The sequence below is a fragment of the Momordica charantia genome (assembly GCF_013281855.1).
Source record: "Momordica charantia cultivar OHB3-1 chromosome 5 unlocalized genomic scaffold, Mcharantia_2.0 BLBB01000005.1, whole genome shotgun sequence".
NCBI lineage: Eukaryota > Viridiplantae > Streptophyta > Magnoliopsida > Cucurbitales > Cucurbitaceae > Momordica > Momordica charantia.
In genome coordinates this window covers 18,172,118-18,244,206 of record NW_028275163.1, presented here as the reverse complement: position 1 = coordinate 18,244,206, position 72,089 = coordinate 18,172,118, and the positions used below count along the sequence as shown (strand labels likewise).

Sequence of the window (72,089 nt, the reverse complement as noted above, 5' to 3'; positions counted from 1 at the left end):
TTGTGAACTGCCATAATCATTTCATTAATAGAGAATTGTTCCTTAGCCTCAAAGAACCAATTCCAATGCCCCCCTGTTTATGAGGCAAAGCCGACCAAGACCACTTCACCAAATTCCCCACCGATCTAGAAATCCCACCGTTCCATATGAAGTCCCGCATAAGCTTCTCCATAGACTTTATGACTGTCTCTGGAGCTTTGAGAATCGAAAAGAAGTATATGGGGATACTATTGAGGACCGACTGAGCAAGAGTAAGCCTACCACCCTTGGAAAGAAGCAAAGAACTCCATTTTTGGAGTCTTTTGTGCATTTTGTCCACCACCGGAGCCCAAAAAGTAGTGGTCTTGTGGTTCTCTCCGAGGGGGAAACCTAGATAATTAAAAGGGAAAGAATTCATCTTGTAGCCAAAAGAGGAAGTCCAGAAGCTAACCTCTGACCTTGTGCAATTAACACCAATCACAGCAGTTTTTGAGACATTCAGGGAAAGACCCGATGCCAATAAAAACACATGAATGAGACCCCACCAATTCTCCATTAATTGAGCTGAAAAGGGCAGAAAATAAGCACATCGTCGGCATATTGGAGGTGAGTCACCTCTAAGGAACTATTTCCAATATTGAAACCTTTGAGAATATTCCTCTCATTACAAAAGTGAATTAATCTACTCAACGCATCACCCACAATCGTGAAGAGAAAAGGGGAGAGGGGATCCCCTTGTCTTAAGCCCCTCTTGGCCTCAGAAAAGTTGGTAGAAGAAAGGCACCCCCTAATCCACCTACGCCACCGAACCCCAAACCCTTTTGCCTCCAGAACAACATCTAGGAGATCCCAGTCTACCTTATCACAAGCCTTTTCGAAATCAAGTTTGAGGAGAAAGCCTTTTTTCTTCGAGTTCTTCTACTGACTCACTGTCTTAGAAGCCACCATAATAGCATCAAGGATTTTCCGACCTTCTACAAAAGCTGCTTGGGCATCATGAATAATGCTAGGGAGCACTTGTTTCAAACGGGCAGTAAGCACCTTAGCAATAATTTTGTATAAAGAAGTGACCAGACTAATGGGCCTATAATCTTTGACTTTAAGAGGGTTTGAGTTTTTGGAAATCAAACAAATGTAGGCTTCGTTAGTCTTCTGGTTGACAATTCCCTTCTCGAAAAAATCGTGGAACACAGTAACCAAATCCGGTTTAATAATGTTTCAAGCCTTTTTCAAAAATTCATTGCTCATACCATCCGGACCCGGAGATTTAAGAGTGCCCAAATCTGCCACTGTCTGTCCTATCTCATCCGCTGTGAAAGGGTTTTCTAGAAGAGCCATATGGGAGTCTTGGAGGGGAACCCAATCCAAATTCTCAAATAGAAAGCCTCTGTCCATGGTGGTGGAGTACAAGGAGGAGAAATATCTCAAGAATTCTGATTCTATATCTTCCCATTTAGTCAAAGAGGTGCCCTGTTCAGTTTGAATTTCAGCTATGTAGGCTCGGTTTTTCTTGTATGCAATCCATCGGTGAAAGAAGTTCGTGTTCTCGTCTCCTTGCAGCCATTTTATTTTCCCTTTCTGCATCTACAATCTTTGCTCACTGAAAGTAGTTTCAATCAAGCACTCTTTTAGCCCCTGTCTTCTATTGAAATCATCTTCAGAGAGAGAATGAACTTCTTCCTCTCTATCCAAAGCATCTATGGCTTTCATAAGATCCATCTTCTTGAGGCCAATGGGGCCAAAAACCTCTCTGTTCCAGTTGGTGAGCACCCCTTTCAGACCTTGAAATTTCTTCATGAAACCATAACCCGGCAAAAAACAATCTAGAAGAATGGCTGGTTGCGAATGAATAGCTGTTGACCATCCAAAAGCCAAGAGAACACTGTTCCTAAAACGAGTGGCAAAAGGACAGAAAATAAAGAGGTGACCTTGTGTCTCTGATGCTCCAAAACAGAGGTGACAGTAGTGAGGGGAGAGTGATATGTAAGGGTGCTTCCTCTGTATCCTGTCATGTGTATTCAAAGCCCAATGGCTGAGCTCCTAGCAAAAAAATTTGATTTTCTTGGGACATTTTCCTTGCCATAGGCAAAGGTAAAGGGTGGGAGCCAATTGGTCAGGTTGAGTGTTGAGGAGATTGAAGGCAGATTTAGTGAACACTCCCGATGGTTCTAGGAATTATGATATGACCCAAACCATTAGAATAATATTGAAATATAAAGATAAAATAACTACTAATTTGTGGTACTTGGACCCTCCCCACTCTTGAATATTCTTACTCAAGCCTAAACCACACTAGACTCCCACACCCTATTTATAACAAAATCCCCCCAATACTCTTAATACCCTAATAATATTGCTAGTTTTATCCTAATAACAGTTGGAATTGTCTTAGCGCCAGTATCATTATATTTTCATGACTTAATATGTAGATACAAATCTATATGTACATGAATTATGGTTGTTGTTTATTATTAAATATACTTCATCGAACTTTTTGGTACACTTCTTTATGTATTTTCTTTTCCTAGTTTTTGTAATGTAAAGTTTACACTGCACGTCTTTCCGGGGAAGCGGATGCATTACTCTGTCCACAAATAGGGAAAGAGTAGATTATTAAGCTATAGAAAATGGATTGCCAGGTCCAAATGGAAACCTCCAATGGGGAAAGGTGGAAAACGAGAAAGTAGGAAGCGATCCTACAGCGAGGATGATGAATTGGATCCGATGGACCCTAGCTCCTATTCAGATGCTCCTCGTGGTGGCTGGTAGGTGTTCGAAAATTAGCTTTCTGGGTTTAATACTGATTGATTATCTAGGATTTCTGCCAATAAGGGGAGTGATGATAGTTAATTGTTTTATTTACTTTCCAGGGTTGTGGGTCTAAAAGGAGTACAACCTCGAGCAGCAGATACTACTGCTACAGTAAGTAGTAACTAATCATTTTGTTGAATTTTGAACTTCAAAGAACGATTAAGTTCGTACTTTAGGTTGCAACTAGTCCACCTGTATCTGGTGGAGAGTAAACTCAATGAAAAGTAAGAATATCTCAATTGCCTTTATTAAGAGAGGATCTCTATTTATAGGGAGATCTTAACCAACCAACTAACAAACTAATAGTAACTTGTAGTTACTACACAGTAAAAATGATGTTTTAAAAGAAATCCAGCTACAAGCTAAGCTTTAAGACTTAAAGCTATCCGAAAGGCCATACACGGCTACATCAGTATCTCATTTGTTATTTCATGTATGGAAATGTCACGTACAGCATATAAATACCAAAACTTCCCGTATACATTTGAATGCTCAACGTTTATGTTTTAGAATGCCAATACATTTTCCAAAAGACAAATTGCACACTGAACAGGAAATAATTGAAAATATTAACCATGCTTTCATGTTCATTTCTGTGATATTTTTCTAGCACGACACTTTGTTTTTTCTGCCAATCTTAAAACAGTTCTTTCACGATGCCACGAGTCTTCTCTATGACTTGTACTGATTCTATAGTCTGCAATGAACACAAGATAGTGGCTAGAACATGGGTTGTCCTCTTGTTCCTCTATCAAATCTTCATTGTGTAGGATCTTAGTTTTTTCCCCCCTCTTTGTAATGGAAATACTTTGCTGTGGATAATTGGTTCCCCTCATACATGGTGAAATTGGCAGGGTCCTCTATTTCAACAGCGGCCATACCCATCACCTGGAGCTGTTCTGAGGAAGAATGCCGAAATTGCTTCACAAACCAAGAAGGGAAGCTCTCACTATGCACCTATTTCCAAGAAAGGAGATGGGAGTGATGGCCTTGGTGATGCTGACTGATCTTCTACGATACAACAGCATGCCACGTGTTTCTCTAGCGCTGGAATGCGTTTTCCACATGAGATGCTGTGGACTTTTTTACCCCTATAGCCTTAACTTGAAGGTATGGATCAAATGAACGTGATTGCTGCTGACTTTTTGAAGGATTGGCCGTATGTTCAAGTGGGAGTCATTGAGGCATTTTAATGTGTCCTGTTTACATGTTCTTGGTTCTGTGTCACTTTTTCTACCCCTTTGTCTTTTTGCCGCCCCCTCTTGTACATATATATACTTCTATAAGAAAAAGTAAAATTTTGTGTAACTAACTACGTTGAGCTTGTGGGCCTTGGGGCGGGCGCGAGTGCCAAGAGGTGAGTAAAGCTCCGACTCCAAATTATCCACAAAAAAAAAAAAAAAAAATTACACTGCATTGAGCTTGGACGTAGGTTTGTTTATCACAACTTAAGAGCTTTCTAATCCTAGTAGTTATGTAAACTCAAAGCCTACTTTCTATATTACATTTTTGCTTTTACAAATTATAGATTCACGAGTCAAATATAGAGTTATGTAAACTTGAGTTTGTCAATTCTAAATTTCATAAATTCAGAAAGATTAGATTCATGAGATGAACATTCATCAATTTGAACAGGGGTGTGTTATTTGATTGCTTTTGGATGATCCAAGTGGGATTGCATTATTGGTGGTGGAATGTTGATAGAGAGTTAATATTTCAAATAGGAACAAGGAATGAAGTATTTTGTAATATTATTCTCTATATGACTGCATAGCAAGCCACCGTTGGCAATGGTAAACTTATCCCTATCTCTCATATTGGTTACATTTATCTCTCTTTTTCTATTGCCAATTCTTGTCTCACCTACTGTATATACCTCATATTTCTAAAGAAAAAAAAATATATAAGTATCTCTCGTTAATCTAAAAATAATTATTGATTTTTATTTTTAGTAAGTATAATATTAATTGCCTTTTCTTTTATATTATTTATAATTAGTAGTTTATTGTAGGGATGAGCAAACAAATCTAAAATATCGATCTGATTGACTGATTACTTATATGCTTTGACTGATTACTCATATGCTTTGACTGATTACTCATGCATTTTATGCATAAGAATAATTACTTTAATTTTTTTTTTATTTTTTATTTTCATATCACTCTTTCATCTCCCCTCGTTCATTGCTTTCCTTCATTTCCTCTCTTATCCTTCTCATTTATCCTCTCTCTCGAGTCCTATTTTCTATCTTCATCTTCTTCCACTTCGCTCTTCATCTCCCTTCTCGCCTCTCTTTCTTTTGTCTCTTAATCGTCTTCTTCATTTTTGTTGTTAAATGTCTTAATTTTAAGAGGATAGAAATATTATGTTATATTTCAATATGTGCAACCTAAAGACATACTAATGGAAAAAGGAATAAGAGACCTATTACAGTAAAGAATAGGAAACCTATTGCACTAGACTAGAAAATTGCTAACTAATATTTACATAAATATTTATAAATATTGAAAATTCCAACACTCCCCTTCAAGCTGGTCTAAAGATGAGATTTCTTCTATATTCAGCTTGTCGAATTGCTTTATTCAACTTGTTGAATTGCTTCTTTGAAAGTCTGTTAGCTAGTACATCAGCAATTTGTTGTCGTTGGAAGATAAGAAATACATATTGCAACTATATTAATCTTTTCTTTAATAAAATGTTTCTTAACCTCAATCTATTTTGTCTTGTCACGTAGAAATGAGTTATGAGCTATAGATATGACAACTTTGTTGTCACAATAAATTAGGCGTTTGAGGAAGCTTCATTTCTTCAATTATCATTTTGATCTATAAACCTTCACAAATTCTTTGGGTTATGGTTCTAAATTCTGCTTCAGCGCTACTCTTGGCCACCATATTTTATTTTTTGCTTCGCCATTTAACCAGATTTCCTCCAACAAAAGAATAGTAACTAGAATTAGATCTTCTATCAATAGTACTTCCAGCCCAGTATCAGTATAAATTTCTACTTGTAAGTGATTATTCCTTTTCAATAAAATACCCTTTCAAGGATTTCCTTTCAAATATCTCGATATTTTGTAGGCAGTTTCAAAATGAGTCGGTCTAGGTGCATGCATAAATTGACTTACCATGATTACAACAAACGCAATATCAGGTGTTATGATTCCCACAACTCTTGTGCAAACAAGATGTAAGTATACCCCAAAAATTGAGTGTAGTAATAAACTAGGTCGTACCACCGGGAATGTACTTTTTACTTGAAATCTTAGCTTAAAAATACTAAAAACTAAGACAATAGAATTATGCAATGGGTAACCAAACACAATTAAAATAAAACAGAGAGAAGAAAAAATAGCAGAAAATAACAGCGAGAATAAAAAAACCAAATGCAACCGAGGCAACAAAACAACAAAGAGACAGATGTTAGGACAAGAGATGCGACTGCAAAATAATATTTAGACAAGGTGAAAACACGAGGAAGGCTAGTTGTGTTTTCAAATATCAACGAGGGAGACTAGTTGCGTTTTAAAATATCGAAACCAGCTTGTGCTTCAACATCGACACACTTGCTACTGCTCAACCAGACTTGGTTTCCTTTCGGAATACCCAGGTAACAACATCTCACAACTTCTGTTACTAAGAATTGAGCATACAAAATAGTTTAAGAGCAATATTACGTGAACCCTATTCCTAGAAATCCACAATCTAACTAAAAATGTAGACTAACATTAAGCAAAGCCAACCATGTTTTTTTGATACATTCTTCTGAATCATACAAAACAATTAGTTCCAAAGGTTTGTCAATCGTTCAGAGCCATAAACAATAAAAACATTTGTACTTAGTAGCGAAAATGTGTCTAGCTACAACAAGTTGTCCGTTCTAAAACATACCGCCTCCTCGCACACAAGTTTAGTTCATAACTGGAAAAAGAAGAAAAATAAGAAGAGAGTTACAACCTAACCTATTATGAGTAGTAAGGACATCAGCCCAAGCACTTCATAAATTCAGTCCTAAACCCACCGGAAAACGTCACGAGCAGCTGCTACCTCCACCACTCAAAAATAGGTATTTTCTCTCTATCTTTTTGGGTACCTGTCTGAACATTCCTCTTGGGATCCGAGTTGATGGATATTTATGAGAATGGGCCTTTTAAAATGTCCCTCGATTTTAGGGCAACAAATCTCAGGTGTACGAATGCGGGTAAATTCCACTAAAAACATATTTACTGCACTGCCGAGATATGTTTGCCGTGAGCAATGCTCCAGCATTAGGCGCTCTAACATTTGAAAGTTCTAGTAATTCCTTCTACTTCTACAACTCTGCTTCTAATACTTCCAGATTCTGAAAAATCAACCCAAAAACAATAGAGATAAGCTAGAACTTTTCCACAATTAATAAAGTAAGGAATTCATATATGATTTTTCTATTTCTCACTTAATTCCTGAGCTTTTATATCTAAGTCTTTCTCATTTGCACTCAATTTAGCCCAATATAATACCATAATAACTCTCTTTTGGAGACTTATCATCAGGTCGTATAAGACAGATACTTGTAATTTCAAGTTAGATTCTATAGAAGTTTATGCAATTTTGTAAACAAGTAGTCCCGTTTCTCTAAGTAAGTCAAGAACATATTTTCTTTGATTAACAAAAATACCTTTCATCAATCTTGCAAATTTCATCCCTATAAAACATTTCAATGTTCCTAGGTCCTTGATTTGAAATTCAATTGCAAATTTTTTTCTTGAGATTAGCTAAACCTGCTTCATCATCAAAACAATCAAAATATGGTCTGCTTGGCTCTGAAGAAATTTATAGGTTTTGCTTTTGCTTCCACCAAAAAGGCCTCATACCAATGAAGATAATTGTCCTTTCTAATATACCATAGATCACTTTCTTCTCTAACCAATGTGGGGCTTTGTTTCCACTCCTTACAAACCCACAACTCTAATACAGTTAATTGTGGCAACGGGAACAAATGTTTCCTGATAATCAATCCCATAGGTTTGAGTGAAGCTTTTAGCGACCAATCTGGCCTTGTATCTCTCAATATTAGCATCTCCGTTACATTTTATGGTAAACACCCATTTAAATCCCACTGGTTTCTTATCTTTTGACAACTCTACTATTTCCCAAGTATAATTTTGCTTTAGAGCATCTATCTCATCCATAACAACTAGTTTTCAATTTGGATCTTCTAAAGATTCATGTATATTCATTGGAACAAACGAATAAGTTATCTTAGATGTGAAAGCTTTATGATTATTTGACAACTTTTGATACAGTTTGCAATGGGATAGTTAGTATAGCTTCGTACATCTTTTCTAATGGTTATAGGAACATCAATGTCAGAGACAACCAGAGAAGAATTTAGAATATTAGGAATAGCGACAGTATTTTCAGTTTTATTTCTCAAAGACTCTGTATGGCTCTATGAGGGATTTAGAATAGTAGGAATAGACGGGGGATTACCAGTATTTTCAGTTTCATTTCTTGAAGTCTCAAATTGGCTTTGTGATGGATCAACTATATGGTCTTGGTTTCTTTGATCGATTTTTTTTTCAAGTATAAAACTCAAAATCATAAACTTGATTAGTAGAATCATTTTGTAGCATTTCTCCCGTTGAATGATAAGTTTCTACACTGGGCATCAAAGAACTAGAGGACAAATATGATTAAGAATAAAAACAGAAGTATCCCAAAAATTATCTTCCAAATTTGGTTTCTCCCCACGAGGGAGAGTTATGGGTAAAATATGGTTGATTTTGTAAAAATGACACATCCATATTTAAAATAGTTGTTTGGTTTGAGGATTAAAACACTTATAACTATTTTAACTTGAAAGATAATCCAAGAATGTACATTTAACCGCTCTAAAATCAAGTTTGGATCGAAATTGACTAGTTATATAAACATATATGGTACACGAAAAAATTTTTAGAGGTAAATCATAATATATATGAGATGTTGGAAAAACATATTTAAAGCACTCAATGGAAATTTTGAGATTTAATTAAAACCTTATTAGGCATCCTATTTATTAGTATGCAGTCGTGAGAAAACATTATAGCACGTGCTACTTGAAATAAATGCCTATTTGAAACAAATCATCGTTTTCCATTGTGAGTACTAATCTTAGAGATCCAAACATCATTATGCATTAGATAAAATAGTCTTAAAGCTTTATAAGGTTTTGAAAAATAAGTAGAAAGATGATTTTTGGCCCAAATGCAACTTTCATTATCAAAGGAACAGTCAATTCCCATAAATAAATTTGGAAATAAATGTTTGAGATAGAAAAAACTGGAATATCCTAGCAAAATAATACTACCAAGATTATGAGTTATTTTATTACTAAATTAAAAGAACGTTCATCAAAGTATTAGAGACCATCAAGCACTCTTGTAGATCCAATCATATTTTTCAAGGCTTGATTCTGAAAAATACAATGAAATTCAAAAAAGTAGTACGATAGTTAGAACCTAGAAAGTTTGCTATCAGATAAAAAGTTACCGTTGCAGTTTAAATGTATGTTTGGCTGTGGAGTTTGCTGCAAACAATTCTTGCTTAAGACTCATTTGCAATTAAAAGTTGATAGTTTTTAGCTTCATTTAAGATTAGACATTAGCAAAAGAAACCTAGGATTCAAGAAGGAAGAGGCAAGAAAAAGGAGCAATAGAAGGAAAGGCTCACTTTACCAGGTTCTCTTTTAGTTTTTCTTATGAAAGCTTTCTGTTTTCTTTGATAATTGGAGTCTGCATTAACACCTTGATGCAATCATGTGTTAAAGGGATTATGAAAAAGTTTTATTTAATTACAATTTCACATTATAGATTTGAAGATGATGTTTTTGGAGATGAGTGTTTAGTTTGATGGCTTCTAGAGTTACTTTTTGTTTCAAGTAATTTTGGAACTTCAATAATTTTTTAAAGGTAACTATTTATTTTTATCCAAAATTATACAAAATCAAAGAATTTGAAAACAAGAACCTATCTAGAAAGATATGAACTTTTTCAAGATGGAACACATTTGCTGAGAAACCTGAAGACAAAATCAAACTAGAATCCGAAGAACCGTTGAAATTCTGAATTAATAAAACTTATAAAAGAGAATCTTGTTATATATATTACTTAATTTAGATGAAATTTTGTGCAAATGAGACAAACTCATTCACCTTTCATATTTTGTACTCTTATGTCCCTTTAATATTTAAATTTTGGTGAATTTTGTATTTTGCTGACTCACTTGTCTTCTTGGAAATTACTTGAGACTTTTTTAAATGTTGGATACTTCCTTTCTTTCATTATTATTTTTAACTTTTATTTTAGTAGTAAAGAATGAATACTTAATTGTGATATGTAATGAATAGTCAAAAAGTTAATACGGAATCTTATACTTGAAGTTTATGAGTCAAGCTTCGGAAGTAAAATTTTACTGTAAGTATACACTCCACTTGTCTCCCTCTTCTAAGATATTTTTGTTATTATTAACATTTTCTGGATTGTAGCCAATTGGAAAGATTTTTTTTTATTATTATTGTTTGGGGAAAAGAATACTCTGGACACGTGGAAGACCCCTATTGGTGCTCCAAGATGACCCATGAGTCATGCCCCAGCTCGGACCGCCGAGATCACCACCACTAGCGTTGACAGATAAGTATGAGGGCCGAGGTGAACCTGGCCGAGGTCCGACCTATCGGGAAGCTCGGTGGGGGCCGATGTGAGCTACTGTCAGCGGCGTGATTATCGGGTGTAACCGTCGGTCCCGAGATTACCGGGTGTAACCGTCGCGAGATTAGCGGGACTACCACCCATAAGTAGAGGACTTCACTCCACGATCAGGTACGATGATTTCTGACCTCGAACTAAACTGGGAATCCGACCTATACTGACTTGATCGTCGGAGTGCTCACCTTTTTGTGCAGGTCCGCCTAAGTATTCAGATCGGTCCGGAGGCCGAGTTCGAGCTGCAATCTGAAATATACTGTTGTGCATATCCTTGCATAAACAATTATTATATTTTTTATTCTGTGGCTTCGGTCCCTCTTTTGATTCAATCAATGAAAATGGTTTGGTTTCCTATGAAATAAAAAGCAGAATTAGAATGCTACACTTTGAGCTAAGCTTTCTCGCATTACTTTAAAATCTCTACTTTTGTCTCATAGAGTTGGTAGCTAATATTTGATAACAATTTCGTTTTTAGTTTTCAATACTTATAAATTAGAGTTGTTTTCTCACAATTTCTTTGGTATCTTTTTCACATTTCTTTCTAATATATTTGAATTCTTAACCAAATTTTAAAAACAAACAAATTTTTGGAAATTATTATTATTTTTTTTTCAAAAATTGGCTCCAATTTTGAAAATGTTTTTTAAAAAATTGGTAACAATACAAAGGGATACCTAGGTTGAATCAATGGTTGTAAGCTTTACTGAATAAATTAGCACGGAAGGAAAGAGACAATCGCTTGAAGAAATAAACTTTTATTAGGAAAGTATGAATATGGACACTCTTGGAGAGAAAACTCTTTTACAATTTCTAAATTTTCTCACTTTCTTTACTCACTACTCTTGATTCGCTCTCTTCATTTGATTCACCTATGGGGACATCTCTCCTATTTATAGGAGAAGGATCATTGGAGCTCGAGTAAATAGATTTTTCTAAATTCCTCTGTAAAGTATCCTAGATACTTTTTAATGTATCCTTATCCAAAGGAATTCTCTAGAATCCCTTGGAGCATGTTGATGCTGGAAATTTGGCCTCTTTAGTTCTCGCCAAATGTGTACCAAGCTCGATACTCACAGGACCGGATACTTGCAAAACCGAACAACCCTAGACCGATGTGGCTTTGGCCACACGGGCTCCGATGCTTAAGCTAGTATCGAAGAAATCGAGTGAGGAGAGTAGGAAGAGAGTAGGGGGTTTCAGGCGTACCTTTTAGGTGTGACCCCTTTCCTTATTTATAGTTTTTCCTCCCTCCTAGGGTTTCATTATTTGAACCCTAGGTCATTCACATCATCGGGCTTCTTGGACTGTGAGATGCTTCGTTTCGGGCTCCAACCTCAGAACAGGGTCGAGGTTCTACAAACACAAGTCAACCGGGACAGGGACCGAGAGAGAAGTCGAGAGGTGTTCTCGACTTCGGCGCCAAGGTCGGGTCGGCCGTTGAGTGGGCCGACCCTTAGGTTATGAGTCGGTCGCAGTTGGTAGTAGTTTCGGGTTCTTCCTTCTTCCCGATCTGATTCTCATTCTTGTTGGGACCGTTTTGCTTCCTATAACAGAGTGTAAGTTAATATATTTATAGAGTATTTTTTTAGATACTAATTTACAATTTTCAAAAACAATCTAGAAAGACTAATACATTTAAGAGAGATATGTGGAGACTCAAAGAAGCTTCTAGATAATTGGTGTTGTATATTGTAATACTCCTCCTCAACACTAACTATTCGAGCTCTTTTGACCATCATGTGTTGTTGCTGGAACTCTCCATGCTTTGATGGTCCTAGCCCTCTAGCACCAAATCCTTTGTTTGGTTTCTTTTTAATGCATCCACTTCTTCTTCCATGGCCTTTCTCCATTGGATGTTCTGAGATGCTTCTTCATATGTTGCTAAAGTTGCAGTAACATATATGGGATTTGGTTTTCTTTGTCTCTTTGGCCTTAGCAATTATGGCTCTTTATTTTGTACTCCACTCTGCCAAGATCCATCTGTCCTTAAATGTTCTTTTTCGTCTTCGTTGTTTTCTTCTAGAAGATCTTCTTCAACTTATATTGAAGTTTATCGTACTTTACTCATCTCTTGTATTGATCGTTCTTTGAAGGTGTTTTCATCATCAAAGTGCATTAGCTCTAATGTTTGTCGTGCATTGAATTCAGACTCCTTTAATAGTGGTTGATGCGCCTTCTCATACTGGTATCCAACACATGTCATATCTTTGCCAACATCAACTTGAACCTTGAGCATGGACCTGCTCATCATCATTTTCAATTTGTTGTAGTTGATATGATCAAGTCGTGCATGCAACAAAATTTTCACCTCAAAGAATGATTCACGTAGGTAGTCTCTGTTGACGTGTCAAAAAATGGAGTCTATTTTTCTCCGTTCCATCAACAGCTAGCGTACCATTAACTTGGAGATCTTGATACACACACCGTCAGGACCAAACAAAACAAAGTAACCTGCTGACGTTAATTGAGGTATTGGCACCAAATTCTTCTCCCTCCCAGGAACATAAAATATGTTCTCCAACTTTACTTCATTTGAATTTGAGTGACACAATTCCACAGTCTTGTCGATACTAATTATTGGCACTTTCGAGTTGTTTGCAGTTACAACAACTTGACCCCCTTTGTATTCTGTCATATTCTGCGGCTTCCTTTTACCACCTATCATATGGTTAGAGCAGCTTGAATCGACAATCAGATTTTTCTCATAACTTACTTGTTTTGCATGGAGAGCCAAAGTCTTCTTTCTCCACCGCATTGGATGTTGATTGTGAGTTAGATTATACTAACACAAAAAAAGTCTCTAAATCCCATTTCTCTTTACTAATGCTCTCCATTTGGAAGGTCGCTACATTGCTTTCTACCAACCTCTTCTGTAGACGACAATCTCGAGTATAATGGCCTATTTTTTCATAATTATAGCATTCGTCTTTTCTTCTATGCTCATTTTTTTTATTATTTTTATTAGCTCCCCCTACTTGAGAGCATTCCTGCGTTTCTTCATCTCCTCTTGATCCTACTTCTTCTTTTGATATTTTAGATGACATTTTCTTTGACCACTAAAGAGTGCTTCTTCATTATTTCTCTTTAGTGTGACCCCTGAAATTTGTTTGACCAATGTTTCTTGATCGGTAAGCATATTTTCTAGGTCAATAAGAGAAGGTTGGACTGACCAACCTTGAACAACAGTAATAAAACTTCTATACTCGGGTTTGAGGCCATGGATAATAATCCTCCTCATTCTTGACTCTGAAGTAGTAGCATTAGGATCTATTTAGGGATTTCAAGAGTTTTTACCTTGTTGAATTACTGATTGATTATATCTCTCTATAAGCAACTGAAAGAAGCTCGTTCTCCAGAAGCTACAACCTTGCATCATTTTTCTTTGAAAAGAGTGAAGCAAACGTGTCTCATGCCACTTTAGGGGTCCCTTCATTCCTAATGTGCTCCAACATTTCTTAATGAATAGTAGTTTTGATAGCAAACATGCCTTACCTGCCTTGATTTTCCATTTCTTCAAGGTTGTAGCATCCTCTGGTGGCATGACTTCACTGCCTCCAACAACTTCCCATAAGTCTTGTCCTTGGAGATATGTACGACTCCATGCAAGTAGACCATGTTTTGTACTTTTGCGTGTTGAGCTTCTTGATTCTTCCAACAACTCGAAGGTTTCCTTCCATCATCTTGTAGTGATGAATGCACTCCACAAAAAAGTTATGTCCCAGACAACAAGCTTCATAGTCCCAGACTATCCGTTATCTTTAGAAGCTCCACCAAAGTAAGCTATGCAACTTGTCTCTTATACCACTTATTGAATAAATTAGTACAAAAGGAAAGAGACAATCGCTTGAATAAATAAAATTTTAGTGGAAAGTATGAATATGGACATGTACTCTTTTAGAGAAGACTCTCTCACAATTTCTAACTTTCCTCACTTTCTTCACTCACTACTCTTAATTCACTATCTTCACTTGATTCACTTATAGGGACATCTCTCCTATTTATAGGAGAAGAATCATTGGAGTCCAAGTGAATAGATTATTATAAATCCCTCTATAAAGTATTCTAGATACTTCTTAATGTATCCTTATCCAGAGGAATTCTTTATAATCTCTTGGAGCCTAAGCTAAGATACATATAGAGTCTTTTCTTTAGAATATTTAGGATCTTCAAGAACAATCTAGAAAGACTAATACATTTAAAAGTTAGTGTTGTATTTTAACAAGCTTAATTTTCAAAAATATAAAATGAAAAATAAAATGGTTATAATTAAACAGAGTCTAAATTACTGCGAAACCACTAGACCAAAACTCGCACTCAAAAAATTTGAATCTGAACAAGACTGAGGTTAGGTTTTTGTTTTGTTTTTTCATTTTTAAATGGCTGATGCTAGAGTTAGAGTCAAAGATATGTAGAACCATGTTTCTAAATGTCTGTGGAATGGATAACTTCATAATGTCTTTAAAGTCTAAATCATTATATAGAACAATTTCCCCTCATTATACATAGAGGTGGTGAAATGTCTCCCAATAGATTCTATTTATTTCTTTCTAGATACAGTCTTCATGTCTAAATTGCTTGAAGTTTACAGATGAAGAAATTATAGTCAAATTAAGTCCTAATAATGTGCACGAAAGTTGTTGTCGATGTTGTTTTCCGCCAAGCTCATAGGTTGGTTTACGAGCTCCAAGGTGTGGTCTAGATGAAATCTGCACAAGGAACAAACACTCCGAAGTCCAAATTAGTGTGAGCTTGAGCTGTATCAAGTCGTTCTCGAAGGAATTGCATACATGAATAGTGGGGTGAGTGTCCCTTTTATAGGCAGGCAGTGGAGACAAAGTCGTTGCGATCGACGATTACGACTGTCGGGCCCCAGGTCGGTTGGTCAAATCTGAGGTCGGATTCCTCAGGACAGTTGACATGGTTTGTTCATCTTAGCTCAACATGGATCAGGTCGGCAGGTACGAAGGGTCCGTTTTCTACCTACTGATGACTCTGAACTAAGTAGGTGTTTATATGTGTCGATTCTGATTTTGACCACCAAAATATGTTATCATTCAATTGGAGAATTCATAGTATTCCTATATTGATGGCTGCCAAGAACATGATGCTAATGTGGATTAGCTTTTGACACCACAATATTATGATGTAATATTTTTTCTTTACAACTTTTGGCAGCAAAGGGGACCCTTTTTACCGATTGTATTCATATATTTGATAGGAGCAATATTTTATTGATGATATGAAATATCTAAGATGGGTTGTCCAAAAACGTCCAAGCTCACAGAAAACTTTTCAAGGAGCCAAAAGATCATTCAAACTATATCTAGGACAAGATAAAGGAAGCTTTAGGCTAATGAGAGGGTATTGCCCAGATTCATCTTCAAAAACATGTCAAAGAGGATAATCTCTTCTTGTAGTTGAAAATGGTTTAAATACCATTTCGGTTAGTGTACTTTTAAAATGTCCATTTTGGTTTTGTATTTAAAAGTGACTATTTTTTGTTCTTTCATTTTTATTTTTTATTTCATTTCTTTCCATCACAATTTAGCATCGTGTATAAACTTTATGTTAGAATAAATGGTCACTTTTTAGAGGTATAGAAACCAAAATAGATATTTTATAAGTATAAAAACTCAAATGAACATGTCAAAGCAAGCATAGCTGTAATTGACATATATCTCCAACCAAGAGGTTGTGAGTTCGATCTCCCACCCTCACATGTTGCACTCAAATAAAAAAAAATTAAAAAAAAGAGACTAAAATGAACGTAACTGAACGAAAGTGTACACAATCGAACAAATATTTGTTTTAAGCCCTAAAGGAAAAAATGGCATGGAGAGCCAGAGAAGTAGTAGCTTTTTTAACACCCAACGGTCTTTTTGGCCATCTCATACAATCTCAGAGGACAACTCTGATTTCTGTCTTTGCCATGAGATTGACAAATATGTGATACCTCAACATCAAAGTGGTTTGGTCAATCTAATCAGCTCTGTGTACCAAATCTTACTACATTAAGGGTATATTTGGGAGTGACGATAGAAGTAGTAATTTTGAAAAAAAAATATATATTATAACATAATTGATTTTTTCAAAATCATCAATGGGAAGAGAAGTAATTTTGACAATGACAAAGAGCGAATATTAATGCTCATGACATGTTGGGAGAGACAACGAGAAAGAGGGATGATAATAACTGAACGAATTTGTGATATGTGATATATATATATTTTAGTAACCAATGGAGGTGGAGATAACACATGACCTTTTGGTAAGAGACAGGTGCCAACTACTGCTGAGTAAACTAGCTGTGATAAATATGAGATGGGAACCATCAATTAGCATGAGGAAACCCACCGCTCACTTAGAAAAATAGTTAAAGGTATAAATCCCACATTAGATCTTGATGCCTAAATATGTTCTTTTTTTTCTTTTTACTTTGATATTGAAAATATTTATTCCAGTTTTTTTGAACTTTTTGGTAAACTATGGATTTGAGTCCTTCAACTTTTAAAATGTTTATTTTAGTACCTTTTTTTTTTAAATCATTTTAATTATTGGTTTTATTTTGATACCCTATCTACTCACTCATGCTTATTTCCACGGACTTATGTGGCTCTAATATATGTTTATGTTAGTATAAAAATATCCATACTTGAAGCCTATCATATCTATTTTATTAAAAGTAAAATAAAAATAAGGATCAAAATTATTTTAAAAAAAGTTCATGGGCTAAAATAGATATAAATTTTTAAAAATTAAAATAAAGGAAACGAAAAGTTCAAAATCAAGATGGATGTTTTAAAAGTTTAGTGATCAAAATAAAAAGAAAGGTTGAGTTCAGATACCAAGATGCAGGTGAGAGAATATGCTATATGGTGGGCTCTAATTGTCGGTGCATTACACTTAAAAGGATCTAGAGTTTTTAATACGATGGACTATAATAGAGCACGAGTGCCACAATAACATGGAATCAAGGTCACAACTCGTGCTTGATGAGAAAAATTTAGTGCTACAATAGTATACTTTTTCTATTTACAACTTTACGTGAATTCCACGTCATTCTAAAATGCTACTGATACATGGAGAAATTTTTGGTACTATAGGAGGATGGATACTCCTTCCATTCATTGTCTATCTCCTTTCATTCATTGTCTATCATGTTAGTATTGCATTAAAAATGACGTGGGTCCACCAACATTAAAAAATTATTATAAACGTAAAAACATGGTGGGGTCAAAATAAGTATGGTACTTCATAAAACTTTTTTCATTCTCTGTGCTGTTCAACTGCCGCTCTGAATACCAACACTTGGAAATTTGTGTGCAAATTGAGATGCACACTTGGAGACTGCTGACAAAAGTTTCTCCCCCACATGGCTTGTCTTTCCCACTGCCATGCCAGCTGTCATTCTAGACGTGTATTGAAGCTATATAAGTTGGATGAATATTAAGTGACGGGATAGTAGCAATTATATAACTAATGTCTTATTTGATGATGATTTCGTTTTTAAATTTTATGGTGGCCTGCCTTGCAATTTCTTTAGCGTGTTCTTCATGTTTCTTAGCTTCAGGTAAAAAGGGAAGAAAAAAAACATGTTTGAATTTATTTACATTTTTTACTTTTGTACGCTTAGATTATAAAGAAACATATGGTAGGTGAAGTAGGTTTTATAAGTTTTATTTTCGAAAATATAAAACCAGCAAAAAATATTACCAAATGAGACCTAAAGTAATTAACTTGTTAAATTATAAGTTTAGTGCCAACATGATAATCAGTACTTGTCTCTAACCTATTTTGACAGGAAAAAAAAAAGAGATTTACGAATTTTTTATTATTTATGATATTTTTAAAAGTCACGAAAAGTAAATAAATATTAGAATAGAATCATAGTTAAAAAATGTCATAAAAGGTTGGAGGTGCAACTGTGGCGAGAAAAAGTGGAAATTTACCCTTTCTGTTTTGTTATTTATGACATTTTTAAATGTCACAAAAAGTTAATAAAAATTGGGATTCAATGACACTTAAAAAATGTCATGAAATGTTAGAGACATGTACACTATTTTTATTTACTTGCAACGTTTTTCAAATGTCATGAAAAGTAATAACTTTAGGAATTACGTGACACTTAAAAAAGTCACGATTGCTAACATAAGAGCTCAACTAGTTAAGATATATATCCAGATGAAAATGTTATAGGTTCGAAATTCTTTGTTTTTTCTTTGGTTAAGTACAAATTCTCTCATTTGTTTATTTAATTTGAATTTTGTGGACTTTCTGAGGTTTTTTTTTTCTCTTTTTTGTGTTCTATTGTTATTATGAGATTTTTGTTGTTTTACGCATTTAGAGTTCTTCGAACAATGTGATATCTTACGCCGGATAAATCCTTAACCAGGTCATTTAACCGTAAAAGTAGAAAGAAGGAAAGAAGATGGATGGAGTTCGCCCAATGGGCTGGGGCATCCTAATCTTTTTTCCATTTTGCTTCTATTGTTTGGGTTTTCTAATTTGAAGATAAAGAGTTTTTTTTAATCTCCTTAACTTCGTCATGTGGATTGTTATTCAAAATAAAGTAAGGAAGTCTTTCAAGTGCACGATTGACTTTGCACGCTTCATCCTTCTGTCCTAAGCCTGTCTAGTGGCATGATCAAAGTCGACGATCGTAAATTCTGTCATCCATTCATGATCTCAACTTCAAATGATTCCCTTATATATATCTATCCTGATCACTTGTAATGTCCGATATTTTTCAAGATAGACTATTTTAACTTTTAATTTATATATTCAAATTCTTCCTGAGTGAATTCAAAGTACCATGAATGTTGCATCTGCTCATCTTCAAAGTATGGCATCTTGATCAATACCTTATGTGGGGATGGAAGCACTGATAAAGCCTATCACATCTTGAAAAATTTTATTGATCAAGGCTACTTTTTAGAAGAAAAGATATTTTCTATATTTACAAATGCATTGTGTCAAGATGGAAGCACTGATTTGGGCTTTTGTGGCCCATCTAGTAGGGGTGCATAATGATCCGGTCGAATCGATAAAATCGATAAATCGAACTGAATCAAATCGATTTTTGTGGTTTAGTTGGAGTTGCAGTTCAGCTCGATTCGTTAAGTTTATAAAAGTGATATATTTGGTTCATTTTCGATTTAAAGTTAATCAACCCTAAAACCGACCCGAACCAAACTGATTATACCCCTACCATCTAGTTGGTCCAGTCTTAATAGTTGTTTATAGTCTTTAATGGATCTTGGACTTTACTCGGGTTTGTCTCAATTTACTTTAGTGGACTTGTGTTTATTTGTCTTTGTTTTTTTTATTATTATTTCTTGAAAATGATGCCGTGTGGGTTACACTAGTGGATCTCTACAATTGAGGCTGATTGTCAACACTATGACCAGTGCAGGACTCGTGCTTATTTGTCTTTAGACCCAATCATCATATGTCATAATTTGATTAGATCAATTTATGTTGCCTTTGTAAGAGACAAGTTGAGCTTATTTGGTTAGCAAATTTTCATGTCTTTTAATCTCAACTCCGTCAAACAATTAGCGTAGATATAGGTCAAAGGACCACCATCTGGGCAACATCTTATCAAAGATTATTAAAAATTTAAAGTCTTTGAAAAATGCACATCATCCAAAGTCATGTAAGGTCTTTGAATAATATATACATATAACAATAAATTTTAAATTGTCAAGCTGAACCTAGTTGAAAGAACTTATTTCTAACTAGAAGGTGTTTTGTCTCTTAAACATCTTATTAAAATAATAATAATAATAATAATAATAAATACTAAAAAAATATATAATTATTGACGAATATTAAAATGCTATGAAAAAGGTGTTATATTGAAGCTCACCCACACCACACCGCACACTGATGCAAATCCCTGATCCCTCTCCACTGTCCTCCTCCATCAGTCTCGTGCCACCGCCACCGCCGCCGCCGCCAATGGTTGCCGTCGTTGCTGCCGCTGATTGTTGCTGTATGCACTCCTCCATCGCCTGATATAATTGCCGCTGCTGCGCTCTAATCTCACGAATCACACAATGTCGACCCCTCTGCCCTAATATCAAGTAAGTCTTAAATTTGTTCGATTTCCCATCCGTCGCTGCTTTCGTCTTCGGATCTGCACTTAAATCGTGAGATTCACATCGATACTTGTATGCGTGTGTGCGTTTATCCATTTATTCAGTACTGATTCTTCACGAGTGGCTTAACAATTTTGATTCGTTTGAATATCATACTTTGAAATTGTAATTACGGCAAACCAGTATGTGGGCAGAGAATTGATTGCCCTTGCCCTGAGCGGTAAGGTCTGTACCATTAGATTTGATTGTCTTTGCCCCATTTCTCACGATCTCGAACGCAAATCCACTAGTAATGCCCTAATCTTCACTGTTTCTTCTTGTCTGCTATATATATTTGGTCTATTATCTGTAATTTACTATTTAATTTCTTTCCCCATCAATGAAGGAGTTAACTAATCCTCAATCATCTACCCCAAGACAAGTTGTAAATTTATTAGAAGGTAGACTTTAAAGCATACTTGCTGGGATGCAGCATTCTTGAGTAAAGGCCATGTAAATACCCAACTAATGTGAACTATGGAGGCTAAAATATCAGCAGGGTTAACTTAAATTCCTAAGCTATAACCGGATATTGAGACAAGTAGAACAGAAAAAGTACGGAAAGTGACAATTGAACTTCATTCTGTGTGAAAATGTGGCAGAGATGAAGAATTCTTTAGTGTATGTGTTTCTCGAGAATGAACAGATATAATGTAAACTAGATATAATGTTGATTCTTTTTAGCATCTCTTTCAACGAAGTCACTTTGGTGTATACGTGTCTTATGAGATTTCTATTTATAGCAAACTAATGGTTTTGATACCTCAGGACTGAGGAGTTTCGCAGTTGAGACTTGCAGGGATAGAGAGGAACAATGTCGAGTGGAAGAGACACCCATTGGTGTTACAGATGCGAGAGGCCAGTTCGACTTCGAGGGCAAGACAGCGTTTGCCCCAGCTGTAATGGAGGATTTGTTCAAGAACTGGATGAGATGATGGGAGGCAGTACCCTTGATTTCTTTGGAGCCAATGAGAACGAATATCATGACCGTAGGCTTGGACTCATGGAGCTTTTCTCAAACTTCATGAGGCAACGAGTGGTAGACAGAAACAATATCAGGGGAAGGTTGGAACCAATTCCAGATCATGGTCCAGGATTTGGTCCTTGGTTAATCTTTGGTGGCCAAATTCCTGTTAGATTGTCTGGACATGGTGGCTTTGAAGCCTTTTTTAATGGGGTTCCTGGAATTGGTGTGAGTAGGAGCAATGGTGGTGATTATTTTGTTGGCCCTGGACTCGAAGAACTGTTCGAACAGCTTTCAGCAAATGATCGACATGGGCCGCCCCCGGCATCTAGATCTTCAATTGATGCAATGCCTGTTGTTAAAATCACGCAAAGACATCTCCGTTCGAATTCACACTGTCCTGTTTGCCAAGACAAATTTGAATTAGGCTCAGAAGCAAGGCAAATGCCATGCGACCATATATATCATTCAGACTGTATAGTTCCCTGGCTAGTCCAGCACAACTCCTGCCCCGTTTGCCGCCAGGAACTGCCAGCACAAGGGTCGGGTAGTAGCCACAGCTCTTCTGGAAGCAACAATCCTAGTAGAAACAGACGAGAGAGAGAGAATAGTAGGATGAATCAAGGAAGAAGGAATCCATTTTCAAATTTATGGCCATTCCGAACATCAAGTTCGAGCTCTAACCATAGCGCTACCACTGGAAACAGCTCACCAGCCCTGCATGAGAGTAACCAACACCAAACGGGGTATTCCGGGTGGCCTTTCGACTAGCATTAAGGGTGTGTTCACAAACTTTTTTGTACCAGCTTGTGATTTTATTTAGCATGATGAGAATAGTTCAGCCCCCTGCAGTCCACTCCTTTGTATAAAGGTTAATAATGGACTTCCTGTGTGATGTAGATGACATTTTCTATGCCTTGTAGAAGCTTGCTCTGGTTCGGTTCGCATATGCATCATATGTATTAATATGGCGTCTCAACCGATCCGAAACCCGCTATTGTGTCTTCATTCTCAATAATTTGTGTAAGTGATCATCAACACATCTTTTGTGAATGATAGAAAGTTGAAATGTGTCGAACTGGCTAGTGGCTGTTCTAATCTTTACCAAATTGACCATGTTTTCTGCTCTCTGTCCTCGCAAGGACAGTCGGTGTTCGGCGTTTTATAAATGAATAAATATTTTTTTATTTCTAAAGATAAAAATGATTAATATTAATATTATATATATATATATGTGACATTTTTGTTGATACTTATTCTATTTTATCATTTTTTTTAATATGACGAAAATGGGTAATAACTTTCCAAAACACTTATGAGATAACAGGTGTATTGAAACTTTTACATTTAAAACAAATGGCAAAGGTTATTTTGTAATTTAGCCAAGCAAAAAATAAAAAACAACAGGTTTAGAATTTCATTGAGAGAGAGATGGAGAAACAACAGGTTAAATTCTATTGCGATTGAGGTCGAGAAAGAAAGTAATAAATAAATATATAAAATTGTTAATTAGCAGATTAATTTGAATCTGATAATGTAAATCAATTGCCGAAGAGAGAGAGAGAGAAGTAGCATTAAACTCAACCAACAAGATCCATCAACAATTGCATAAACTGGCAATGCCGTGTCTTCTTTTTCATTTCGCTTTCAAGACAGATTGCATTTTGGTGGCTTTGAAAAAGAAGGAACAGAGCTACAAATAACCTCAAATCAAAACAGATATCGAAAGGTAATTTTAAAAAAAAATTAATAATAAGAGAGAAAATTGGCTCAGAAGAGCACACTACTACCAGCTACTAGATATATCGCCACACAAACAGACATATCTTTTTTTTTCCTGGATATATGGAAGAAGGGAAACATAAGGAAAGAGATTCCATCTCTCATAAAACTCACCACCACACTCACTTGGCACTCGCAAGCTGAGTTCGGAGGAGCTTGGCTGCAGCAACCATGTTCTTCAGCGCCGGGTTCACCTCGCCGTACTTGCGGGTTTTGAGTCCACAGTCAGGATTGACCCATAAGATGTTGGTCTCAAGCACTGCAAGCATCTTGTTGATTCGGTCCGCGATCTCTTCGGTTGATGGTATTCTGGGGGAGTGAATGTCGTACACACCGGGGCCGATTCCAGCACCATACTTCACTCCCTCACGGAAGACTGACAAGAGCTTCTCGTCGGAGCGAGAGTTCTCGATTGTGATCACATCAGCATCCATGTTGATGATAGATTGGATGATGTCGTTGAAGTTGGAGTAGCACATGTGAGTATGGATCTGTCAGAGAATGAAATCTTAGGCCAGTTGAAAATTTTGTTGAAAATTTTGTCGAAAATGTTAGTAATGGTAATGAAAAACTCAGTAGTTAGTTTAGTAACCTGAGTCGTGTCTTGGACACCACAGTTTGTGATACGGAAAGAGTGAACAGCCCAATCCAAGTAGAAAGATTGCTCAGACTTCCTGAGAGGCAATCCTTCTCTCAAAGCAGCCTCATCAATTTGGATGACATTGATACCCGCCTTCTCGAGATCCTCGACCTCGTCCTTGATGGCCAATGCAATCTGGTAGCATGTTTCGGATCTGGAAGACGATAATATAAACAACGACTATTAAGCACCAAGCATGGTAGCTGGAAAAAAAACAACCTAGAGGAGGTTCTTTCAGATTATGAGAGGAGGCATCATCTTCTATTACCTTGGCTGGTCAACTCTAACAAAGGACCAGTTGAGAATGGTGACAGGGCCAGTGAGCATTCCCTTCATTGGGCGGGCTGTCATGCTCTGAGCTGCGGTGGACCAGAAGACGGTCATGGGCTTCGGACGGCTCACATCACCGTAGATGATTGGAGGCTTCACACAACGTGATCCATATGATTGCACCCAACCGTTAACAGTGAATGCAAAACCTGACAACTGCTCTCCAAAGTATTCAACCATATCGTTTCTCTGCGGTGATGATAAAGTTCAAGTTAGATAAAGGCAAAATAAGAAGAGAGCGGTACGATGTCCCTCCACCAAAACAGTGAACTTGATTTACTCCTCACCTCGGGCTCTCCATGAACCAGGACATCAATGTCAAGTTCTTCTTGGAGCTTGACAACCTTGTTAATTTCCTCCTTAATAGCCTTCACATATTCCTCCTCGGAAATCCTAAATGAAAGCCAAAAAATATGCAAACATTAGAAATAGGATTAAAATATATTTGGGCTTCAAGGACAGTTGATATTATTTTTTACTCACTTGTTGGCTTTGTACTCACGGCGGACCCTCCTGAGTTCAACAGTTTGAGGGAAGGAACCAATTGTGGTGGTTGGAAGGATTGGAAGATTGAGCTTCTTCTGTTGAGCATCAAGTCTTGCACTGACATTTGTGGCACGGCGGTGATCGGAACCCTTCAAAGCAGCAGCCTGCACAAACAGGAAGCAATTCATCATCAGTGAATGTAATGCCTGCAAACAGACAGTTAGATACATTAAAGATAAGAAATGGAGGTACATACCGCTTTCTGAACTCCCTCATTGGTCACCCTGGGGGACGACTTCCTTGAAGCATGAGCTTGACCATTAGCAGTAAAGAATGCCTGAATACAAAATCATAAGCTTAAAATTGTTAGCTCAAATTTCAAGAAAGCAATATAACAAGGGAAGAAAGTAGAAGAAATAATGCATTAGCTAGCAACCTTAAAGGCCAAAACATTTATTGATCTGCTTAGATATTAGGCAAGTCGGGTAGACTTGAAATCACTTTACTGGGAAAGAAGTATTTTCATCAAATATGGAAATTGAACAATTACCAATAATAACACTACTGAAAAGGTTAGAGATCAAGGCCTAAAAAACATAGCTTGCACCTTTCAGAGAAAAATTTCAACAAAATTAAGAACGCACCTCATCCTTGTTACCAGCCAAAGCCTTTGCCAATGCATTAACTTCAACAATCTTTTGAGCAGCGAAAGCTAGCCAGGATTTGATTTCATTATCCAACTTGGTTTCATTGACAAGGTCAACAGCAGTGTGGAGAAGTGAGCAGGAGGTGGAGACAACAAGGTTATCTGCATATTTTTTCCACGAGGGATAAAGAATCAGTAAGAGAGTGCTCTCAAATAATAATATCGACCACCATAATAATACAAATATAAGCAAAAGGTTATCACCTTTACCCACAATGCCAGCCAGTTCCTCCAATGTACTGACTGAAGCAGCAAGATCATTGGCCCAAATGTTCCTTCCATCAACCACTCCAGCAAAAAGGTGTTTTCCCTTGGGGAAATCGCCCTTAATTAAATCAAGTGTCTTAGTTCCGCGAACCAAATCAAATCCATAGGCAGTGACACCTTTCAAAGAAGTAAGGGTCTTGTATGCCTCAGCAGGGACATCAGCAAAATATGTCTCAACAAGAACATTCAAGCCAGAGAGAGCTGATTCAAGTTCAGCATATGCACTAGAGAAGGCTTGCAATTTGTGAGAATCAAGATCCATCACCAGTGTAGGCTCATCAAACTGAATCCAAGTGGCACCTGCTGCCTTAAGATCAGAAACAACCTCCCTGAAAAGTTACCCATCGTTAATAAATATGTGAAAAGAGAGACATTATGGGAACACTCTGGTATATCTAAATAGAGTGACAGATTATTTACTTGTAGATGGGAAGGATCTTGTCGAGAAGAGAAAGGAGGGAGAAGGTCTTGTCAACACCCTTTGCAGGCTTAGAGAGCAACAAGTATGACACGGGACCAACAAGAACTGGAACAGTGTCTACTCCAAGCTGCATGACCAAAAACATTTTTTAACCTCAATTATAAGGTTCTTTTATGCCTAAATTCAGATCTCTAAATTTATATATCTATATAGTCTATCAGGTTTATTTAAGCCATTGAAGCATGAAATAAATTCATAATACAGTACATTTTTTCACACGAGTTATTTATTAATAAAATTCACTCCATGTGACAGGGATTCAAGGCCTATACCTTGTGACTTTCATTGTACAAATTCTTTATTCTCAATCAAATCCTCAATTTCCATTTTCCAAATATATCTTATTATATTTTATGAATCTTTAGCACAGTCAACACAGATATTTAGAACAACACTTACTGCCTTGGCTTCTTTGTATTCATCCACTGCCTTGTGGGAAGCATAAGAGAACTTCACCTCTGGCCCCAGCTCAGGGACAATGAAGTGGCTGCATCAATGCATTGACAGGGTTTAGTTATACCAGTTTCATAATATAATCATTGCACGGTAAGAACGGATCTTCCTTCTGAAAGTAAAAGGCGTGGTGGTTACTTACTAGTTGGTGTCAAACCACTTAGTCATTTCCATTGCTGGCACAGATGCATTTCCTCTAGCCATGGAGAAGTAGGTGTCAAAACCAATCTCACCACCAGTCCAACCATATCTAGGAGGGACGGCCCCAAGCATTGCAGTGGTGTCAAGCACCTGATCATAGTATGCAAAAGTGTTGCTGGGGATGTATTTGATCCCGGCATCAGCCATCTGTTTCCAGATGGATGACCTCAGATCTGCAGCCACCTTTTTCAAATCATCTGCGGAGCTCTTCCCATCCCAAAACGACTCGAGAGCAAACTTGAGCTCTCTCTTGGGGCCCATACGAGGATATCCAACAATGTGAGATGCCATTGTTCTGCACAAGAGATCACAGACGTAACTAAATCTTATTAGGCCCTGCACTACATTTTTATTTCTGCATATTTTGTAATAGAAAAACAAATCCAACAACCAACTACAAATAGAAATTGTCAACAGCATGTAGAAAAGGAAAGTAATACTTAAGCTATCATTAAATTTACATGGAGAGTGCAATTTGGAGAAACCAAAAATGCCCTGATTCTGTCCATGTCACTTACTGCTATTAATCAGTAAAGATCATTAGCAGGACAAGGAATCAAAAAATGTAAGATAGTATTTGAAAGAACAAGACGTGATGAAAGCCATGAATGGAGAACAAACGGTTGCTAATATGGAAAAAGCCATTTTAGAGAAGTTGGCCGCTAGATATACACTGGAGATACAATGAGTAAAGTGCAAAACACAGAACAGAAAGCCAAACAATTCAGCATCAGACAGATCTATTACTTCAAACAGCATATACCCCAATAAAATACGTCAGATCTAAAAAAATCCGTCTCCAAAAAAACAAAAATCCCACCAGATCTACACTACAACACTTAAATACAAAGACAACCCAACACGAAAGCATATCCAACGAAGAGAAATCCGATGAATACCAACGCATTCGAAACCAACGAATCAAGAAGATCAAATCAAATTTCCTCCAGCCTAACTAACTACACAAGCCTAGGAACAGTCGATCCGAATTCAAATTACAGCAATGCCATATCATCACTAGTGTTGAATCACTAAAATTCACAGAGCAGAGACAGTAAAAAAAGACATCCGATCGGAAAAATGGAGCAACGGAAACGAGAGAAAATGGAGGCAAACCTTGGAGGTGGAACACCGACAGAGGCTCCCCTTGGAGAAGAGAGAAACGAGTGCGAAGAAAGGGAGAGAGAGAGAGTATAACAATGGGGGAGCCACGAAACAGCGAAGGCGCGAGTTCGGAGATATGGGAATGAAGTTTATTTATAGAGCAGAGAAATGGTGACGTGGCAGATCTGGAAATTGGAAGGGGGAGCAGAAGACGGTAGCCGGTAACAATGGGAATTTTGAATTTAATTTTTTATTTTTTTTGTTTTAGTGGTGGGGCGAGAAAATCTGAGATAATATTGTGAAGGAAGAGGGTCACGCGTGAGCAATTGAGGGGTTGGTGGATGGGGCTGAGGGGAGGGGAAGGCGTAATATGGAAGTGACGTGGGAGTGAAATGTACACGTGGCCACGACGATTTTGTTTTCCTTCCTCTGTCGGAGCCAACTGCGGTGCTGACCTGACGTGGCATCTCCTTTTTGTTTAATGGTAATTAACTCAGATTTATTTTTAATCCATTTAGTTCTCCGGCTTAGTTTCGGTAAGTATGGTTTTATGAGTTTCAATTTGGTTTGGTCCATATGGTTTAAGTTTCGTTTCAATTCAGTACTCATAATTTAATTGAATCTCTTAGATTTTATTTTGCTTACTTATTGTCTTTTATTTTTAACTAAGCCATAAATTCTAATACACTGACTAACATAGTTGTTCAAATAGAAAATTATTACCAGAAAAAAGAAATTTATTAATATGATAAATGACAAGGACAATTTGTGAAATTTGATAAATCATATGAACCAAATTGAAACTTTTGAAACTATAGGGACTAAATTGAAATTTAAATTTTTAGAACTATGGACCAAATTCAAAATTTGTGTAAACCATAAGGATCAAATTTGTAATTTAACCGATATATAATTTAGTCATTAATGTTTGTATCCTTTTTCAATTTCATCTCTCATGTTTTAAAAAGTTTCAATTTTCTTTAATTTTTCTTATTTATTTGGTCTCTAATAATTTAGTCAATTATTAACATATGGATATATTAAAAAGAATACTCCACACACTAATCATGAGTAGAAATTCAAATTTAGTCGTAAGTCAAATAATTAATTTACTATAATGATCTTAGGCTAATTTGTATTTTGGACAAAATTTTATCATGCAATGACTTTTGGACTTATTTGATCATGGACAATTCTCATATGACCAAATTCGACTAAGATAATATGATCAAACCACCCTATAAAAACCTCAGGTGACATTATTTAAATAAAATATTTTTTGTCTTGTTAATTCGTAATCGAGTCCAAACTTAGTAACATAAAATCTCGTTATCAATTTGAAAATAAGGATGCGACTAAAATTTGTGCTTCTACACTGTAATTCTACACAAATTCATAAATATTTAATTTGTAATTATATCATATTTTAATTTGGCGATACACTAATTAGAAATTAACAGTTAATAACTTTGCAGCTTAAGATTGCATAAAAACAAGTTATTAGCCAACTAGATGACAGCAATTCTCTAGTTATATCCCACCTTTCATGCATTTAAGTATTTAATAAATACTACGCATATTCATATTTCTATCAAGAATTTAAAATTTGATTTGAAGCTTTAGATTAATTCGACTTTACTAGTTGAACAATTATTTATCAAATCAAATTCGATGTTTGACTATCGCAAATTATATCATTATATATTTTCTTTTCCTTATAATTTATTTTTTAGGAAATAACATAAAAACTAAAAATGAAATAACTCAGTTCAACTACATCTTTCAGCCAAGTAGGAAAATCTTGGTTCCATCACTTTCATATATGTTTAATTTTTACCATTATTATTATTTTAGTACAAAAGACGGAGATCGAACTCACAACTTCTTTTTGAAATATATACCAATTACTACTAATTTATGCTTGTTTGAGTAAATATGTTTAATTATTAAAATTTATATAAGAAAAAAATTTAGAGGATACGTCAAACAGATTTTTTGCAAACTTAAGCATAATTCAGATAGTGAGACATTTTACATCATCTTCTTATAGATTCTAGATTCAAATCTCGTCTTTCTTATTTGTAATATTACATAAGGGCAAAAAAAAAAAAAGTCACAAAAAGTGTGTGACTAAATACAAGAAGATGATGGTTGAAACTCAATTGAAACTTTTAAAATTAGAGTATCAAACTGAAACTATGGACAAATTGAAACGAATTCATTGAAATATTAAAATATAAAATTTAATACACCCTACTAGGTACTTTTAAAAAATATATTTTATGTTTAATTTTTCAAAACATTAATACACTATTTGATAATTAGATGATGAAATGTGTTAGTCTAATTATATTGAATGTTATTCAATAAATGATATGATAATTGTATAATTGGATGATGAATTTTTTTAGTACTACATGTGGGATGGAGATCGAACTCAGACCCTCTTGATTGGAGATATATGCCAATTGTTGATTTTTAATCGAAACTATATGATTTTTCTGATATTTCTTTCTTGCAAATCATAAAAATATGTGTTATATGTATATCCTTATATTTGTTTTATCATTTTTTAAAATAGTAAAATTTTTATGTAAAAAAAAAAGTAATATTTTTATAATTACTACGAAGTTATAAAAAATATTAAAAAGAAAAATATTTTTTAAAAACACGAGGAAAAAAGTCAGCCGACAGGGGAGGGGGAGCTGGATGCAACTGGTCTAAACGCGCTGGTCTAGCGCGTGGCGTAACGATTAGGTAGTTGCTGCAACGTGCTAGGTTTAAATATAATTCGAATTTTCGGAAGACTTTTTATGAGAATTAATAGAGAAAAAAAAATGTCATTTTCCGAAAATTAGAAAAAGAAAAAAAAGGAAGAAAATGGAAAAGGAAGCAAACGAATTTGGTGGTTGGTGGTCGAAATTGATTTGGGGATTGGTGGTGGATGTGATCCAAAATGACTTTTACTTTTTCCCATTTGGTTGGAAATATTTTACATTTTGATTTTTCAATTGCCAATTTTAGGAGTTAATTTTGTGTTGAATTTAAGATAACTTAATTCGTTAAAATATTATACATCTAATTTGCTAAGGCAAGCGGTTGGAATCTAGATGTCCATATGGTTGAACTTAAAAAACAAAAACATTAATTGAGTGTTCTATGTAAAAAGGTTTAAAAATTAATTTTTGTTAAAATAAATATTTACCATGAATTTAAAATGTCTTTTGGTAAAAGTACGTTAGGTAGTCCTCCTACTTAACACATCTTAACTGGGCTTTACCTATTAAGTAGGAGTGACGCATCCTAAACGACTTGTCCTCCCTTTTGGTGTGTGTGATAAAACACAAGTATTTTAAAAATTGTGGTTTTCTTTATGACAAGTTGGGGTCGAGCACTTCTTTCATTTGGAAAAGTCTCTTGTGGGGTAGAGATATTTTATGTTGGGAATGATAAAGGTAAACCAATTCATTTTTGTCCCACATTAAAAAATTATCATTTGGAAAGTTGATTTATAAGCCAAAATCATGTAGTGGGTTTATAAACATGGTGAAAGACAAGCCCAAGTCTTGACCCACACGTGTTCTGTCACCGTCCGATTAGCTTGGACGTGAGACTATCTTTTTTGGAGTTTTTTTTTTTTAAATCAAAGAACCAACATGTGGTGGGTGTAAATGTTTTTGAGTTTTTTTTTAATCCAATTTCTTTTTTTAGCAACCTAGTGACTATAAATTGTCACTTCCCCTCTCATTTTACACATCTCATCTTACACTTCCTTCTCCTCTCCTTTCCATCCTTTAGAAAGATTTTTCTGAGCACGATTCGATTCCACTCCGTTCTAACCAGTGCACGTTTGTATCGGAGGTTGTGTTAACCTTGAGGAGCATTCTGGCAATCTAACGATTTAGCACCGCGGTTGTGCTGATTTTGCTTTCAAGACAGTGGTTTCACCCACGACACAACAATTCTTAAATTGGTCATTCCAATTTTGACCTTATCCTTCAATCTGAAAGCAAAATTTACATGGCTACTATCGGATCCGGGAAGGCTCTAGCAGACTTGTCAAAATTGGAACCTCTCGATGGATCCAATTATCGCCGCTGGTACCAGAAGCTACTTATTTTCTTTGAGCAGTTGGAGATCGATTATATCCTTACTACTGCTCAGCCCCCCGTCGTCGCCACAACCACCACTGCTGACCAGTCTACCGCCATGGCTTCAGCTACGACTGCTGATCCCGGAACGTCCACTGTTGCTGTCGGTGGTACTGACAAATTTGAGAAAGACAACAAGACTGTTCGTGGGCATCTACTCAACCATATGAAGGATTCTCTCTTCGATCTATTCATAGTCCAAAAATCTGCAAAGATTATTTGGGACAGTTTAGAATCTAGATATGGTGGGGATGATGCAAGCAGGAAAAAGTACGTTGTCGGTAAATTATTTCAATTCCAGATGACGGATGAAAAACCAATAATGGATCAAGTTCATGAGTACGAAAACCTGGTGGCAAATGTGCTCTTAGAAGGCATGAAGATTTGTGAGGTTTTTCAGGCGAATGCGCTGCTTGAGAAATTCCCTCCCTCATGGAGTGATTATCGAAACTACCTGAAACACAAGAAAAAAGAGTTGACCCTGCAGGAATTGATCAGTCACATGCGTACAGAGGAAGCCAACAGACAAAAGGATAAGCTCTCTTCTCAATCTTTAAATTAAGTTAAAGCTAACTTAGTTGAATCTTCTAGTGCTTTCAAAGACAGGTTCAAAAATAAAGGGGAAACAGGGTTTTAATGATAGAGTACAAAATAAGAAGGGATTTCAAATAAAAAATGCTGGAGGAAAAATTGAGAAAGCCAAACTGGTTTGTTATTTCTGTGGAAAACTAGGACACAAATCCTATCAATGCATCCAGAGAAAATACAAACGACCTACTCCACAAGCGAATCTCGCAGAGACAGATGATATCATTGCCGCCGTGGTCGTGAAGGCAAATCTAGTAGAGAACAAGTCTGACTGGATCCTAGACACCGGAGCTTCCAGACACTTCTGCTCGAACCTTGAGCTCTTCCAAGACTTCCAGGACTCCACCGATGGCGAATATGTCTTTATGGGGAACTCTACCACAGCTGGAGTACTTGGGAAATGGAAGATACTCTTAAAACTCACTTCTGGCAAAACTTTATCTTTAAGTAATGTACTGTATGTTCCTTCCCTACGTAGGAATTTGGTGTCTGGAGGTTTGCTGAATCGAGCTGGACTTAGGATTGTGTTTGAGGCCGACAAGGTTATCATCACCAAAAATGGTGATTTTGTTGGTAAGGGATATTTAGTAGATGCTTTATTTGTCCTTAACATTGCTTCTATTAATGAAATTGATTCACATTGTGCTTATATGGTTGAGTCTATTGATGTGTGGCATGGTAGACTAGGACACGTGAATATTGCATCAATTAAAAGGCTTAAAGCTCTAAATCTAATTGATACTTATGAGTTGCATGAAACCCAGAAATGTCATGTATGCGTAGAGGCAAAGTTTCACAAAAAGCCTTTTAGATTTGTCACAACTAGAAGTACTGAGCTACTTGAGTTAATTCATTCTGATTTAGCTGATTTCAAGAACACTACTAGTAGAGGTGGAAAACATTACTATATTTCATTTGTTGACGATTTTTCTAGATATACGAAAATTTATATACTAAAATCTAAAGATGAAGCTAGTAGTATGTTTTTGAAATTCAAAACTGAAGTAGAAAACCAATTGAATAGAAAGATAAAAAGACTAAGATCTGATAGGGGAGGCGAATATAGTGATAATTTCCTTAAAGAATTTTGTGAAATGAATGGTGTCATACATGAATTCACTGCTCCTTATTCATCACAACAAAATGGAATAGTTGAACGTAAAAATTTAAAGGAAATGATGAATGCTATGTGGGGGGGGGGGGGGGGAGCTGCGCTTTCTGCATGTTTTGTTCTTAACAGGGTCCCTCACAAAAAGCTGAATAAGACGCCGTATGAACTTTGGAAAGGATATTCACCTAACCTAAGCTACTTGAGAGTGTGGGGGTGCTTAGCAAAAGTGGCATATCCAGAATTCAAAAAACCTACGGTAGGCTCTAAAACCTTTGATTGTGTCTTTATTGGTTATGCTCAAAATAGTTCAGCGTATAGATTCATGTGCTTAAGGAATGATACAATTTGTGAATATAGAGATGCTGTATTCTTTGAAAATATTTTCTCGTTCGTCAAGAATTTGAGTGAATCATGTGTAACTCCAAAACAAACTTTACCCTCAATTTCTAGTGATGAGTTGGATTTTAAACGTAGTAGTGAGGTTACAAAAGATCTAGAACTTAGGAGAAGTAAAAGGCAAAAGATTAGCAAAAGTTTTGGACTTGACTTTTTAACTACCTTTTTAGTTGAAAAATCGGATAAAATAGATAATCAATTTGCTTGCATGTATCTAATAGATGAAGATCCTAAAACCTACTAAGAAGCTATTAGTTCTATAGATTCTAGCTTATGGAAAGAAGCAATTAAAAGTGAACTAGACTCCATAGTTATAAATCAAACTTGGGACTTGGTAGATCTTCATATAGGAAATAAACTTATTAAAAGCAAATGGATCTTTAAGAAGAAAATTAGACCAGATGGATCAATTGAAAAATACAAGGCTAGATTAGTGGTTGTAGGTTAGACACAGAAATATGAAATTGACTATTTTGATACATATTCTCCTGTAACTAAAATAGCCACTATTAGATCTCTAATTGCTCTTGTTGCCATTCATGACCCATTAATACATCAAATGGATGTAAAAACATTTCTTAATGGAGATTCAGAGGAAGAGATCTATATGACACAACCTGAAGGTTTTCTAATTGCTGGTCAAGAAAATAAAGTGATATGAACCAAGGAGCTACCGTTGTTATGCCTCATGGACCGATTACAAGATCGAGAGCTAGGAAACTTCAACAAGCTTTGCTACTTCGTGTCCAAGCGTTCTTGAACTCGACAAGAGAAATAAAGGAAGATGTGCAAGAAGTTAGAACTATGCACTTCAATTTGGTGCAAGTTATGCATTTTTAAGTGTTTTTATGGCAAGTTAAAGTCCACTTGGTCAAGGTCAAAGTCAACTCCATCAAGACAAGTCAAAGTCAACTCATTCAATTCAAAAACCAAGTCAAACACTCACATCCCTCATTATGGACGGGATTGCAATTATTTTGGTTGGCTTTCCATGTTCTTAACCTTTTCATTTGCTTGTCTTTTCATTTCTCGTAAGTTATGTCTTTTCATTTACAAGTCTTTTCATTTCTTGTAAGTTACAAGTCTTTTCATTTGCTTAAGACTTTTCATATGGCTTGTTAGGATGGCTATATATAGCCTTGAGATGTCTTGTTGTAACACAATTTGAAGTTGAATGAAAAGTGAGTTTTCTCATTAGCTTGGTTGAGAGATTTATCTCCCATTTCTTGTGCAATTTCTTGTGTCTTTAGAATTTGCATCTTAGGATCATTCAAGCGGTGTTGATCATACCTCTTGTGGAGTGATTCGAATCACGAGTTTAGAAACAAGTTTTCTCTACTCTTGATATTGATCATCAAGGTAATCCGTTCTAAAACTTTTCCTTGGGTTGATTCCATACTTGTTTTCGGGGTTTTTGGGATTGAGTTCTATGGGTCTTGTTCGTTAGCAAGGTTCTTAGATCCAACTCTCAAGGGTTTCTTAACATTTTGGTATCAGAGCTCTGATATATGTCGAGTTCAAGAGCAAGGTTCTTAGGCTCTTTGATCGGATATATGTTTCCTTGCATTTATCTCTTTGAATTCTGTGTTCCTTGCTTATGTTTTATTATATCTAAGCATATGCATTCTGTCAAAAAAATTACAAAAAAAAAAAGTATCAATTCCATTCATCTTTCCCAATTTTCGTCTTCTGCATTATTATAGATCTGGATCTTATCTACAAATCTGTCTTCTTTGAAGTCTTATGATTCGACTTTCTTAGTGGTGAAATTCGTGCACTTTGCTGATTGATTTATAAAAAAAAAAAAAAAAAAAAAAACTGAACGTGAAAGCATTTATTGTTAGCATTATTGTGCTTTTGCTGATCCATAACTGAAAAAAAAAAAAACGAAAGAAAGAAGAAAAAAAAAACATAGAAGACCCCATTTGTCATTACTTCTTTGTGTAGCCTTGCATTGAAATCTCATGCTACTTCCTTGTTGCTTAATTCCCAACCATCTTTATCTTTAACTCTACTTTCGTTTCTTTCTAGCTTCCATTATAACTCTGTCCATTATTTTTTTTCTTAACTTGTTTCTTTGTTGTTATTCGGGTTACTCCCAAAATCACACTCTTGTTTGAGTTCTTATGTGCTGTCTAAACCACTTGAAATGCACATAGCTTTTAACTTTGCTAGACTCACTTACCGATTTGTTTGAAGTGCATAAGAGTGTACTAAGTTGTGAGGGAGAGATTGTAAGGGAGCGATACATTATTTTGAGTGTTGAGGGTTAAACACGAGTGAACTTCACTAACGAGTGAATTAGTGAGGGAGTGCTTGTGAGGTCCATTTCTTGTCACTCTATTTTGTTTTTACAGCATGGCTAATCTTGGAGATGAAGGCAATATTTCTGATGCCCGGAGGAGAGAGGCGCTAGAAGGAACTGTTGAACGAATGATTCGTAGCATGGAGGCATTGACAGAACGGATAGGAAGGTTGGAGACTCAAAACCAAGCTCAGGAGAGAGTTCCACCACCTCCACCACCACGTGTTATGGATGAGGATGAGTATGAAGGTGATGGATCCGATCATTGGGAGGACGATCAGGCTACAGTTTTAGCGGGTCCAAGAGGGGGTGATAGACACGTTGGTCGTGGCTTAGATCGAGGGAGAGGCCGGGGAAGAGGCTATCATAATTTCCAAAGAGCCCCACGAGCGAATGCTCAAGTTGATCGAAACTTGGGAAACATCAAATTAAAACTTCCGAAGTTCTATGGTAAGACTGATCCGGAAGCGTACATTCAATGGGAGAAAGAAGTGGAGTTCGTGTTTGATTGCCATAATTTCAGTGAAGAAAAGAAGGTACGACTATGTCTTGCTCAATTCAAAGATTATGCAGTAACATGGTGGGACAAATTAATGTCAATTAGGAGACGAAACCTTGAGGCGCCAATCGATTCATGGTATGAGTTCAAGGAGTTGTTGAGGAGGCGATTTGTTCCTAGACATTTCCACAGGGACACAGCGCAAAAGCTCCAAGTGTTGAGACAAGGTAGTAAGTCTGTGGAGGACTATTACAAGGAGATGGATACGTTGATGAATCGGCTGGATCTTGAAGAGGACATGGAGAATCTCATGGCACGGTTTCTTAATGGCTTAAACAAGGAGATTGCGGATAAGGTTGATCTACAACCTTACTTTAACATCGAAGAGATGTTGCACCTTGCCATCAAAATTGAGAAGCAGCTCCAAAGGCGATCTCAAAGGTATTCTACTAAGCCCTTTTCCCATTCATCTTCTACATGGAAAACGGATAGTAAGAGTGCTGATTCTAAACTTAGAAATCGAGAGGCATATGAGAAACCAAAAGAAAAGTTTGAGAAAGGAGAGAGTTCCAAGAAGGGGAAAGAGAAAGTTGATGAACCTAATGTGAGGAATCGGGATATTAAATGCTGGAAATGTCAAGGAGTAGGACATTACAGTCGAGACTGCCCTAATAGAAGAACTATGATAATTAGAGAAGGAGAGTTTGTAACAGAAGATGAGAAGGAAGATGAGGTAGAAGAGGACGACAATGGTGAATGTGAGAGTGAGGAGTATAGTGAAGAGGACCCTACACATATGTCATTAGTCACTAGGAGAGCTCTCAGTACTCAAATTAAGGAGGATGGCCTAGACCAACGAGAGAACTTATTTCACACTAGGTGTCTTGTCCAAACTGTGCCTTGTAGTGTGATTATTGATAGTGGTAGTTGTACCAACGTTGTAAGTTCTATTCTGGTCAAGAGGCTTAACTTAGAGACAAAACCACATCCTAGACCATATAAACTTCAATGGTTGAGTGATTGTGGGGAGGTAAAGGTGAGTAGACAAGCTCTTGTTTCTTTTGCTATTGGAAAATATGTTGATGATGTTTTGTGTGATGTTGTACCTATGCATGCCGGGGATATATTGTTGGGTAGACCTTGGCAATTTGACCGTCGGGTAATGTATGATGGGTATGCCAATCGCTATTCTTTTACTCATCATGGAAGAAAAACTACTCTTGTACCTTTGTCACCAAAAGATGTGCATGTTGATCAATGCAAACTTGAAAAGAAGAGGCAAGAGGCTGATGCAAAAGCAAAAAGTGAAAAAGAAACAAAAGAAAATGAGTTGAGAGAAAAAAAAAGTTTGAGTGAAAAGCAAGGGAGTAGCAATCAGCCTAGTGGGAAAAATGAGAGAAAAGCCAAAACGGTGAGCTTGTATGCTAGTTCAAGTGAGGTTAGGAATGTTTTAATGGCGAAACGGACTGTTCTTGTACTTTTGTACAAAGGGTCTTGTTTTCTTACTAACGAGCTTAACACCTCCTTGCCTAGTATTTTTGTTTCTCTTTTACAGGAATTTGAGGACTTGTTTCCCGAGGAGATGCCCAAGGAATTGCCACCACTTCGTGGCATCGAGCATAAGATTGACTTCATTCCAGGTGCTACCATACCTAACCGACCAGCTTATAGGACTAATCCTACTGAAGCCAAAGAAATTCAAAGGCAAGTGGATGAATTGTTAGCTCATGGGTATGTACGCGAAAGCCTTAGTCCTTGTAGTGTGCCTGTTATTTTAGTGCCTAAAAAAGATGGAACTTGGAGAATGTGTGTAGACTGTAGGGCTATTAATAAGATCACTGTTAAATATCGTCATCCTATTCCTAGGTTAGATGATATGTTAGATGAATTGCATGGCTGTAGTCTCTTTACTAAGATTGATTTGAAATCTGGGTATCATCAAATTCGTATGAATGTTGGAGATGAATGGAAAACTGCATTTAAGACCAAATATGGATTGTATGAGTGGCTTGTTATGCCTTTTGGTTTAACTAATGCTCCTAGTACTTTCATGAGGTTGATGAACCATGTATTGCGTGAATATTTGGGAAAATTTGTGGTTGTTTATTTTGATGATATACTTGTGTATTCGAAGTCTTTGGAAGATCATGTAATGCATGTGCGTGCTGTTCTGACTACACTTAGAAACGAGAAATTGTATGCTAACCTAAAGAAATGTAATTTTTGCATGGAAAGGGTTAATTTTCTTGGTTTCATTGTGTCTAGTCGAGGAGTTGAGGTGGATAGTGAGAAAGTTAAGGCTATTAGCGAATGGCCAACTCCCACGAATGTTGGGGAGGTTCGAAGTTTTCATGGGCTAGCTAGCTTTTATCGGCGTTTTATTAAGGACTTTAGCACCCTAGCTTCACCTCTAAATGAATTGGTAAAGAAAAATGTTCCTTTTGTTTGGGGTACATCCCAAGAGCATGCTTTTAATGTTTTAAAGGATAAGTTGTGCAATGCTCCTCTACTTGCTTTACCGAACTTTGATTTGACTTTTGAAATTGAATGTGATGCAAGTGGGATTGGAATTGGGGCTGTACTAATGCAAAACCATAAGCCACTAATGTTCTTCAGTGAAAAGTTGAGTGGTGCTTCTTTGCGGTACCCAACTTATGACAAAGAACTTTATGCTTTGGTACGAGCTTTGCACACTTGGCAGCATTATCTTTGGCCAAAGGAGTTCGTCATTCATACGGATCATGAGAGCCTAAAGCACTTGAGAGGGCAAAGCAAACTGAATCGCAGACATGCCAAGTGGTTGGAGTTTATAGAGACATTTCCATATGTGATTAAGTATAAACAAGGTAAGGAGAACATTGTTGCAGATGCTTTATCACGAAGGTATGCTCTCTTTAATACTTTGAATGCTAAGATTTTAGGATTTGAACATCTCAAGTCCTTGTATCTAGATGATGTGTTCTTTGCTCCTTTTGTTGAATCGTGTGAAAAAGGACTTGTTGTTGATGATTACATGTTGTTTGAAGGATTTTTGTTTCGAAAAGGAAAACTTTGCATTCCATCTTGTTCAATTCGTGAATTGCTTGTAAAGGAAGCTCATGGGGGTGGTTTAATGGCTCATTTTGGTGTTTCTAAAACTTATGATATGCTTGCTGAACATTTTTATTGGCCTAAGATGAAGCATGATGTGCATAAAGTGTGTAAGCATTGTATTGCATGCAAACAAGCTAAGTCTAGGTTACAACCACATGGTTTATATTCACCTTTGCCTGTTCCTACTACTCCTTGGGTTGATATTTCTATGGATTTTGTCCTTGGTTTACCAAGAACTCGGAAGGGTAGGGATAGTATATTTGTAGTGGTTGATAGGTTTAGCAAGATGGCGCATTTCATACCATGCCATAAAACCGATGATGCTAAATTGATTGCTGATTTGTTTTTTAGGGAAGTTGTTCGTTTGCATGGCATTCCTAGAACTATTGTTAGTGATCGCGATGTAAAATTTTTAAGTCATTTTTGGCGTGTGTTATGGGGAAAGTTGGGAACCAAACTTGTTTATTCTACTACTTGTCATCCCCAAACTGATGGACAAACTGAGGTAGTAAATAGGACAATGGTTACCATGCTTCGAGCAATCATAGATAAAAATCTTAAAACTTGGGAGGATTGTTTGCCATTAATTGAATTTGCATATAATAGGGCTGTCCATTGTACTACTAAATGCACACCGTTTGAAATTGTATATGGTTTCAATCCTATCTCCCCACTTGATTTGTTGCCTATGCCTCCTAATGAATTTGTGAGTTATGATGCTAGCACAAAGGTTGATCTTGTCCATAGGCTACATAAAGAAGTTAAGGAAAGGATTGAGAAGCAAAACACTAAGGTTGCTTCCCGCATCAATAAAGGACGCAAGCTCCTTGTTTTCCAGCCAGGGGATTGGGTTTGGGTACATTTTCGAAAGGAACGGTTTCCAACTCAACGAAGGTCTAAGTTGCTACCACGAGGCGATGGTCCTTTTCAAGTCCTTGAACGGATCAATGATAATGCTTATAAGATTGATTTGCCAGGTAAGTATGGAGTGAGTGCTACCTTTAATGTTTCTGATTTGTCTCCTTTTGATGTAGTTGATGACTTCGATTCGAGGACGAATCCTTCTGAAGATGGGGAGGATGATATGAACCAAGGAGCTACCGTTGTTATGCCTCATGGACCGATTACAAGATCGAGAGCTAGGAAACTTCAACAAGCTTTGCTACTTCGTGTCCAAGCGTTCTTGAACTCGACAAGAGAAATAAAGGAAGATGTGCAAGAAGTTAGAACTATGCACTTCAATTTGGTGCAAGTTATGCATTTTTAAGTGTTTTTATGGCAAGTTAAAGTCCACTTGGTCAAGGTCAAAGTCAACTCCATCAAGACAAGTCAAAGTCAACTCATTCAATTCAAAAACCAAGTCAAACACTCACATCCCTCATTATGGACGGGATTGCAATTATTTTGGTTGGCTTTCCATGTTCTTAACCTTTTCATTTGCTTGTCTTTTCATTTCTCGTAAGTTATGTCTTTTCATTTACAAGTCTTTTCATTTCTTGTAAGTTACAAGTCTTTTCATTTGCTTAAGACTTTTCATATGGCTTGTTAGGATGGCTATATATAGCCTTGAGATGTCTTGTTGTAACACAATTTGAAGTTGAATGAAAAGTGAGTTTTCTCATTAGCTTGGTTGAGAGATTTATCTCCCATTTCTTGTGCAATTTCTTGTGTCTTTAGAATTTGCATCTTAGGATCATTCAAGCGGTGTTGATCATACCTCTTGTGGAGTGATTCGAATCACGAGTTTAGAAACAAGTTTTCTCTACTCTTGATATTGATCATCAAGGTAATCCGTTCTAAAACTTTTCCTTGGGTTGATTCCATACTTGTTTTCGGGGTTTTTGGGATTGAGTTCTATGGGTCTTGTTCGTTAGCAAGGTTCTTAGATCCAACTCTCAAGGGTTTCTTAACATAAAGTATGCAAGCTTAGAAAATCTCTCTATGGTCTTAAATAATCTCCTAAACAATGGTATGAGAAATTCAATAGCACTTTAGTAAACAATGGTTATAAAGTAAATTGTTCTGATACGTGTGTTTACTCAAAGTTGTTTGGAGTTGAATGTGTGATAATATGTTTATATGTTGATGACATGCTTATTTTTGGTACAAACTTACATGTCATTAATGATACCAAGTTATTGTTATCCTCACATTTTGAGATGAAAGATCTAGGAGAATCTGATGTAATACTTGGTATTAAAATAAGGAAAAATGATAATGGATTCTCCTTATGCCAGTCACACTATATAGAAAAAATGTTAAAGAAATTCAACTGTTTTGATAATCCACCTGTAAGAACACCTTATGATGCTAGCATTAGTCTAAAGAAAAATAAAGATGATACGATTTTTCAATCTGAATATGCAAAAATCATAGGTAGTGTTATGTTTTTAATGAACTATACTAGACCTAACATTGCATATGCTGTAAGTAGATTGAGTAGATATACACATAATCCTAGTAATGAACATTGGACCGCTCTTCATCGTTTATTGAGATATCTAAAAGGCACCATGGATTACTGTTTGCATTATAACAAGTTTCCTGCTGTGTTAGAAAGGTATTGTGATGCAAACTGGGTTACAGATAACGATGAGGTGAGCTCTACTAGCGGATATGTGTTTCTTTTAGGTGGAGGAGCTATCTCTTAGAAGTCAGCAAAGCAGACTTGCATCGCACGTTCCACTATGGAATCCGAGTTCATAGCATTTGAATTAGCATGACAAGAGGTTGAATGGCTGAGAAGTCTTGTTGTAGATGTGTCGTTGTGGGGGAAATCTGTACCTGTATCCCTTTATTGTGACTCGCAGGCTGCCATAGGGATTGCCAAAAACAGTGTGTACAATGGTAAGAGACGCCACATACGTCTAAGACATAGAGCTATGAAACAATTGCTGAAAAATGGCATTATCTCCTTGAATTATGTTAGGTTCGAGAGGAACTTAGCAGATTCTCTCACCAAAGGCCAACAATGAGGGTAATTGTAGAGTCATCAAGTTGTATGGGACTCAGCATTTAATGTTTCTCATTTGTGAATCCATAGCCCTAATTTTGGGTGGTCCAGGTATGCACCTGATGGATGTAATAAAACACAATGTGAATCCATAGCCCTTCTTTTGGGTGGTCGAGGTATGGACTTGATGGATGTAATAAATCACATAGTGAATCCATAGCCCTATTTTGGGTGGTTCTTATAACGACTTGATGGATAATGTTCAAAGTCTTCATAGCCCAGTTTTGAGTGGTTTATCGATGATAGACTTGATGAAACAACAGCGTGACCGTGAAGGTTAGGCCGCCTTCTATGAAAGAGTCAGAGTCTCTTTCTAGAGTTGTCACGATGGCCAAGGGTTCTATGTACATGGCAATGAATAGCACTTGATAACTATCGCGGAATCAATATCAAGGATTTAAACGTGTTGTGGGGGTCTCAACTATAATTACTGGAAGTTCAGGAGGTAACTCACTTTCACTACTTAGGTTGTTGCCTTACTTCACTAATACATTAATTCAAATCGAAAGATATTAATGTTTAAGTTGTCCATCATTTGCTCAGAAAAATTTGTTCTTATCTTTCTTCTTCTGTTTTACTCTTTGTCATTCGTGGGGGATTGTTGGGAATGATAAAGGTAAACCAATTCATTTTTGTCCAACATTGAAAGATTATCATTTGGAAAGTTGGTTTTTATAAGCCAAAACCATGTAGTGGGCTTATAAACATGGTGAAAGGTAAGCCCAAGTCTTGACCCACACGTGTTCTGTCACCGTCTGGTTAGCTTGGGCGTGAGGCTATCTTTTTTGGAACGTTTTCTTTTCCTAGGTTTTGATTTTGTCAAAACTGCGTGGCACACTTAGAGTGAATTCCACTCCATTCTAACGAGTGCACGTTTGTATCAGAGGTTGTGTTAACCTTGGGGAGCATTCTGGCAATATAACGATTTAGCACTGCGGTCGTGCCAATTTTGTTTTCAGGATAGTGGTTTCACCCACGACACAACAATTCTTAAATTGGTCGTTCCAATTTTGACCTTATCCTTCCTTCATTTTACACTTTGGGCTTAGGTGGTGTGGGGAAAACATCGAGATCTATTCTAGTAGGTGTGGGTCCCAAATGACGGGTCTTTTCTTGTGCAGTTTCTCCTGACCCTCCTTCTTGATAGTTGAGTGTGTGACCTCAGAACAACGTATTGCATATGGACCGAGGCAAAATTAGTCTGCATTTTAAGGAAGAGGAGACTACTTTCATCTTGAATATACCTATCAATGTTAGTTCGGATGATAAATTAATATAGAAATTTCGAGAAAAAGTTCTTTACACAGTGAAGAGTGTTGAATTATCATTTGGCTCAACATATTGACATCCATAGTTATCATTCTTCGTCATCACTTATAGTTTGCTTTAAAGGTGGAAGGGCTTCTGAATTTTGCAGATTCCTAGCAAAATTAAAATCTTTGTGCGCCATTTTTATGTCTTAGTCCCCTTCCAATATGGATAATTTATCGATCTGTGTTGATGTGGTGAATACTTGTGTTTTCTGTGAGAAAAACGAGCAGTGCGCCATTTGGCTAATATTTTTTATGTGGATGTGAATGTGGATTCTGTTAGCAATTCAAGCTTGGTCTTTGTCGTTGAAGGGGTTCTTACGTCTTTTTAGGTTTTTTTTTTTTTAAGTATTTTTAGAATCTTATCAACTTGTACGTATAGTTTAACGATTGAGGTATTAATAACCTCGTCTAAAAGTCGAAAGCTTAATTCTCCATTTTTTTTTACTAACTCTCCATCTCATATATATATGTTTCTATAGGTGCTTTTGAATGACGATACGAATATATATTCTTTCTCCATTTAAAATTATATTTATTCCCACAATCCATATCCTCCATGACGTAAAGTAGGAGTCTTTCCTAGATCATTCTCTAATTGTCCCTGTCTACCACCCACTCGAAATAGTCCCTCGCTATTCAATCCACCTCGAAAATAGAAGAAACATTAGCATTAGTATAATTAAAATGAAATCTACCTATAGTCCTTGAATTACCTAACACTATACTAATATAACTAAAAGAGAGAGAAAAGTATAAACACCAAAATCGTTTTTAGGTGGTTTAACTTTCCAACTAACGCCCACCAAACCTTGCCAAAAGAATAACAATATAATCAAATATTAATCCAATTACAATTAATCTTAATTTTTTTTTGTTATAATTACAATAATATTAACTTATTTTCCCTTTTGTTGTAAGCTTGTTAGACCTCAAATGAATCATGTTGTTTGTTATCAGATGAAAGAGAGAATAATTTGGAATCGGAATTTTGCACGATTTCATACCATTTTAACGGAAGTTAATTATTTAACCTCATACCATATTTTAAATTTTAATAAATAAATTAACATTAAAAGTCTATGTTAGTTTAAAAAAATTATAGAAAACATATAAATAACTAAATTTATTTTAAATCATTTTCTTTTTAAATAAGATAAATAATTTTAAGTTATTTTTCGATTTTAGATCATACTATTTAAATTTATTTGTGGAACACTTTTAATGCAAAACCGAAGTAAACTTTTCCTTATCCAATTAAACCTAAGGTAAAAAATTGTTCAATCAAACATTTTCACATTGTCTATTATTATATACCGAACTTCAAGTCATGCCAATGACAACAGGGCTGGACAGAGTGCAAAACTGTCCCCATCCCCGAAAAATACTTAGAATAGGGTTGGAATTGGGATGTCATCTTCCAAATCTAGCTGATGATTTCTTCAAGTTTTTCTTCACTATTGTACGTAGAAGAAAAACATTTCTCTGAAGGAATGAAGAAGAAGTAGTTATCTGACTTGGGGTCATAATATAACCAACCAAAAATATCCGTTATTTCTAATTTGGCTTTTCATTAAATTAGAAATTAATTATGGTATCTACACATTTTATTCATGATCAATCTATAATTACTCCTCACTACCAATTATCAGATTGACTTAATTAAAATAACAAAACACATCAAACAATTACATGTGTGACTAGATTATATTATTAAACATTCGTATCTACCACATTTTCTCTAATTAATTTAAAAGGAAAAAATGGGTTAATTGGATTAATTACAAAATTCGAACTTATTGTTGTTTTGAAAATACAAAGAAAAGTGATGGAAAAATACATATAGTAATTATAACAATTTAATCTCATCACTACCATACATACATTTACATTGACGGCAAGTGTGGTTAATTATAATTCTTGGCATCGATAATATTATTATTTAATTCATCCGATTCCGTTCACACCACCGACAGCGGCACCGACGACGACTTGTCGAAATCCGTGCTACGGAGGCTCATAATCCTGCCTCGGCTCCGACGAGTGAAATGCTGTTTCTTCCTCAAGCTCCCGCCCCGTGGATTGGGCTGCTGGGACGACACGTCGTTTTCTTTCCTGGCGCCGCCCTGGATCAGAATCCTCATGATCCGCGCGTACTGCAGCGACTGCGCGATCTGCATGGCGCTGATTCCCTTTTTGGTGAGGGCGTCCACGTCGGCGCCTCTCTGGACGAGCAGGTCGACGAGGGCGGGGTGGCCGGCCTCCGCGGCGCAGTGGAGGGCGGTGTAGCCGTCGTCGTCCGTGGCGTGGACGTCGACCCCGAGGTCGAGGAGGGCCCGGGCGGCGTCGTTTTGGCCCTTGAAGGCGGCCCGGTGGAGGGCGGTCCAGCCGTTCTGGTCGCGGGCGTTGATGGCGGCGCCGGAGTCGAGGAGGAGGCGGATGGAGCGGAGGTCGCCGTTGCGGGCGGCGGCGGCGAGCTTGTCAGCGAGGCGGAGGACGTCGAAGAGGCGGGTGTGGGAGTGGTCGAATGCGACGTCGTATGGCCTCTTCCCGGCCCAGTTTCGGATCTCTTTGTTGGCTCCCTTTTGGAGTAATAGCTTCACCATTTGTTCGTCCCCGATTCTCGCCGCCATGTGCAGCGCCGTGTCTCCTATTAATTGAAGGTTAAAATAAAACTAATCAAAAAGGATATACTACAAAGTAGAAACATATCATCAAGTTTGAATGGTACAGATGTTGCCACGTTGTATCACTTCACTGTCACGTCACTTTACCGTCTTTTGTTAAATGAAAAAATTTTAAAAATTGTTACAATGAGATGGTTATTTTGAAACAATTTTAATGGTGGAAGAGTTAAATAAAACTTTTTAAATTATAAAAGTACAACTGAAACTTATCATAGATAAAATTTGGGAACTTGTGTCAGGTGTATATGAGTTATTGTCACATCACACTTTTCTATCCTCATTTAAGAAAAGTTAATGGTAGGATAATTTGAAACAAGTTTTGAAGTTTAAAGGTAAAAATGAAACTTTTTCAAAGTTCAAGGTATTATTGAAATTTACTCTTAACCTAATTTTTATCTAAATTTTGGATTTCATCGAATTGCATTTCAAAACTTAAATTTTAGAAATGGTTAGGATTTTTATGTTCTAATTGATTTTTGTATTTTTTCTGTAAAATGGAGTTTAAACCTCTGATATAAGGGAAGGAATAGATTATACTAGGTATGTTGATTTTGACAAATTAATTTTTTTCGAAGAATAGAAAAGAAATAGTATTCCGAAGTTTAAAATAAAATATAAAATACAAGTAAGAACGCCATTGGTATGTTTTAGTAAAATTATTTAAATGTCGACTTATTTCTTTTTAGAAAATTTAAAGGTCGATTTTGTGCCTTCAAACTCATTTTATTACGTGCCAACTGCCAACAGGCCCAATTTGATTACCATTTTTAGAAAAGAAATTGTACAAAACTTTGTAATGGAAGTAAGTTTTTGAAAAGGAAGAAAAAGTAGTGACCTTGTTGGGCATTGCGAAGGTCAGGATCAGCGCCATTGGCAAGAAGCAATCTGGCGCAGTCCCGGCGGCGCGCCTCGACGGCAAGATGCAGCGCCGTGCTGCCATCGTTGTTCAAAGCGTCAACGGAAGCCCCTTTGACCAACAGCAGCTTCAGCACCTCCAAATGGCCCCCTCCAGCCCCCAAATGCAGCGCCTCTCCACGCTCCCTCTTCGCCCCACGCGCCAGCAGCAGCTCCACAATTAGCGCCTCCCCCGCCTCCGCCGCCGCCTCAAGCGCCGTCCTCCCGTCCCCTCCACGCGCCTCCACGTCCGCACCAAACTCCAGCAGCAGCTGCACCAGATCCGGCCTCCCCTGCGCAATCGCCACGTGGAGCAGAGTCCTCCCCTGCCCGTCCACCGCGTCCGCCGCCCTCCAGCTCGGGTCGCTCCGCTCCAGCACCTCCCTGGCCTCCTCCATGGCCCCCTCCGCCACCAGCTGCGCCGCCACCGCCGACCCCACGAACACCACGCGGATCCCGCTGTCGACGAAGACCTGCTTCTTCCTGGTGGTGAACCAGTCGGCGGGGACGGCGTCGGAGGCGAAATTGGAGGCGGCGCCGGGGACGACGACGCTGTGGAGGAGGAAGGAGTCATCGGAGCGAGGGAACGACTCTGGGAGATTGGATCCCGGCGGGAGATGGTAAACGATCTCCACCGTTAGATTGGCGAGCGGGGGGATGATCCCGGATTGGGGTTTGAAGGTGTAGCGGGATTTGATTAAGGGGCTGAGGCGGAAGGCGACGGGCATGGTGTACATGACGTTGCGGAGGGTGAGGTGGCCGGAGCATTTTCCGGGCGGTTCGATGCGAACCGGGATCAGGCTGGACGGTTCGACTGTGATGAGGCGGTCCATTTTGGTTTTGGTTGTTTGTGTTTGTGAGAGGAGGAGCAGTGGGGGAGTGTTTAAAACAGGGAGGGCCGGCGTTTGGGGTTTGAAGACAAGGGAGTGAGGGAGTGACAAATGTGGGATGTTAAAAACAATGGGAGACTTGTTCTATTATGCCTCTTGTCCTTTTGCATATTCCTTAATATATTAGTATATTACTATTACAATGGGGTTTTGTCTCTTTTTTTTTTCTTCTTAAAAAATGTAATTTATGGAATATGTTTTTCGTTGATGCGGGATTCTCACACATCATCAACTGTATGGTGAACTCTTGATTAGTTGAGTTGAAGACATGAAAACAAGACCTTACACTAGTGTGATGCTCGGTCACGTACCCCTTCTCGAAGGTTAAGTTAAGACTTAGTTTGAGCTAGTGTGTTGAGACAAACTTTAGTTATATTGAGTAGAGAATGTACACCTTGGAGAAGGGGGATTCTACCTTTTTATAGTGAAGCTTTGGGAAGTGTGGTATTAGGGAGGGTTTGATGAAGGGTAGCAGGTGTAGGTCCTTCGCCGAACCGGATTCATTACTGCTATGGAACTCAAGAACTCGAAGAATTGGCATTGGAAAAAAATTTGTATTCAAATTGTAATCTTTTAGAAGCTGGTATTACTAGTTGTCCCGTCCTCATTGACAGCCAGCCAGCAATTGTCGAACGAGATTTCCTTGCCTTCAGTCTAGCCACCTGCTCTTATCCCACCCTTTCAAACTACTTTTCCTTGCTTTAGATACGATGTCAAAGTCTAGCCTTAGTTAGCTCTATGAGATGAGACTTTTGATGCTTGTTTTTTTTTGCTCATTCTTAAAGTAAAGGGGAACACCTGTTAAGGCACTAATAAGAGCAACAGCTAATATCATTCAATTTTAACGCTCCGATTGATGTTAATAGATTTTTCGTCTATGACATCCACCCTTTCTAAGTCGATGTTGGGCTATCTTCGAGTTGGTGATAAGTGATTCTGCCCATCTCACTTCATCATTGACCTGTGAGAGCTAAGGCTCGAACATGTATTTTGGGGCGAGTAATTAATGTGGCAAGCCCTTAACCTACCCATAATAATTTTTAAATTATATTTTTTAAGGGAGGTGTGTTCTTCTTAAAAATATTTTTAATAATGTTTTTTTTTCCAAAAAAGGGAGGTGTGTGTTTTTTAAAAATATTCTAGTTTTGGACGATATGGCAGCTCCATGATGGTTGAAAACATGGTTTTAGTACATATTTCCATAAAATTCACATTTTGGAATTATGATAGTTTTTAGTTCAACAATGATGGAGAGTGAGGTATCTGGAACTTTTTAAAGTAAGGTAATGGTGCATGATCTATCGAACGGGAATTGACTAAAGTATGATAGTTTAGTTTTAGTGAATAATATTGGAATAAAAAAAAAGTATTGAAATGTTTGCAAAAAATGTCCACCCTACTTAATAACCATTTTGTTTTTTATTTTCTATTTTAAAAATTATACTTATACTCAAAATTTCTTTGATATGTTTTTTTTTCCATTTAAAAAATATATTTGAATTTTTAACTAAATTTTATAAATAAAAACAAATTTTATAAATAATTTTTCGGACTTAGATTTTCACTATAAGCTTAAATTTTTAAAAACTAAAAAACTAACCTCCCTTGCAAATTAAATTTTAATTCACCACCACATATTTATAATATTTCATATTATAAAAAAAAACTCAAATTAAATAACTATTGATTAATTTAAATTCAAGTGGGCAGAATCGTCAGCTGATTTTCTTAAGAAAAATACCACATATATTTTTAAAGAAAGGTCCTATTACAAAAGTCAAATTTTGGTTTATGTTTTTTGGAAAATAGAAAAGAGGAAGTTTGGACTTGGTTCTTCGCCATTTTTTTAATAGTTTCTATTCATCAATACCAAGCGTCACTTTATTATTATTAATATTGATTCAATTTGATATTTTTGTAATTTAATCTTTTTATTAAATAGGTCTTTTTTTTAATAGTTTGCAAGAGTAGTTGGAATTGAAATTCTGAAAAAAAAAATAGTTGGACATGAAATTCTGTAAAAAAAAAAAAAAGTAAAAAGTTGGAAATAAAATGAAATTAACCAACCCTAATTCAACAATGTTCGTTTGAAATTTGAATGTGTGATAGCTCTAGTTTTCCTATAAAATCTTACCTCGCTCTACTTTCTTGTATATTCAAGATGAGTATTTCAAATCAAGGTTAATTTAGAGAAAATTCAAGAAACCCATTGAACTAATGATTTTTTTATTAGAATATGTTATACGTGCGACCAAAGTTCCATTGGTGGCCATTTGGTCGAAGGGAAGATTATTGAGAATGCAATCAAAGTCTCATATTACCTAGGAAAGGAGAAGATCTTGGATTGAACCTCCTTTCAAATAGTCATGCAACCTGCTAATGACTATGTCATCGACGCTCGCCACTTTGTTAGACACTCTAGACTTTTCCTCACATGACTAAGTTAGTGACAAGGCTTGTTTTAGGCATAACCCTAATTAACCAGAAGATGATGTCTTTAATTTATATATCAAAATCTTCTCCTTATTTCTTGGCAATTCTTCCCCTTCCTTAGTTAATATGAGATTTTGATCGCATACCCAATCTTATAACCAGAGCTCGTTGTCTGGATTGATTGAGTAATACTGTGATTAGCGCACGGCTTACCTCAAGGCCCCATGTCCTTGCCTCTATTCCATCTCTAAGGGACAAGTTGAGATAATTTAGATACCGTTTGATTACCATTTCGTTATTATTTTTTTTTTAAAGAATTTTAGAAATTCTTAAAAAAACTATATAACAAAATAAAGGGAGACATAGGAATTAAAACTAATATTTGTAAGTTTAACTTTTATAAACAAAAAACAAAAAATGAAATAATAGTAATCAAACCGACTCTAAATGTATTTAAATTTAAACTAACCGAAACAAACTTATAATCTAAAGTTACAATTTGAATGGAGTCTATTAGATTTTTAGGATCCATTTGGTAACCATTTCGTTTGTTATTTTAATTTTTGACTTTTAGTTTTGAAATTCTAGGTAAATTTCAAAAATAAAAAAAAATTTATTCTAATATTCAACTTTTTTTTCTTTCTCATATTTATTTCTAAGAAATTTATTTCTTACTCTAAATTTTTTTTATTTCTATATTTCTCCCTACAAACGTTATTTTTCTCCTCTAAAATTTTCATATTTTGAATATTTATTATTGTTTGTCTCTCTCTAAATTTTTTTGTATTTTTGTTTTTTTTCTAACAGACTAGTTTCATTCCTCTCTAAAAATTTTATATTTTTCCTAACTTTTTTCTCTCTGAAATTTCATCTTTTATAACGTTTTTTTCTCTTCGTAGTCTATTTTTTCCTCTGAAAATTATATTTTATTTTCTCGTTCAATTTTCTTTCACTGTAACTTTTATTTATCTTTGTATTTATTTATTTTCTATAAAATTATATTTTGAATATGTTATTATCTCTAAATTTGTTTCCACTATAATTTTTCTTTTTCTTTATAATTTCTTTTTTCTTTAACATATCTTTTCTTCTCAACTTTATTTTTTTTCTCTACAATTTTTCTCTTTTTTTCTTTAATTTCTCTGTAACTATTCTTTTTTCTAAATCTTTTTATTTATCTCTTTAAAATTTATCTTCCAAAAGTTTATTTACATTTCTCTAAACTTGTATTTTCATGTCTCTATATTAGGGGAAGACAAAATTTTCCGTAGGGTTGGGTCCCAAAAATAGAAAATGCAGGCCTCAACCCCGTCCCCGATTCCATTTTTAAATAATTAATATATATTTATTACACTTTTTTTATACTTAAATTCTAAAAATAATTAAAAACAATTCCAAAACCGATAATTTTTCTCGAGAACATCTCTCGGAACCAAGAACGAGGTGGAGATGGGGATTAAAAATTTTCACGAGCACAAGAATGAGGAAGAACATTCTCACTCGCACCCACACCATTGTCATCTCTACTCTACATAAAATTTTCTATCTCTAATATGTATTTTCAATTTTCTAACTTTTTAAAAACAAAAAATTAAAAATGATTACCAAACATGTTTTGGTTTTCTGTTTTTTTTTTTTAAAAAAAACAAAAAATGGTTATTAAATATATGATTTTTGTTTTTTAAAAACAGAAAACCAAAAACCAAAAACTAAAAATAAGAAAAATCAAAACCAAAAACTAAAATGATTATCAAATGGGCCCTAAGTCATCAAAATTTGTGAAGTAGGATGTTGTACAGAACTTCATAGAAAAAAATGTGATCATTATCATTTAAAGATTGCTTCATTGTCTATATTGATATTTAATCTAAGGAGTACTAAAACAAATATTTAAAAAGTTTCGGCAAAGTACTTAAACAATCTTAAATTACAAGTCACTTTCTGTGGGCCTAATCTTACAATGGATGAAAAGGACATTTTTGTTGTTTGTTTGTGACAATTTTGCTCAAATTATTTAACAAAACAATATCTTTTAGGGCCAACAATGAGATCTCTCTCCACCAACAATGAAAGTGTTTTGTATCATTCTACCAAAATAAAATAATAGAACAATTAAAGATTTAAATTTTAATTTTAAACCCTTCAACGAAAAAAAAAAAAGAAAAAAAAACTATCATATTTATTTTCTTTTGGCCTTCCAACTTTTAAATATTTTATTTCAAATTTCTTATATTTTAAAAATTTTTATCTTAAATCTTGAATCTTGTATAAAAAAAATTTAGTTCTTATTATTAATTTATCATAAGCCATTTAATAAAAATAAAATCCAATTTTGATTCTAATTAATAAATATATGTGGACTATTTTTATTTAAATGGAACTTGACATGTTCATTAGGCTAACGAGCCACGGTTTAGCAAGACATAGAGCAAAGAAAACAATTAGGAAAAATTGGCTAAAAAGTTTCATGGAGTAGGTGGATAAAATTTATTTTAAACCTTATTTTTCTTTTATTTGACAGCTAAATCATCATTTATTAATTTAATTAACATGTCATATCAATGACAATATTTAAGTAATCATTTTAATCTTAACATGAACCTGACTCAAAGGTTAAAATATCTTAATTATTCTAAGGTTCAAATATACGACCAATATTTATGATGTTGTATTCTATACAAAAAAATACATATATAATCAAAACTTTTTAAAATCGAGAGACTAAATAAATATCATAATAAAAAATTAGCAGCAATAATGAATTTAGAAATAAAAATTCTAAAATAAAATAAGCAACCTCTAAGATTTAAATTATTTTAATATATATATATATATATATTGTTTTTGTCTCTGTCATTTACTAGGGGCCTAGTGATGGAAAACAACCATTTTCATTACTTTAAAGCATTTTAAGGGCATTGATTTTCTGCTGTCTTAGTGGGATTTTTAGTTTTGTATTCCAATTTTTAATTTCAAAGTTGTCACCATCTCTAAAAGAAACAATAAAGATACATTGCTTGACTTTTCCACATGTGGAGTCTTTTACTTGGTCTCAAATTTCGTTATAATTGTTGTTATTGAATTTTGGTTAACCAAAATTAACTTTATAAGATTAATGCTGTGTTTATATGTATTTTATTAAATTACTACAAATGGCAAAAGCCAATACTATAACTACAAATAAAAATAGGATCAATACTATAATTTTTTTTTGTTGGATATATGGATGCATCCATTCAAGTAAGGCTAAAGTTTATGATTATTGATTTTGTTATATGATTACTTGAGTTTATATGTTATAGGAATAAATAAGTATATATTTTATAAAAATATAAATGAGGAGGTAAATGTATAAATAGTGGTCGATCCAGAATTTTTGTTTAGGGAGATTTTATTTAAAAATAAGTAAATATTGTTATGGAAATTTGTATTAAAATATTACCATTATAATTAGTGGTAGATCCAAAACTTTATAGCGGACATAAAATAATTAAGTTTGACTGTTCACTAAGCCTATGTATTCGAGCCTTGAGTTAATTAAGTTTGATGACTGTTCACTAAGCCTATGTATTCGAGCCTTGAGTTAAAAAGGAATCCAAAGGTTTCTTCTTTGACTTTTCTTTTTAGTCTTTATTAGAGGTAATTTCTTTGGTTGGTTTCTAGTTTTCAATTTTATTAAAAAAATCTAAAAATTTGATTTCTATTTTTTGTTGTTTCCAATTTTTTTCTAAACATTCTAAAAATTGTATAAAATTTTTGGAAAGAAAAATAAGTTTCTTGTTCTTATATAGAAATGTTCTCAAAATTGGTTCTATTTATGTTTCGTGTTTTTTTTTTCGTTTCTAATTTGTTCCAAACATAAGTAAAAATATTGTTTTATGATTATTGAATATCCATAGGTATTGGAATAGACAAGAAACGAGAACGTTACCAAACAAGTCTGATGTTGTTCCTATGAATTCGAATTTAGAGGTAAATCATAAATGTGACGATAGTATAATAAAATGATGGTTGTGATAGTAAAAAATGCTGAAAAAAATAATTGTTAGAAATGTTGTAGGCAAGAAAATTTAAGGAAAAGAAGAGAAATAAAAAGTGGAGGACACGTGTGTAACATGTGGTAAAAAAAAAAGAAGTGGCAAAAAAAAAAGAAGAAAAGAAAAGAAAGGAAACGAAAAATAAAAAAAAAGAAAATGGGAGAGCAAAGGAAAGGGGGGAAGAAACTAAACCGAGGAGAAGGAGAGAGAGACCCAATTACAGGTTACCTCAAGGATGGTGGAAATTTGGCAAGGAGAAGATTGAGTTTTGAAGTTGAGATTGGAAGTTGGAACTTGGTAAGTGTCTAGGGATTAAAATAAAAAAATCTCTAAAATATAGAACTAATTTTAGGGTTTTTGACTGAATAGGCCTTTCCATAAGGCGGATTGATTTTTATCACTTTTTCAAAATCCATGTTTTTTAATCTTTTGTTGACATCACCTCCATTGCCAAATGACCGTCCATGCCCCTCCCTTAACTTGGGTAACACGAATAGACCCAAGTTCAAACTTCCATTTTCTCTTCCATTTTCCATTTTCCCTCTTCTTCTTGCCTAACTTGATGAACTGCACCTCTTCAACTACTCATCTCGCAGATTTTTTATTGCCCCTCTGTTGACGATTTCGAGCATATGCCTCTGTTCTGCAGAGTTTTTCAAGCGTTCATTCTCAGTTAACAAAGCACCTTTCATTTCGTGACGAAGCACCTTCCTTTTCGTGATTTGGAGTACACTAAGCAGGACAGTTGATGGCGATTTTTGAAGTCCATCGATTCATTTTGGTTTATTAGGTCACTGATGGTGTGTATTGCATTTAATCAATGTTCATTTCAATTCTATTCCCGTTATTCCATTGTTGTGTACTCTGATTACTTTTCATCATTACTTTACTCGAAACAATTGTCCATTGATTTTGAAATATCTAGAGCTTTCGGAAAATCACATAATATTGTCTGTCTTTAATGAATCGGTAGCATGCAACTGAAACACTACATTTTTGCACTCCAAATTTGGTGTTTATGAAAACCAGATTGATTGATATTGGGGGCAACAGAGGGGGTGTGGGAGAGAGAGCTAGAAACAACGAGAGATAGAAACAGCCAGAGCGAGAACAAGTAAGAGCGAGATAGATTGCGATGGGTTATCTAATTTTTTCCCAATTTATTACTTGCGATTTATTTGTTTACTTTGTGATCCTATATTATATTGAATTTGTTGCAAGTGCACATTGAGTCATCATATAAGGATAAGCGAGCATAACTAGTTTCCGGGTCAAGCAACCAGCTTGTCTCACTTGAGCAATGTGAACGAACTGATCAGGGAGAAGCTCACTCCAGCACAGCTTGAAATGTTTCGTAGAAGAACAATCTTTGGTCATTTCGTTGACTTGGATATGATGTTCTGTAGTGGTCTGGTTCATCACTTTTTGTTAAGAAAGGTGGCTGGCTGTAGTGAAGATAGCATGAGCTTTAATATTGGTGGTAATATTTTGACATTCTAGGATCAATTCCTACTTAATTACAGGGTTGTGGCCATTGGTAAGGTCATCCAGAGAAGATTAAAAAAAAAAAGGCTCCGGAGGAAGTACTTCAATGATCAAGTTTCCGTCAAGCTAGAAACATTTGAAAGGCTTTACGAGCATATTGTTTTCGAGGATGATGAGGATGCTGTGAAGGTGATATTAATGTTGTACACTAAGTTTGTAATGATGGGAAAGAACAAGGGTAAGACGAAGGTTGACATTGAGTTGTACAACAAAGTAGAGGACTTTGACTACTTCAAACCACATGAATTGGGGATTTGTTGTTTGGAGTAGGACAGTAGACGGCGTTAAGCGTGCGATAAACGACAAAGTTGACCTGTATAAGAATAAGGTCAAGTCAAACAAGAAATATCAAGTGAAGTAAATCCTAATGGAATTTTCACTTGCATTTGAGGTAATAAGTACGTATGTATTACCATTTACTATTAGTTTGTTATAACATCCTCGTGATTACAACTGAACTTTGATTAATCTTTAGGCTTGGATATACGAGATCATCACATCTCTCATTACTCATGATGTTACTCAATTGAGTGATACAGTTGTTCCTCAGATATTTCGATATTCTTGCTGCAGAGTGGTCGGTACAAAAGTTTTAGGGGATGAGGTGCTCAATATAGCTGAGGTAAGAGATCTAATCTTAAGTGCGATGTACACTTATGTAGAATATGTTTATTGTTGAATATCTTTACTGTAGTAATACATATGTACTTCTAATGTTCATGTAGTTGAAAATCTTGCATCCACTAATAGAGACGGAGGCTGAGAGGGATGTAGGATGGACATCGGAAAGAGTTTATTCGTAAGGTATGGTGGCACATGGGATGATAATACCAATGCGTATATTGGTGGTCATCTAAAAGGAATAATCGTACATGCTAACGTGACGTATAGCGAACTAAAAAAGCGGTTATGTGGAGTGATAAAAGTCAACTGGACTGTTTACGACCTCCTGATAAAAGTACCATACGATTTGGCATACACTACCCCACCGATGTACATAACAGATGACGATGATCTCCGATTTGGATTAATTCAGGAGTATATTTCAAAGGTCTCATTCTTTGTGACAACCACACTCGACAAAGCGTCGACCAAGATGTTGCCCGTAATGGAGGTGCACCAAATAGTTGGCATGATACCTCTGGGATGGATGTACAATCATGTGGAATAGGAGATCTGGAAAGAAGCCATGATGGACAGGGTAATCTCGATGCTGAGTTTGTAGGCTAGTATGAGTACACTGGGGCGGAAGAATGGGGTGTCGATGAGGAAGACCTGCCAGCTAATTACAGTGCAAATTGCATATACACTGAGGATGTAGAAGTTGGAATCCCAGTTCAAAATGGATCGGCCACAGCACAAAGCCCATTAGGTGAATTGAATATTCCAAGGGAATTATTGACTAGAAGTTCAGGACAAGAACTTGATCCTGATTGGGAGAACCATCATCCACGCAAGCCGACAATGGTAGTAAACACACACAAGGAACTCCATCCACACGTCCCGTGACCGGAGAGCAGTTGACCTTACATAGCCCTTTCCCATGCAGAGCCAAATTACATGTGGGGAAGATATTCGTTTCGAAGCAAAACCTGCAGATGGTGCTAGCTAATGTAGCAACGAGAAACAACTTTGAATACAGAGTGAAGAAGTCAATGAAATAAATTCTTGTTGTTCGGTGCATTGACGATTCATACAGATGGAGGGTTGTAGCCCACCCTGTCGATAAGTCTTCGATCTTTTCTGTATCGAAGTACGTGGATGAACACACTTGCTCAGTAGACATCTTGAATCACAACCACAGACAGGCTAGTAGTTGGGTAATAGCTAATCTTATAAAGGATAGGCTTAGCGGGACCAATCACATTTACAAGATAAAACATATTAGGGATGATGTCCGGAAAGAATTCAGTGTGAATATAAGTTACGACAAAGTCTATCGAACACGTGAATTAGCATACGCTATTGTCAGAGGGGCAGCCTAAGGACTCATACACCTATCTGCATGCATATAGTGAGACACTGAAAATAGAGATTCCAGGTACCGTTTTCCACATCCTGACTGAAGATTCTATTAACTTCAAATACATGTTTATGGCCATGGGACCTAGCATAAGAGGGTTTAAAACACTGATGCGACATGTAATTATGGTTGATGACATGCATCTAAAGGGAAAGTATAAAGAGTGTTGTTGATAGTGATGAGATTGAATCCCTAATGGAGCGATTTATTGCTTGGTTCGATTTTCCCTTTAGAAATTGAAAACACGGAACAGTTAAAAACAAAGGAATTTGGTATTTACCTTTGGAGAACTCTGCCTCCGTGTAAACCCAAAGAACACCTCCACGTGATCTTCCTTGCTATGTCGCCGGCGAGAAACTGGTTTGTGGGAACCGTTATAGAGAATGGGAGAGCTTTTTGTGTGAAAGAGAATTTTCTTTTTTGCAACGTAGGGAAGGAGAGAAACCAAAGTGCAGAACACTTCTGCACTTCAACCAAAATGACATGGGGTAAGTCACCACGTCATAGCAACTTCCCATTCCACTGCAAAATTACATGGGAGTTAATTTAATTAACATTAATATTAATTAACTAAAATAAACAAGTATTTTAATTAATTAAATTAATTAATAATAATTATTATAATTAATTAATTAATGCAATTAACAATTATTAATCTAATTAATAATTAAGTGATTAAATTTAAATATTAAGTAAATAAATAATTAACAATTAATTATTTAAATTTTAATTAAATATCATATATTTAAATAAAACTATGTATTTACATCATCTCTCTTATAACTTATAGTTTTAATGTAAATCTTATGCACATTAATTTTAATATATAGTTTTAATATGAATCCAACTCATATTAATTGTTGTTTGAATCTTATTCAAATATTTCTCTCATAATAAATAGTATTAATATGGAATCTTTATAAAAAAATTAATATTTATATAATGTATCAATACACATTATATACATTCCTTTATAATTTGAGCATTTCAAATTCTGTAAAAAACTTGATCTTCGTTTTACTCGTTGTGAGCTAGCAAGGGGACCTAATGGATTTATAGATCAAAAGCTCTAACAATACGAGGTTAATTGATTAAACTAATTAACCAAATTAACCAACATTCGTTAACTGCGGATCACTCCATTAAAGATCTACAGCTGCATGAAAGGACGTTAATCTCGTAGCGGAAACATATATCTTTTTCTTGAATTTTGAGGAATAAAAAACACACATAGAAAAAAATAAATACAGGGGAAAAAAACTCTAACTTTTAAAGAATCTCAAAGAAACTCGAGCAAACATGACCACGACCTTCCTTACTATGACTCCAGCGAAGATCCGGTTGTGTGAGAACCGATAGGGAATTCGTTGGTGATAGATAGAGTTTTTTTTTTTTTCAGTAGAGAGAATTTTTTCCTCTATTTCTATTTTTTCAGGTTGAACCAGGGAGATGCTGTGGAACAAACAATTTATGCATGTTAACAAAAACTCCCCACGTCACCACATCACCACATCACCACTCCCCTACGTTTTTTGAAAGTTGTTATTTATTTATTTATTTAATTAATCAATTAATAAATTTAATTAGTCAATTAATTAATTAATTAATTAATGAACAATTAATTATTTATCTTTTAATTAAATATCACATATTTAATTAAAATTATATATTTGAATCATATTAAAAAACACCTCCTTTGTATAACATATAATTTTAATATGAATCCAATTCATATTAATTATTTGAATCTTATTCAAAAATTTCTCTCATAATATATAATATTAATTTTGAATCGTTATCTAAAATTAATATATACTTATATAATGTATCAATATACATTATATACATTCCCTTATATAATTTGAACATTTCAAATTATTTCGTAATTCTTAATCCTCGCTTTACCCATTTTAAGCTAGCAAGGAGACCTAATGGACCTACAGATTAGAAACTCCAACGAGACGAGATTAATCAAACAAACTCATTGACCGAGTTAATCAATATTCGTTAACTACTAGTCACTCCACTAAAGACCCGAATCTGCACTCTTCTCACTGTAGAATGTTTTCGTGTCCACGGATATACGACGATTAATGACAAGTCAATCATTCATCAGTGTTCGTAACTCAAGCTGGGTCAAATTAATATTTACCTTAAATATCACTGCTCCTCTAATGAACAACCCAGTTATGGTCCGACCAATAACCGGAAGTCCCTCTCAGGCCAATGAGAGGGTGGGGCCCCTTATTCAAGTCTCGGAGTCAGCATTTAAGAGAACACTCATTTACTCCCATACAATCGGGGATGAGTGAATTTCATCTTATGAAATTATGTTCCCAATTCCCCACTCGGTCTCGTCCCGAAAATGGTAGGAATGTTGAGTCGGCGACTCGGGCCACTCTCACTCATACAGATCAAAGAACGAGCCCTCATGGGCAGAAGTCCATAACTCACTCAGGATTGAGAATGAGTTGCCTGGTCATCCCACGAAATAGCAATTTTTTAGTCAACGACGTTACGTCTAAAGATTGGTTTTTTCGCAGTCCGGTCTTATACAAACTCATTGTATAGGATATCCCCACTCGCGTGTCTCCACACGAACGACCTAAATCGGGTTGTCTGTAACATTTATAAAGTGGGCCGTTTCCATAGTGTTGCCAAGATAAGGTACTTAGCATTATCCATATACTATAGACGCTTTAGGTTATTCCTGGGACATTATCCACATGTATATCTAGGATATCAAATACATACCTAATATATATACTGTCCCGATTACATGATAATAACCTTGGATGTGTTAGTTTATTGGATTTGGACAATGCAATGCTATGAATTCAACAACGAATTGATTGAATATAACTTCATTGAATATATATTTGTTTTTACATAAATACAAACTACTAGTTTATGACAACACATCCAACACTGCATTCTTCTCACTACAAAATATTTCATGTCAACGGAAATTTACCATTGATGTCAACTCAATCCTTCACTAGTGTTTGTTACTTCAATTGGGCCAAATTACCGTTTTACCCTGAGTTACATCTTGCAACTTAAATACTATTGCTCTTCTAATGAGCAATCTGTTTATGGTCAGACCATATTAAACAGAAGTCCCTCTCGGGCCAGTGAAAGGGTGGGGTCCCTTGTTCAAGTCCCGGAGTCAACATTTAAGGGAACACTCATCTACTTACCCTAAAGTGGGAATGAGTGAATTCCATCTGGCATCGTTATGTTCCCAACTCCCTATTCAGTCTCGTCCCCAAAATGGTAGGATTATTGAGTCGGCAACCCATGCCAGTCTCATCCATACAAATCAAAGGACGATCCTTTATAGGTAGGAGTCCATAACTTGCTGAGGATTAAGATCGAGTTACGTGGTCATCCTATGAAATATCAATCTATTGACTAACGATGTTAGAGCCAATGATTAATTATTTCACGGTCCGGTCGTATACAAACTCATTGTTAGGATGCCTCCACTTACATGTCTCTACACGAACGACCTTGATAAAGTCGTTTGTAACTATTACAAAGCGGGCCGTATCCATAGTGTTATCAGGATAATGTACCTAACCTTATCAATATACTGTAGTCCATTTAGGTTATTACTGAAACATTATCCACTTGTATATCAAATATAATAGTATATCCATTTAGGTTATTACTGAAACATTATCCACTTGTATATCAAATATAATAGTATATTAGTCATATACTGTTCTAGTTACATTAAATAACCATGGATCTTAGTTTATTGGAATATGAGTAATGCAAAGAAATAACTCTTTATTGAATTAATAATTTGTTTATTAATTATAAACACATGAACTAAGGACACAAAATCCAACAGATAGGTGTAGCCATGGATAGGAATAATCAAATATATCCACTTGTGTTCGCAATCGTAGACAACGAAGTGATGCTTCTTGGAAGTGGTTCATCAAAAACTTGAAGGACATCATTGGGGAACCACAAAACTTGGTGTTCATATCCGATCACCACGTCTGTATGACAAATGCAACAAGTGAGCACTTCCTGAATGCATTTCACATTATATACCCTTACCACCTTAATGGCAACATAAAATCTTGATTTAGGAATAATGCATTCATCAAGCTATATCGGGGAAACTGATAGATTTAACCTAAAAAATTTTTCAATTTGCTCAAATGACCTACCATTTGAAAATATGCTTTTCTGACCTAAAACAACTGTTTCTAACCTGTCAACAAATATGAAAGTACAAAATTGCCCCTTAGTTTAATGAAAAAATTTGAAGCGTGGAGTGAAAAAATCAGGCACAAATTCAGGCAAGTTCGAAGAAAACTCACCCGAGTTTTTATGAACTTTACTCGGAATTACTTAACGGGCGAGTTTTTACACCTTGGTATGTTAAGAAAATTTAAATATTTTGATTGTTATTGTCAATAACAAACTATTCTTCGCCCGGTGGATTTCGATTCCCCACTTTTGATTGAGGGTTTGAGTTTGAAACTTGTTGGAATTAACTTATTATTTTTTTTCTAAAAATAAAAAATAGGATAAAAATAAAAAAATGATCACAATTCTGGTTGAATTTGCACACTTGAGGATATTGCATTACGTATCAAGCCAACAAGCCAAGGAACATTTTTTTTTAAGTACATTGCATATATTATGTTATAACGATATTTAACTTCATCCAGAATTCATCCCAAGTTATTGAAACTTGCTCATGAATCCGCAAATTCATAACTCGGGCGAGGTTTATTTGAACTCACCCAATTTTTACATGATTCTCGAGCAAGTTTTTTTTAAACTCGTCTGAGTTTTACATGAATCCCGACGTGTTTTCTTTGAACTTGCCCAAGTTTTGCCTGATTCCTGGGTGATTTACATGAGTCTCGAGCAAGATTTATGAATTTTGGACGACATTTATGCAATTTCGGGTGAGATTCAAGCTCAATATTAATGGTCATAACCCAAATATAAAAAAAAATCAAGAGGCTGAAATTTATGCAATATGGATTCAAGTCCATTCTAATTTCAACAAACCCAAATAATAATGGAAAAAAAAACCATTCAAGATTAGAGTTGTTTTCAATCCCCATTTGAATCGAAAGAAAGTGACGAAAATCGAAATCGAAAAATAGGAGAAGAGAAAGAAAATCGAAAACAAGAGTAGGGATAAATAAAGAAAATGAGAAGGGGCATAATAGTTCGAATCAATGGTTTCACTGCAATTACTTTTACAAAATGAAAGTGGGAAATAATATTATATGAAGAAAATGGGAATGGGAAGGAGAATTGAAGAGAAATTTGAGAATGGAAGAGAAATAAATGGGAGAGGGAAGAGAAGAAAAGGGATGAGAGGCATCATTGTAATTTCACAGTTCTTTTATTGAATAAAATATTAATTTAGGTTAGAAAAAGAAAATTTGAAAGATTAGGTCATTTGAGCACAGTGAAAACTTTTTAGGTTGTTTGGGTCAATTTTCTCTATATCAGGACGTAGCTTTTGCATGCAGCGAGTCACAGTTCATTTACTATTGGAACCAGATACTGTCAATTGGACGTGGTTCATTAGTAGAATACTTACAAGAAATTGGGATAAAACGGTGGACACGGTGTTACCAAGTTGGAAGACGGTATGAAAACATGACAACAGACAGTGGAGAATCAACGAACCCCATTCTTAAAGAAGCACGAGAATTACCGGTCACATTAATTGTTGAATTTATACGCAACGTGCTACAAAGATGGTCCCACGAAAGAAGAAGTTACTAGTCTACTCGAACTGAAAGGATGTGAATCCCAGTGAGGAAGCAGTAGAACGCGATTTTGAATTTCTTTTTGAAATTTAAAGGGTAAAATACACTTTTGATCCCTGAGTTTGATGATAGGTTTCAATTTGGTCCCTAATTTTCAAAAAGTGACAGTTTGGTCCCCGACCTTTAGAAAATAGTTCTAAAAGGTCCCTGAAGTTAAACTTCCGTCAGTAAACTAACGGAATGTTGAGTGACAATGGTGAATTGGATATTTTATAAATTTTATATTATTTTTATTTATATAAAAAAATTTTATTCAGTAATTTCCTCTTCTCTTTCTCTCTCTTCTTTTCCTCTATCTCCCTCTTCCCCTCCTTCTCCCGATTGTTTTCCCTCCCCCTATTTCCATCTCTCTAAAATATCATTCCATGACTTCTATTTGTAAATTTTAAGTTGGTTTCAATTCGTATTGATTCACTTGCATATAATAACTTAGAAAATGACAAAATTATTAATTACTAATTTGTCGTCATCTACCCTAAAATCCTTTCCAAGATAACCCATCCTTTCACGAGCCAGAAAAAATTAATGGGTAAGTTGAATGAAAGAGAAGTTTCCTACTATAATTGGATTATTGAACGCTCATATGTCATATAGAGTCTGGAGAAGAAAGAAAGGAAGTTGGTTTTCAAGTAGTACACATCTCTAAAGTTGGTTTTCATGGAAAGATATTTTTTAAAGAGGAAAGGAGAGATTGGGAGAGGGAAAACGAACGGGGAGAAGAAGGGGAAGAGAGAGAAAGAGGAAAAAAAGAGAGAGAAAAACGAAGAGGAAAATAATTAAAAAATTCCACATAACTAAAAATAATATAAAATTTATAAAATATCAAACTCACCATTGTCATATCAGCATTCCGTTAGTGAAACTAACTGAAGTTTAACCCCAGGAACCTTTTAGAATTATTTTCTAAAGGTCGGGGATCAAACTGTCACTTTTTGAAATTTAGGGACCAAATTGAAATCTATCTTCAAACTTAGGAACCAAAAGTGTATTTTACCCAAATTTAAAACACACAAAAATATAAAACAAGGAAGAATGTTGGATTTTACCTTTGAAAACTCTTCTTTATGTAAACCCAATGAGATAACACCACATGATCTTCCTCACTAAGTCTCTCGGTCGGGAATCCAGATTGTGAGATCCAATTGCAAGGGATTGAGAGAGTAAAAGAGTTGAGATGTTTTTTAGCATATCTTTAGGGTTTAGCTTACTGTTATATTTATAGAGGGAAAATCTTAAGAAGATATCTTATCCTTTTGATATAAGATATCTCCTCCTGAATTTACGGGAAATCCCAAGACCATGAGGATATCTTCTTATTTTGAATTCCTAATGTAGAAAATAGAAATTTTTCCCATCCATAACATTAGCCCCCACTCTCAAAATACATAGTATTAAATTTGAATCTTTATAAAAAATTAACATATATTTATATAATGTATCAATGTACATTATGCACACTCCCTTATATAATTTGAACATTTCAAATTATTTCATAATTCTTGATCCTCATTTTACTCGTTGTGAGCTAACAAGAGGACCTAATGGACCTACATATCAAAAGCTTTAACGATGCAAGATTAATCAGTCAAACTCATTAACCGAGTTAATCAACATTCATTAACTGCGAGTCACTCCACTAAAGACCGACAGTTGCACTCTTCTCACTATAGAATATTTTTGTGTCTATGGACAGTGGCATATCGAGAAATTTTGAGGGAGAGGAAGGGTTCCACATTAGTTTACAAGTAAGTAATTTCAAGAATTCATAAAAGTATGATTTTGAGGCTGACAAGGTCATTTTTGTAAGTATCTTTTACGAACTTGGTCTCGAATATTAGAATAGTAATCAACAGTGGCGGATACAAAATTTTAGTTCGATTGTTTTTTTTTTACTAACTATTATATTAAAAATAACTTCAAATTCATAGTACCTAAAGTTTAAAAAAAATGTAGCTTAGAAATTAAACTCAAAATTGTTGACTTATTTGGACTCTACAAAATTTAAAATAAAAATTATATAAAAAGAAAAACTCGAAAATTTGATAAAAATAAGCAGCAACAATTAAACTAAAGAGATAACCTAACTAAAAAAGACTAAAGAAATAAAATATGTATAGGTATAAATTGAAAATAACTCCTCTCAACTTTCTTACTCTTTCAATCCCTTGCAATTAAATCTCACAATCTGGATTCTCGACCGAGAGACATAGAAAGGAAGATAAAGTAGTGTTATCTCATTGGGATTATACGAAGAAGAGTCTTCAAAGGTAAAATCCAGCATTCTTCCCTGTTTTATATTTTTCTGTGTTTTAAATTTCAAAAGAAATTCAAGAATGCGTTTTATTGCTTCCGCTCCGAGATTCACACCCCCTTCAGAGTGAGTCTCGATTTGGGACCTAAAAGTCAGGTTTTCAGAAAGAGTTTTGACGAGCAGCTTTTGAGGTTAAGTGTGCCACAGTGAGATGTGTAGGCATATCAAGTTTCAAGTCAAATGAAGTTATTATGTGTGCTATAGGTCGTCAGCAAGTGACTCCTCGCCAAAAATATGTTCATGCCTGCAATATTGAAAATGCCTTAAAATGTACTATAGGGGGAGGCGAGGCCTGGTGTAAGCTCTCCACCACCCTTAGGCCTAGTGTGCATAAGCGAGCTAACCTATGGCACATGCGTGTATAATGATATGGGCGAGTTTCGCAAGACGAGTGTCTTGGGTGTCTTCCTCGAGGACGGGAATCTCAGGGATAGTTTCGGGTGGCAAAGGTGTGGCGATATATTGCGCCTTATCTCGTCGAGTGGCAAGGTTCCGTCATATGCCTTTGTAGTGATACGATATGCACAAATAAGTGGGTTGTTAAGAATGCAAGAGTCATCATGCCTTCTTAACTAGCCGAATGGATGTATGTCTGGACGGTCCTAATAGTGAAGACGGATCCACAGGTCGGTTCTCGAAAAAACGTGCCCGAACGAGTAATGAAGTGAAATGACCTCCCAAGATTTGGGATGGCATTATGACATGCTTGTGGGTTCCCAATGAGAATTATAAGCTTGTTCTGACCTCGTTCGTAGGTCAGAGCTCATCGACGTCCTTACTTGATATGGAAGCAGGACAACTGGAAGCGCAATAAACAACATGTTGAGAAATGAATGGACTAAGCTTTTAGAGGAGACTTGGCCTAAAGTAAAGGCAAGATTGAGTCGTGGGACTTGGCCTAGAGCAAAGACGAGTCGGCTAGAGTCGCAAAAGAGTTGAAACGCACGTACGGGCGACATGCATTGCCGACAGTAAGTCAAGATGCGCATGTAGTTGCGAACAACCGCTTGAGACTAAGCTAACGATGGGTAAGAAGATTATCATGCATGTAGGTAGTTTGGGTGAATGTTCAAGACGTCATCGTGATTCAAAAATAGTGAAGTCCGATCAAGGAAGAAAGAATCTTGCCTAAGATCCCACAAAGGCATAAAGGGCACAAAAACATAAAGGACACAAAAACGTGCATTGGAACTAGTGTTTCCCGTAAAGCTGACCATGATTGAGCTTATATCATAGTGCTGTATGGTCGAAAAAGAATATGACCGTGACACTAATTACCGCTAAGCTAAAAAATATGACCGTGACACCAATTACCGCTGAGCTAAGTTCATGTTACCATTCTTTCTTTCTTTCTTTTTTTTTCCAAGTATTATAATTCTTTGTTTCTAATTAATCAATCAAGCTGCAATAAATTAAATAAACCAAATTCATAGGTGGCAGATAAAGATAATTACTCATTTCCTAGAGATTTGAGGATCATTCCCACATCTTCACAATCTCCACGTTTTTTTGTAATAAAAAACATCACACATTTGTGGTAATAAAAAAGAAATTATAACTTATTTAAATAGTGTGATAAAAGTATATTTGCAGCATATCATTGGAATAATCGCACTCTGTTCTTAGCAATAGAATTCACTTTCACCATTGTTTTGCAACCAATTCGCCATCACCACCCACGAAATTACGCCTAATTTCACAGAGAGAGTAATTACAGAGAGATGGATTCCGTTTTTCTATCACAAATTGAACTCAAAATTCAGAAGCCAGAGAGACGGAGGAGATCAAGAAATCAACAAATAAAAAAAACTACAGCACAACCACAAAACGGAAGCAAAATCCAGGAGTGGAATTAGTAATTTGGACTCAAAATCTTACACATTAGGGCCAAATCAAGTCGATACAAACCCTAGATTCCTTGAGAAACTCGTCCATTACAGCGTCATCAACGCAGATCTGGCTCGGCGGCAGCGGCGGCGGCGACTTTCGGAATGCGGTGGCAGTGGCAGTGGCGGCGCAAGCAGCAGCCGGCGACGGCGGAGGAAGCGTGAGCCAGAAATCGGGATTGGAGTTGTGGTGGCGGACGAGCTCTGAGAGGAGGAGCACGAGAGAGGCCATGAGTGCTGAAGAAGATGGAGATCGAAACGCGATTTTTGAAGAAGAGATGTGGAAGGAAACTGATCGGAATTACAATTAAATGTGAGAAATGAAACGGGTGGAGATTTGATTATTAATAGGAAGAAAATTGAATGATCCATTTTTTGCCCACCGATTTTGGGCCCTTTGGTTTAATAATTAATTTTGAAGCGCTTCCTTCCAGTGGCCGCTCGCCGCTGTTTAGTTCTCTCCGCCGGCATTTTTCTTTTCTACAAACAAATTAATTAAATGAAGGTTCTTAAATAGTTATGTTTTTAACTTTTCTTGTTCAAAATATTTATTTTAGTTCATCTTTTAATTTTTACCTATTTTAGTCACTATATTTTTGAGACAATTATTTTTATCTTGGCTCTATATTTTAAAAAATGGATCGTTGGATATGTTTTAGAAATAGAGATCAAAATAATTATTTTTAAAAAGCATATGGACTAAAAACTAATGTTTTGAAAATACAAAAACTAAAATAAATAAGAGTTGAAAATACAATATTCAAATTTAATATTTTAAAAGTAGAATGATCCAAATAAACCAATTTTGAAAACAAAGGACTATAATAATATCTTAACGTAAATAAAATTATGTTGACATTTATTGTTTTGGCTGTTAACTTACATGTCATCCACAAACGTTTTTCTGTATTATAAAATGTACAAACCACTCCCGACTTAACAATTTATTTTTTAGTTCTACAAAATTTAAAAACTATAATATTAATCATTATAATATTTTACTATTGTATGGATGTTAAACCAACATCTCAATTTTTAAAAGGATTTTAAATTGATGTAAGAAATTGGGTTTGATGGTAACAATCCAATAATTGGAGAGTTTAATTCTAACAATATTTATAGTTCAAGTTGGTTTGTAAATTTTTTAATATTTAAAAGTTTAAATTGCAATAATTTTATAAATATGGGTGATTGATTTAACCACTCAACATTGTGATCTATGGCTAAAATATGACATTGCTTTTAGAAAATACTCTATCTTTTATAAATATTAGGATTTTATTTTGTAATAATGAGACCCAATTTAAAATTTATGACAAATTTTGATACTTAATTATTATTCAACTTTAAAATTTTCCTTTATTAAATATTTAACAAAAAGTTAACAACAAAAATTAAAATGATCTTTCACGTAAACATAACTTCTTTTTATTTTCAATTTTTACTCTCCAACGTTTTTTAACTTTTGTTTTCTTCCATTTCTCTTTTAAACTTTTTTTTTTAATTTAATTTTCTCCTTTTACTTTTTTTTTATATTTTTTTTAATTTCATTTTCTCTTTTTAACTTCTTTTTATTTTCAATTGTACGTAATGATTACGTACAATTGTTTAATATGATGTAATGTACGTAATGATTACGTAATGATTACAAATTATATAAATTATTACAAAGTTTAATATGATGTAAGATTTATTGAAAAAATATGTACTATACTTTTATTTAATAAAATAAATTATATTTTATAGGTAAAATAAATAAAAACTATATAGAAAATAAAAAATAAAATAAATACTAATGAAATAAAATATTTTATTCATAAAATTTATAAAAAAAACTACATAAATAAATATATAAATATTTTAAATGAAAATCGCGTATTGTACGCGATTTCCTTGCTGACTCATTCTTTGAGGTCTACCTTATCTATGACATGACACCTAAATCCTATTCATTGTATGAGATTTTTGACTTTGACTAGCACCTAACCTATTTTTGTCAATAGTTTGAATATATAACTTAATTTTGTAATTTTTTTTATTTATATTACATTTATTTTGTTATTATTTTTAAATCTACATTATTTTTGTAATTTGTTTTTTAAATTACATTATTCTTAAACTTTCTCCTTTTATGAAATTGTTTTCTACAAATTATTTCGTTTATAACTAGGATAATATTATCGTTACATTATTCAATTGAAATAGTGACAATAGTCTATATTCTATAAGGTCAAATGTTTTTTTTATTAGTTTTGAATTTTTATCCGTTGAATAAATAATTATATATATTTAAATGATCTGAAATTTCAAAATTGAAACAATATTTTAATTTTTTGATTATTGTGAGGACAAGTGAATTCACCTGGTCATATATAATATTAAAAGGAAAATGGGGAGAAAATTGGAAACAATGGGCTGCCTTGAGTTGTAAAACCAGAGCCATTTGTTATGTTGTCTGTGGACTGTGTGAATGCTGTCAAAAAAGTGGCTGAGAATCTTGAGATCCTCACTCAACCGTCATCCTCTAATTTATTTTTTTTCCGTTAAATTACTTGGTATTTCAAAACTACCTCTATCATCATTTCCAAAGTTAATATTTCAAGCAGAAAGTGGGATATGGTAAAATTTAGAATGACACGTCACAACTAATATAGAAACTTACTTGAACACTCAGTCTTTGATTCACACAGTAGTAAACAAATATTTATTTTTACTTTTATAATTTCTATTTTTTGCAATTTTTTTTAAAATTTTTATAATTTCATTTGTTAATAATTTTTTAAATTCTCATTTTTTAAATTTAAATTTTTATAATTCTTTTTTTATTTTCTATTTTTTTGATAAAATGTTTTTTATTTTTCAAATAAAAAATATTTAAAAATTTTATTATTTATTTAAAGCTAGAAATTAAGACTTTTACGTAAAAAAAATTATATTTCATTTAATGAATTTATATTCTTCAAGTGTCAACATAAACGTCAAAGCAAGCATAGTTCAACGATACTTGACATATATTTTCAATCAAGAGG

General features: G+C 35.3%; 5 protein-coding genes across 9 annotated transcripts in view; 3 read left to right on the top strand and 2 right to left on the bottom strand.

Annotated features, from left to right (window-relative positions):
- Window positions 1–4,400, top strand: part of LOC111021704 (WW domain-containing protein) — a 26,323-nt gene extending 21,923 nt beyond the window's left edge. For 4 of the 5 annotated variants that reach the window (XM_088123911.1, XM_088123910.1, XM_088123912.1 and 1 more), the window contains 3 exons: window positions 2,619–2,744; window positions 2,850–2,901; window positions 3,645–4,400. In XM_088123911.1, the coding sequence (XP_087980037.1) occupies window positions 2,619–2,744; window positions 2,850–2,901; window positions 3,645–3,797 (331 nt within the window). In that variant the 3' untranslated portion in view covers window positions 3,798–4,400. Of the gene's footprint in view, window positions 1–2,507; window positions 2,745–2,849; window positions 2,902–3,644 lie in introns of those variants that run through there. The other variant, XM_088123913.1, reaches the window with a different exon arrangement.
- A 15,964-nt stretch (window positions 4,401–20,364) lies between these two features.
- LOC111021721 (putative E3 ubiquitin-protein ligase RHC1A) lies at window positions 20,365–22,704 on the top strand. Its single transcript, XM_022298757.2, has 2 exons — window positions 20,365–20,601; window positions 21,424–22,704. Exon 2 carries the CDS (start codon window positions 21,470–21,472, stop codon window positions 22,388–22,390), a length of 921 nt encoding a protein of 306 aa, XP_022154449.1. The 5' UTR covers window positions 20,365–20,601; window positions 21,424–21,469; the 3' UTR covers window positions 22,391–22,704.
- Window positions 22,705–23,223: 519 nt separating this feature from the next.
- Window positions 23,224–28,240, bottom strand: LOC111021702 (5-methyltetrahydropteroyltriglutamate--homocysteine methyltransferase). The gene is made up of 12 exons (XM_022298740.2): window positions 28,082–28,240; window positions 26,907–27,260; window positions 26,711–26,798; window positions 26,251–26,378; window positions 25,768–26,159; window positions 25,502–25,665; window positions 25,114–25,194; window positions 24,855–25,021; window positions 24,659–24,764; window positions 24,310–24,560; window positions 23,994–24,195; window positions 23,224–23,892 (listed from the first exon to the last, which is right to left on the bottom strand). The coding sequence occupies exons 2-12, from the start codon at window positions 27,254–27,256 to the stop codon at window positions 23,524–23,526; spliced, it is 2,298 nt and encodes a 765-aa protein (XP_022154432.1). The 5' UTR covers window positions 27,257–27,260; window positions 28,082–28,240; the 3' UTR covers window positions 23,224–23,523.
- Window positions 28,241–36,673: 8,433 nt separating this feature from the next.
- LOC148211485 (uncharacterized) lies at window positions 36,674–43,187 on the top strand. Its single transcript, XM_088124431.1, has 7 exons — window positions 36,674–37,560; window positions 37,777–38,278; window positions 38,675–38,850; window positions 39,385–40,717; window positions 40,943–41,189; window positions 42,589–42,809; window positions 43,023–43,187. Exons 1-7 carry the CDS (start codon window positions 36,674–36,676, stop codon window positions 43,185–43,187), a joined length of 3,531 nt encoding a protein of 1,176 aa, XP_087980557.1.
- A 3,097-nt stretch (window positions 43,188–46,284) lies between these two features.
- Window positions 46,285–49,233, bottom strand: LOC148211484 (protein VAPYRIN-like). The gene is made up of 2 exons (XM_088123685.1): window positions 48,058–49,233; window positions 46,285–47,185 (listed from the first exon to the last, which is right to left on the bottom strand). The coding sequence occupies exons 1-2, from the start codon at window positions 48,947–48,949 to the stop codon at window positions 46,497–46,499; spliced, it is 1,581 nt and encodes a 526-aa protein (XP_087979811.1). The 5' UTR covers window positions 48,950–49,233; the 3' UTR covers window positions 46,285–46,496.
- Between the last annotated feature and the right edge of the window lie 22,856 nt (window positions 49,234–72,089).

Coding starts and splice junctions, on each gene's coding strand:
- LOC111021721 (XM_022298757.2), top strand. CDS start 21,470: ATGTCGAGTGGAAGAGACACCCATTGGTGTTACAGATGCGAGAGGCCA.
- LOC111021702 (XM_022298740.2), bottom strand. CDS start 27,256: ATGGCATCTCACATTGTTGGATATCCTCGTATGGGCCCCAAGAGAGAG. Junction 26,160..26,250: donor AAGATCCTTCCCATCTACAA/GTAAATAATCTG, acceptor GTAACTTTTCAG/GGAGGTTGTTTCTGATCTTA. Junction 24,196..24,309: donor GTTAGAGTTGACCAGCCAAG/GTAATAGAAGAT, acceptor ATCGTCTTCCAG/ATCCGAAACATGCTACCAGA.
- LOC148211485 (XM_088124431.1), top strand. CDS start 36,674: ATGGCTAATCTTGGAGATGAAGGCAATATTTCTGATGCCCGGAGGAGA. Junction 41,190..42,588: donor TTATAAGATTGATTTGCCAG/GTAAGTATGGAG, acceptor CAAAAATCATAG/GTAGTGTTATGTTTTTAATG. Junction 42,810..43,022: donor GGGTTACAGATAACGATGAG/GTGAGCTCTACT, acceptor TGTGACTCGCAG/GCTGCCATAGGGATTGCCAA.
- LOC148211484 (XM_088123685.1), bottom strand. CDS start 48,949: ATGGACCGCCTCATCACAGTCGAACCGTCCAGCCTGATCCCGGTTCGC. Junction 47,186..48,057: donor CCTTCGCAATGCCCAACAAG/GTCACTACTTTT, acceptor TTCAATTAATAG/GAGACACGGCGCTGCACATG.